Source organism: Ursus americanus, chromosome 3, assembly GCF_024610735.1.
Source record: "Ursus americanus isolate L20-20 chromosome 3, mUrsAme1.1.p, whole genome shotgun sequence".
NCBI lineage: Eukaryota > Metazoa > Chordata > Mammalia > Carnivora > Ursidae > Ursus > Ursus americanus.
Window position 1 is genome coordinate 101,298,887 of NC_142129.1, and position 72,089 is coordinate 101,370,975.

General features: G+C 37.2%; 1 protein-coding gene across 2 annotated transcripts; it reads left to right on the forward strand.

Annotated features, from left to right (window-relative positions):
* The first annotated feature begins 22,397 nt into the window (after positions 1 to 22,397).
* Positions 22,398 to 48,154, forward strand: VSTM2A (V-set and transmembrane domain containing 2A). Of its 2 annotated transcripts, none has more exons than XM_045788535.2 (5): positions 22,398 to 22,690; positions 24,515 to 24,681; positions 25,782 to 25,832; positions 28,853 to 29,189; positions 47,104 to 48,154. In XM_045788535.2, the coding sequence occupies exons 1-5, from the start codon at positions 22,612 to 22,614 to the stop codon at positions 47,190 to 47,192; spliced, it is 723 nt and encodes a 240-aa protein (XP_045644491.1). In that variant the 5' UTR covers positions 22,398 to 22,611; the 3' UTR covers positions 47,193 to 48,154. The 2 variants fall into 2 exon arrangements, with proteins under 2 accessions (XP_045644491.1, XP_045644492.1); XM_045788536.2 differs by having other exon boundaries at positions 46,982 to 47,186.
* Positions 48,155 to 72,089: the final 23,935 nt, after the last annotated feature.

Here is a 72,089-nt window from a genome sequence, read left to right on the forward strand (position 1 = left end):
TGTTGATTCCAACGTTATGAATAAATTGTAACAAGTAGGTGAATTTGCAATTTGTGAATAAAGAATATCACATGTATATATTTTTCCCTCCTTTCAATTTAAATCTTTCTGAGTTCTTTATATCTTTTAAAATCAGCAATGTTTAGATCATATTCATTTTTAATATGTTCTAACAATTTTTTTCTTCTTTTTTTTTAAGATTTTATTTTTAAGCAATCTCTACACCCAACATAGGGCTCAAACTCAGAACCAAAGATCAAAGGCGTATACTCTCCCAACCGTGCCAGCCAGGCACCCTGACAATTTTTATCTTCTAATGGGAATTTTTAGTCCATTTAAAATCAATATAATTACTGACATAATTTGTTTTGAATCTACCATCTTTCCATTAACTTTCTAAATTTGTCATAGGGTTTATATTCCTTATTTTACCTTTCTTGTCTTCATTTGGATTAATTATTATTTAAATTACCTACTTTGTAGTTATTTTTAAAAACTTTTATTTAGTGGTACCCTATGGAATACAATGGCTTCTTTCCTTGTTACAGTCTGCCTTAAATAAGTACTTGGAAATCTTTCCAATTGATGCAAGAACCTTTCAACCTCTCTTCACAAGGTACCTTCCTGAAACATTTCAATAGTATGAGCCCCTCCAGTTCATTTTACTGCCATCACCACATCCACCAAGGATTGGCTAATTCACAGAAAAGCTGTGTTTCAGACGGATCAACAGAGGATGTTATATTTATACTATATTTGTATTATGAAGCTCCTACTGCAAGAAACACCACACAAACATGCTTTTCTTGTTGTCCAACACCAACACATCAAAAATGAGGTAAACATTAAAATAACATAAAACCCACAAAACAAGCTCGTGTAGACTTAAAAAGTCTTTAAACCATAACTTAATTGCAGAAGTAAATTATAAAATGTTTGTATAATACTGAACAGTTACTGTAATTAAATTGTAATAATTGTAATATAATTATGCTATCAGATTAGATTAATACAAAATTAGTTTTACTTTGAAAAATGATTTGGATGCATTTAAGCCTTTTCTATTCTGTGAAACAGAAATTTTCCGACTCTTGATACTTTAATAACAGATCTAAAACTACCATGGTGAGATAACTCTAAAGAGTAGAGTGGGAGAGAAGCAGGAGAGTATAACTAGTTAATCATTACTGATTTGTAAGCATTTCTTTCATGGTTATTCACATTTTCTCCTTTGAGTCCATTTTGCAATTCATAATTTTATAAAAAATGTGTTATTAGAATTCTTTTCTATATAGATTTGTCTGTGATTCTCAAATGTTTATGCATACGTACTTTAATTATGAAAGCAAAAAAATCTATCATAGTAAATTTAAAAATACATTACAAAAATGAAAATGTTACAGTTAAACTCAAATATGCAAAGGGAACCATTGTTAAATTGTATCAATCCAGTAATATTCATTTAATCTAACCACCTGAAAAAGTTAATATATGTATTGGTTCTTTCTTCAACTTTATATTGTTGATTTTTTGGTAAAGATTTTATTTTTCAGTAAGCTCTACACCCAACATGGGGCTTAAACTTACAACCCTGAGATCCAGAGTCTCATGCTTTACTGACTGAGCCAGCCAGGCACCCCTCAACTTTATATGGTTGTGGGTTTGTGCTGAAAAGCAAGTTCTAACAAGATACATTCAATGTAATAATGTTTAAGAATTTTTTTAAATAATTAAATTATATTCTTGATATATATGTACAGAAATTATATTAAAAATAAATGAAAATTAGAGTTTTCAAATAAGAATTAATAAAGGCAAAATTGGGTTGGGAGGGGCAACTGAGTGGCTCAGTCCGTTAAGCATCTGACTCTGTTTTGGCTCAGGTCATGATCTCTTGGGTTGTGAGATGGTGCCCCAGGTTGGGCTCAGTGGGGTGTGTGTTTGAGATTCTCTCCTTCTGCCCTTCCCCCCACCCCCACAGTGTGCTTGCATTCTCTCTCTCTCTCTCAAGTAAATAAATAAATCTTTAAAAAATGGGATGGGAATGTAGGGATTTTTAACTTCTAATCGTAACTTTTTTTTAAGATTAATTCATTTATTTGAGAGAGAGAGAGAGCACACGAGAGTGGGGAGGGGCAGATGGAGAGATTATTTAAGCAGACTCCCCACTGAACACGGAGTCTGATGCAGGTTCAATCTCATGACCCATGAGATCATGGCCTGACCTGAAACCAAGAGTCAGACTCTTAACGACTGAGCCACCCAAGGCTCCCCCTTTTGTGTTTTAGAACAAGGAGAGAGTTGAAGCAAATATGATAAGAACATCACATCCTCCTGACAAGTATTTTTTTGTTACTTTTATATTTTCCAGATTTTTCTGTTTTGAAATATTTTATTAAGAATATAAATTTTAAAAATTTAAAAAAAGATGTTGAATACACTTTATTCAGTATTTTTTTACTTTTGAATTCTCCGAAGTCTTCAAAAAATTTGAAAAAATAAAAAATAAGAGAATCCCAAATCTCTATCAAATAATGTGACAAATTAATGGAAAGCTAATGTAAATGTTCAAGTTGTACAATTTTTGTAACCTCCAGTATTTTTTTTTTTACAATATTTTCTACATTAAAAAAAAAATCAGAGCAGGGGTACCTGGTTGGCTCAGTCAGTAGAGCATGTACCTCTTGACCTCAGGGTTGTGAGTTCAAGCCCAGTGTTGGATGTAGACATTACTTAAAAATAAAAACTTAAAAAAATATATCTGAGCACAAAATTCATCAAAAGCCCACAAACACACTAAAAACTCATTTATTCAAAAAATTTAAAAAATACAGATGAGAATTTTTGCTATTTAAAAAAATTTTCTCAACTTCACTACCAATTTCACATTACACCCACACATTCTTCAACACAAATACACGTGCTTTGACAGGGTTCAGAAGAAATCCTCCAAAATGTGCCATTTTGGCATATGGATAATTTTGAGTCGAAGACAATCGAGACCCAGCAGACTCAAGAAAAACTTTTATCTCAACCTTAAACCACCCAAAATAAATTAGATGGGGGGCCTGGCCTAGAAAGAGAGCTATTACTAAGAGATAACTTTTTATCTGAATGAGCTATCTGTATGGCAGGACAAACATCTAATTCACAAACATCTATTCTGTTTATCATCCTGTGAATCACCCTCTTCTCCTTTAAAGTCCCAGGCTTCTATACCATTCCTTATCTCAAGATGGCATATAAGCCTCAATAGCCTGGCTTGCCCTTGTCCCTCATAGTTTTATGGGGTCCCTGAGCATGTGTAATTCAATTTATTTTTCCCCTGTTAATCTGTTTTATGTTAATCTGATTTTTAGACCAGCTACAGAATTCAGAAAGGTAGAAGAAAATTTTTTCCTTCCCCAACAGTTGGTATAGTCAGCAGAATAGTTCACTGAATAGACACTGCTCACTTTGAGGCTGCTACAGCAAAGAGATCTTGCTCTTACAAGTGCCAGCTGGAGGTAAGAACTCTTATGTCAGTCTCCTGGATCTCTGTCTGCAGCGGAAGTGATAGTGGTGAGAGTCCTTTTTAATTTTAATTTTAATTTAGATTATCAGGAAAGACTATTAGTGAACAAGTCCTTGGCTAGAGTGACTCTGTAAAATTTTGTTGTGAGTACTCTAGGTTTCTATCGGTCCTTTTCCTCCCAGAGATGATCACTGTTTTTCTGCTCTGTCTGACTGTCATAAGGAGGAAAAGCTATAGGGAAAAATGCAGGCCCTAAAAGCCTTCTTTTCTACTCAGCCTCACAGACTGGGGAGTTTACTGTTCTCACCAGACTGGTAAATAGTTTGGAAGCTGATATTCAGAGCTTGATAGGACTTTTTTTTAGTCCTTTTACTTTAAGCTAAAATAAAGCTATGTACCCAGAGGGGATGAAGCAAATTGAAGATAATGTAGTTGAATGGGTAGATCAACCTAGATCATTTAAATTGCAACCCAGTTCTTCGAGAGATTAAAAACAACTGTCCTTATCTTACAGACCTTTGCAAAACCAGAAACACAAATCCAGAAACAATTCAAAGTCAACCTGTTCTTTCTACCAATCCCATAATCCCTCTCCCTTTACCTTAAAAGACTTAGAAGTATAAGACGAAAGTCTCTTTGGAGAAACTTGGTTGTTTTCTCTGTGCCTTTGTGAGGTAGATTTTCTACACTAACCCACTCTGGGACCTAAGAGTCATTTTTTGAAATGGAAACTCTAGGGAGAGGTTTCTTATTGGAAGGGGGACAAAATGAGAGAAAGGAGAGAGAGAGGAGTATTTGGAAATTGGGAAAATGAAAAATCTTCTCAACAAATATTAGTAACTCTGAGGTCTCTTAGCTTTTGTCTGTATATTTATGTATGTCTATGCATGTATGTCATAGCTATGTGAAACTCTTTTCCTTCTGGATGGCAGTGCTAAAATTGATTTGTAATAGAGCTCTATTTAATTAGCTTAAAATTAAGCATTCCTAATCTCCGGCATATAGTAGACACTAATCCAAGTGTTTTTCAAGTTCATGTGATATAAAATAATTTTTGGTAAACAAAAGCTAGTTTAAGTTCATTGGTTTAATTAATACAGACATATCTTTAGAGTTATCAGCATTAAATATAATACTTTTATTTTACCTAGGTTTACTAAAACCTAATAAACTTATGTTGTCTCTGTTACAGAATTTGTCAGCAACAAAATAACTTAAGATAGTGGTTAGCTGTTTGATATCTCATTAAATATTCATGACTAATCTAAACATAATTGTTAAGAACAAATGAATTAAATAAATGTAAGATAAAAGTTTATGAATGAAGTTTTCAGCAATATTTATTTTATGATATGTGTAGTTTTCTAAATCTCTTTGATAACTTCCACTCTTAGAATTTTGCTAAATTAAATTAAATGCTGGGAATACATTTAATGTCTAGATTATTTCCAATAAGATAAAATACTTAAACATTAATTGCTAAATGTGTCTAAGTTTATCTACATTTGTCTTATCACAGAGAAACTAAAGGTGTTTGTGTCTGTTGGTAAATATGTCTTGTGCCACATTGAAAGATTGTACTATTAAAAGGAGGCATGTGCTTCTAGAAATTATGAAATGTGTTTTTAAATTTAAATCTAAACAATGCTGGTATAACAGAGAATTTACAATCGCTCACTTTTTCGTGTTTGTTAGAAATTAAGGTTTCTAAGGATTAAGAATTTTTATTAATATATGATTAAAGTTACTAGAAATAATAAGGGAAACATCTCTGTATGTAAGGAAAGTAAAATATATTTTGTTGAAGAAAAAGAAACTTATAAAAGGCTTGTGGAAAAGGAATTTTTGGAAAGAAATTTGTGTATGTATGTGGTCTTTTCAGCTAAGATTGAAATGAATTTAATTAAGTGAACGGGCTTTAATATAAAAAATAAGCTGGTACTAAATTGAAACTTGGTTTTATCTATGTTAAAAGGACAAAGTTTTCTTGGGCTATTGGTCTGCTTTTAATAATAAGAAATTTTAAAGGTATTTCCTATGCTCTTCAAGTCATCTGCCTAGAAACTTTTTAAAATTCTGTGTTTTAACAGGGGCGCCTGGGTGGCTCAGTTGTTAAGTGTCTGTCTTTGACTCAGGGTGTGATGCCAGCGTCCTGGGATCGAGCCCTGCATCAGGCTCCATGCTCTGCTAGGAGCCTGCTTCTTCCTCTCCCACCCCCTGCTTGTGTTCCTTCTCTCACTGGCTGTCTCTCTCTCTGTTGAGTAAATAAATAAAATCTTTAGAAAAAAAATTCTGTGTTTTAACAAAATAATGCCCTGTGCTTAATATTGTTTTAGTCAGGTTTTCGATTACTTTAGAAAACTAAATCTTCTCAATATTAAAAGAGCTAAGCTTTGCTAACAACTCTGTAGCCTTCTGTATTTTTCTTAAAACCCATTATTGTCGTTTTGAGTAAATAAATATCATTTCATAATGATTTCTGATCCTATGTAATCAAATGTTCAAATTTTTTTTGAAATGTCTGACAAACTTCCCAAAATTAAATTCTAAGTGAGGTGGTTTTGACTTAGAACTAACTTTAAGAGGGGCACCTGGGGCTCAGTGGTTAAGTGTCCACTCTTGATTTCAGCTCAGGTCATGATCTCATGGTCATGAGACTGAGCTCTGTGTCAGCCTCTGCACTGGACATGCATCCTACTTAAGATTGTCTCCCTTCCTCAGCCCCTTCCCGCCTCCCCCACTTTCTCTCTCTAAAAAAAAAAAAAAAAAGCAAACAAACCAACCTAACTTTAAGATATGAGATATTCCAGAGGGTCCCTGGAACATCTCAAAAGATCTGTTCTCTCATCTTATGAAAAAAAAAAAAGATATTAAACTACTTGGGCTTATCTGGTATGTTCAGTTACATGGGAAGCATTGTCAAATAAGTGATGATGAAATTCCTAAGTTATATTGTATGGGTGAATAGTATTGATGTAAGTGTTCTGGGAATTGTATAAAATTCTGATATGTCCTGGCATAATGTTATCAGTCATAATTCTAGTTATTATCATAACACATTGTGTGCCACAAAAATAGCCAAATCTCCTTGTCAATTGCATTAGAATGAACTCTCATCAGATCTTTAACCACAAGCATTTTTAAGTCTGTTATCATCTGTAAATACTTGTTTTATTCTGAAGTTTGCATATGTGTTTCATCTTCAAAGAGATTCATGGAAAGGAATTTTGACAAAACAGTCTTCTGATAACTTTAAGATTATAAAATTAAATAGGATAAGAATTTTCAGAACTCATTAAAAAATAGATTCAAGCAAAACAAGTATTAATTACATGGGACTACAAACTAAAAAAGATGATTATAATTTTTTATGACTTTTGGTTTAAAATATCACAGGTCCTTTAATCTTTTATTTTCCAGATAAAAGGAAGCCTTTCCTCTTAAACTAACCATGATTTACAGCAATTCGGTAAATTATACTTTTGTAAGGAAAATAGAAAATTGATCTTTCTCCCCTTACCCAATTGTTACAGAATTTAGAAATTCTTAGTGACTATTCTTATTTTCATGGCAATATTGCAATTTATATAAGTTCAATAAGAATCTGTTTTCCTCGTAATAAGACATAATTAGAAACATTGGTTATAATACCAAGGCTTTGACTAAATGTCATATTTAAGAAAGATATAAATAGACTCAGATACAACAAGGCATGCTTAAGAACCTAAGGCTGACTTGATGGAGCTAATAAAGCTTCTTGAAAAACTCAGTCTTGCTTTCAGAGTTCTTGTCAGCCTTACTAGGGGAATAAGGAGAGTCACTTCCTGGCAGGCACAGGAACCTCACGATATTTTGGAGATCTTGAAAAGAGAGGAATTCACCCAAATTTAGAGGTATTGCAGGCAAAGTCTGGTTGCAAGCCTTGGCCATGGCTTCTTTGCTTTGAAAATCTTTTAAAAGTTCAATCTGAGATTCCTTATGAAAAGTTCCAGCAAAGCAGATTTAAAAGATCTTATGTAAGTCAATCACTATTCTTGCTGCACTTTTATGAATAAATAGGCCAAATTAGGCCATATTTACTGAAAATAGACATGGTTTGTAAGTCAATTAGTCTTGCGGTTATCTTTGATAAAAATGGGGTGATTGTAGAGAGAAAAAATGTACTTCAGTAATATACTGTTAATTGTCTTTGGGATTTTGTTTTCTACTTGTAAAGTGAACTAGATTCTGCATTCTTCTGGTTTCCTCCAATATTTGGCTACTAACTTTCCAAACTAACATTTCCAAATTTCTCCCACCCTTCTAATTTGGAATCGTTATAAACTAAAACTGCCCTTCTCCAAAAGCCACGTAAGCCAAAGCTGGACCACCTGATAGAAACATCAGATATTCTCCCATTCCGTGGGCTGCCTCTTAGTTTTTCTGACTGTTTCCTTGGATGTGCAGAAACTTTTAATCTTGATGAAGTCCCATAAATTCATTTTATCTTTTGTTTCTCTTGCCTTTGGGGATGTGTCATGAAAAAGGTTGCTTTGGCTGATGTCGTAGAGGTTGCTGCCTATGTTCTCCTCTAGAATTTTGATGGATTCCTGTCTCACATCGAGGTCTTTCATCCATTTGGAGTTTATTTTTGTGTATGGTGTGAGATAGTGGTCAAGTTTCATTCTTTTGCATGTAGCTGTCCAATTTTCCCAGCACCATTTATTGAAGAGACTGTCTTTTTCCCACCGGATGTTTTTTCCTGCTTTATCAAATATTAGTTGCCCAAAGAGCTGAGGGTCCATTTCTGGGCTCTCTATTCTGTTCCATTGGTCTATGTGTCTGTTTTTGTGCCAGTACCATGCTGTCTTTGTGATCACAGCTTTGTAGTACAGCTCGAAATCCGGCATTGTGATGCCCCCAGCTTTGTTTTTCCTTTTCAACAGTTCCTTGGAGATTCAGGGTCTTTTTTGGTTCCATACAAATTTAAGGACTATTTGTTCCAGTTCTTTGAAAAACGTTCTCGGTATTTTGATCGGGATAGCATTGAAAGTGTAGATTGCTCTGGGTAGCATGGACATTTTAACTATGTTAATTCTTCCGATCCATGAGCATGGAATATCTTTCCATCTTTAGAATATATTTGCAAATGACACTACAGATAAAGGACTGGTATCCAAGATCTACAAAGAACTTCTCAAACTCAATACACGAGAAACAAATAAACAAATCACAAAATGGGCAGAAGATATGAACAGACACTTTTCCAATGAAGACATACAAATGGCTAACAGACACATGAAAAAATGTTCAAAATCATTAGCCATCAAGGAAATTCAAATCAAAACCACACTGAGATACCACCTTACGCCAGTTAGAATGGCAAAAATAGACAAGGCAAGAAACAACAATTGTTGGAGAGGATGTGGAGAAAGGGGATCCCTCCTACATTGTTGGTGGGAATGCAAGTTGGTACAGCCACTCTGGAAAACCATGTGGAGGTCCCTTAAAAAGTTAAAAATTGAGCTACCCTATGATCCAGCCATTGCACTACTGGGTGTTTACCCCAAAGAGACAGACGTAGTGAAGAGAAGGGCCATATGCACCCCAATGTTCATAGCAGCAATGTCCACAATAGCTAAATCGTGGAAGGAGCCGAGATGCCCTGCAACAGATGACTGGATTAAGAAGTTGTGGTCCATATATACAATGGAATATTACTCAGCAATCAGAAAGAATGAGTTCTCAACATTTGCTACAACATGGACGGCACTGGAGGAGATAATGCTTAGTGAAATAAGTCAAGCAGAGAAAGACAACTATCATATGATTTCTCTCATCTATGGAACATAAGAACTAGAATGATCAGTAGGGGAAGAAAGGGATAAAGAAAGGGGGGGTAATCAGAAGGGGGAATGAAACATGAGAGACTGTGGACTATGAGAAACAAACTGAGGGCTACAGAGGGGAGGGGGGTGGGGGAATGGGATAGACCGGTGATGGGTAGTGAGGAGGGCACATATTGCATGTTGCACTGGGTGTTATACACAACTAATGAATCATCGAGCCTTACATCGAAAACCGGGGATGTACTGTATGGTGACTAACATAATATAATAAAAAATCATTATTAATAAAAAAAATAAATAAAAAAAATAGAAACATCAGATAAATCACCACAACAGCTCACGTATAGACAATCTTCATGCATGTTGCTGTGTGAGCCACTTAGGAAGATTACCAGAGACATTCAAACTACAAACCAGAAAAATGTATCAGACTGCCACTGCTTGCCCTCACTTTGTCTAAATATCCTCCAAGCCAGACATCTAAAAATCTTCTCAACTGGTGGTCTTCAGAAGTTAGAAAATGAGATTATAATCTGCTCCAGTTATTAATCTTTGTTTTTCTTTTATTTTCATAGAAATGTGTGCCACAGGCCTAACTTTGGGAGCCCACCTGCATCAACACCTCCTGAGATGAGACACAGCTGTTTAACTGAGCTGAACTATTTTCAGGACTGAGCCTGGTTCAATGAAACGGAGCAATCCACCAAACTCAAGGGGTTCGGAATGAGCCTTTCCAAAATGTGCCACTTTGGCACATGGATTATTTTGAGCAGAAGGCAATCAAGACCGAGTTGACTCAAGAATAGCTTTCATCTCTCCTTTAAACTACCTAAAAGAATTTAGATAAGAAGTCTGGCCCCAAAAGAAAACTATTGCTAAGAGATAACTTTTTATCTGAATGACCTTTACAGTATGGCAGAAGAAACATTTAATTACCAAACACCTGCTTTTCTTATCATCTTGTCAATCATCTTCACCCTCTTTGAAGTCCCAGGCCCCTAGCTCACTCTTTAGCTCAAGATGGTATATAAGCCTCAGTTGCTTGGCTTATCCTTGGATCTCATATTCTTATGGAGCCCCCATACTTATGTAATTAAATTTGTTTTTCTCCTGTTAATCTGTCTTATGTTAACTTGATTATTAAACCAGCCAGAGAACCTAGAAAGGTAGAAAGAAAATTCCCCTCCCCCCGCCAATAATTTTTAGACCACCATTGGCAAGACCACAATTTAAACAACGGCAGGACACAACAAAAATTATGTAGTGTCCTCCAGTTTGTTTTTATTTCTCTATAAAGACCATTGAAATGCTTCTTTAATGTATCTAATTTATTTACATATTTAAATCATCTTACAACTGTTAATGTTGTCCCATATTGAATTTTATAGTGCTTTCCCTACCGTAAAAACAATTGGCAAACATTACCAACTTTATTTCACACAAAACAGCCCTATTTTATATGACCTCCTTCAAATCCAATGAAAGGAGAATAAATCTGAAAGTTGAAGAAGAGTCAAAGTGAATTATATGCCAATTTATTATATAAATTCCTCAGTGATACAGTATTATCAGTATTTCATTTTTATACACCAAAAGAATAAACATTTTAAGTATTTCCTACTAAGAGATACTTTAGTTGATCTTTTATGTGTACACTGACTTTACCAAAATTGTTAGTCTTGATTTTGGCTCAGGTCATGATCTTGGGGTCCTAGAATCAAGCCCCGCTCTGGGGTTCACACTCAGCAGGGAGTCTGCTTCAGGATTCTCCCTCTCCCTCTGCCCCTATCCTCCCTCTCAAATAAATAAATAAACCTTTTTTAAAAAGTAAATGATTAGCTTCAATTCTGCAGGTAATTTCATGTGTTTGGTGATGGAAGTTAGATGAGCTTTCCTTCTGATACCTGCCGTTTAATATCTGGAGTGAGAACGGAGGGTATTTGCACATCATAAGAGGAGGCTCTTGTGGTTGAAGGTTTTAGGAAGCTGGCCAAGGTTTGAAATACTAACTGAGGAGAATGTAGAGTGAGACAACTAGGAAAATAATAGACTTGTTATTATTACTATGAAAATAATATAGTTACAGGTGTCATCAAGGGCCCATTTGAAGCTGGTGGTAATAAATGTTTAATGTTGTCAGTTTAACGGTAATGGTTTTGGATTTCTTGTTGCTTAACTTTTTATTAAAGAAAATTGCAGAAAGGATACATTTCCAAATCAATAAATTATCATCCAGAGAATACCCATATAACCAGTTTCCAGGGCAAGAAGTAGAATGTGACTAATTCCCATCGGAATCTCTTCATAAAATACTTTTTCCTTTACCAATATTGACTTAATCACTGTACTGTAGTTATATGTGTTTTTTTTTAATTTTATTGAATGATATTCTATAGTACATAATTTTTGGTGTCTGACTTTTTGTACTTATGAATGTTATCAATTTTGTAGTCTATGGTCATGTTTGTTAATTTTCTTTGATGTTTGATATATGAATACACCACAATTTATCTATTCTACTATAGATACATACCTGGTTCCAGTTTTGAGTTATTAAAGGTAATGCTACTGTGAATATTCTTACACAAGTGACTTAGAGTACATATACATATGTTCTTATTGCATTTGTACATAAGAGTAGAGTTATAGTTCAGAGTGTAAGTACATCTTAGACTTAACAGTAACTTAACATCTTAGACTTAACAGCAAATTTCATGTTGCTTCACATGCAGGCCAATAACTGAGAATTTCATTTAAAAAAAAAAGTAGGAATTGTTGGGCTATGTCATAATACCATTCATTTGCATTGACATTACTATTAAAGAAATTTAACATCTCTTCATATTTTTATTGACTTTTATTCTATTTTGTGAAGGAGTGTAAACTCTTCTGCCCATTTTTAAAAATAGTATGCTTTTTTACTGATCTATGGAAATCTTTATATATTCTGGATATGAGTGTTTTGTTGGTTATGTGTGTTCCAACTCCCTATTCCACTCTACGTTTTTCATTTTACTCAGTTAATGATGTCATTTGGTGAAAAGAAATTTTAATGAAGTCCAACTTACCAATCAATCTTGGTGGTGGTGGTTTTTTTAACCTGTTTAAGAAATCTTTCTCTATGCCAAAGTCAAGAAGATTTTCTCCTATATTATCCTCTAGAAACTTGAATATTTCAGTGACCATAATTAGGTCATAGTCAATCTGGATTTTTTTTCTATGTGCCATAAATCAGAGACTGTATTTTCCTTTATTTTTATGGAGAGAGCTAATAGGCCAAAAATCATTAACAGAAAAGATTGGCTTTTGACCATGTATCTGAAATCTCACCCTTGTTATATATAAAAGTCCATATATACACAGGAAGACTTCTAGACTTTTTATTTTAATTTCATTTTTTTTCATTTGTAATTATGTCAATGTGATAATGTCTTAGAAATTCTTTATATGGTCTTGATATGTCTACCAGATCAGATCTTCATTTCTCTTTTTCTTTTTTTAATCTTTGTTATTTTTCCATTCCAAAATTTCCAAAAGAAATTTCAAATTAGCTTGTCAATTACCACGGAAAACCTCTTGACATCTTGATTGAAATTAGGTAGATTGAAATTAGGTAGACATTAATTTGTCTTCTAATCCATAAAGATATGAATACTCTCATTTTATTTAGATCTTCTTTTACTTCTCCCAATATGTTTGTAGCTATCCATATAGAGAGTCTGAATTTTTCATTGGATTTATTCCTGGATATTTGATAATTTTATTCTTTTGAAAATTCTATATTTTTAAAATAATTTTAATATTCTAACTTGTGTTGCTAAGATATGGAAATACAATTAATTTGATATATTGACCTTATATCCAACAATTCTTTTAAGTTTACTTATAAATTCTAACAATTTATATTTTCTATATATATAATCATATCAACTGCAAATATTGACAGTTTGTTTTAATCTTTTCTTATCCTTTTGTGTTTTATTTCTTTTTCTTGCCTTAATATATTAGCTAGTATCTCTAGTACAAGGTTGGATGGTAGTGAAGACTATGGGTGTCTTTGCCTAAGCCCCAAGCTCAGAGGCACATATTAATACCTTTTGCTATTAAATATAATATTTAATATTAGTATTTAATAAATGTATTTTTAAGGTTAAGGAAGTTATTTTCTATTTCTTGCATAACAGGAGCACTTTTTACAATAATCATTAATGGATATTAAATTTTATCACATTTTTATCAATTTATCATGGTTCACTAAAGGAGAGTCATACTTTAAGATGCTAGCATCCAAAATTGAAAGTGACTTGAGGAGTTTATTTGGCTTGGTGATTAAAACTTGAATTTAAAGATGGTCTACATTCAGTGAGGTAAAAATAATGAACTCCATAATATAAGATTTAGAAACATAGGAATGTAGTATGTACTTATTACATGAAATGCATTAACCTAATCATTATCTATCCCTTGAGAGGGCTCAGAAGACACCCCATTCACTAAGACATTCATAAATACTTGAGTCAAGTATCACCAGGTTCCCTGAAACTGCCTCTTTGGGGGTCAGTCTTCTGTAAGGCATCATTGTAATGAGCTCTTTATGGGAATAATTACTTTGTGGCAGCAACTAACCACAAAGTTACAATAATAAGCCAAAGGAATGCCATGGCAGCGAGAGGGCCTTGACCTTCAGAGATTGGCCAATTGATCGTGATGGACTTAAAAATTGAGTAGAAATACTTTCAAAGTATTATTCAATCTATACAAAGTATTATTCAATCTATACAAGTGAAAAGGGGGAGAACCTTATGTCTGAATAAAAACAAGTTAATACCAAAAAAAAAAAAAAAGTCTTCTCACCAAGTCCCCAGACACAATTTAAATTGAAAATGGGGAGTCATACCAAACTTTTTCTATAACTCCATGCTACATAGAACATGGCAAAATCAAATATGGAACTCTGGACTGTTATGTTGGTCCTCTTCCCATATACATTTCATGAATACAGTCTCAGGGTCCAAGTGTATCTCTTTAGTCTTTTTGTTTTGAACTAATACTAGTTTTTCTCTCAAATATCAGTTCCTTATTCTTCTGGGTCACAAATCACCATTAAAAAAACAAAACAACAACAAAAAAAAACCCTGAATGTAGGAGTCTCTGGGTCCCCTTGAAGAAGTCTCCTGACACCCAGTGCCTGGGGACCTAAAATGCCTAAAATGCTACCATAGTTTACCATATTGGAGGCTTATGGAAATCAGGCCAATACACAGAATCTTGGATCTGATGCGTGATGCACCATAGTTATCGCTCTTGTTTTTTAATGGTGTTAGGGAAGATATACTGAGGAGTTTGCAGGATCCTTCTATGACTCCTTGGTAGAAACAAACAAGGCTAAGAATTAAAATGATAGCACACTGAACTACATTTGAGAGAAGAAAATGAAGACAGGAGTGAAATGATATGTGGGGAAATGTCTGAAGAGAAACTGTGATGAATTTTGTGAAATAGTTGACCAACTAATGTTGTAGGAGTTGTGGAGCAAAATAACTGAATGGATACAAGGTTTTGGTAAGTGACGGGGGATATAAATTCACTGTTTCTAAGACACAACAGATCTGGGAAATGGCAAAGTCCACAATGAGACAAAGAAGGTGTGTGATTGAAATAGGGTGAACAATATTTTTATTTGATAAGAAATTAAAGACCGAGAAGTCAGTATTTTGAAAGCATCTTCCAACTGAATTTGAAGTAACTCAGGGATAAAGGCAGGGATAGGTTAGGGATTAAGAAATAAAGTGTTGAAACCTCAATAAATTAAGAAGGGAAGCATGTTCTAAGTTGAATAACATGAGCTCCAAAGGGACACAGTCAAATTCAACAAGAAGAAATTAGGTTTGGAAGTTCTGATCTTTAGTTACTTGATGTGTTAAAGCAAAAGTAGTCTACACAGAGGAAGAAGTTTCTTGTGGTATGGTATCAGTTGAAGAAAATCAGGCTTTTGTTAAGCACTGAATGTGTACAAAAGAGAAAAATGGTGAAGAGGGTGAAGATGTAGAGAAGCTTCCTACTCTTAGAAGACAGCACTCTCAGGCACAGTAGAGAACCAGAGGAGAATACTGGCTAGAGCATGGGCATAAGGGCTCCATAAAGCAGAGAAGGCTGGCATACATCTTCTGTGGGGAACAAAGTGGACTGGGCATGCTGGATACCCATGTGGTCAGGTAGTCACCTGTCTGAAACATCACGAGAGAATGAAGGCCAGCTACAGTTTTCCGTTTAATCCTGTATGTGTCCCCTCCACCCCTGAACTTCACTGTTGCACCACTTTGTACACACACACACACACACACACACACACACACCCTCCTCCTTTGAAAATGGAGTAGTGAACACAATTTTTGTAATTAGTAATCAAGTCCTCCAAAAATAAAACAAATCCCAGGAAATGCTAAAGACCTCTTTTATCTTTTTATTCCCTCTTTTTTGAACTGCAAAGCATTTCCCCAAAGTATAGTTTCCTGTACTTATGTTTCCTTAAATGTAAAACCTTTTTGCTTCCTCTTAGCAATTACCAGGACTAATTGATGATTCAGCCCAGCCCTCAGGGGCTACTCCCACAGGGCCTCTGGGTCTCTCCAAAGAGAATGTGAGCTGACTCCTACTCTCTGTATTTAGAACATTCTGACTTGGAATCAAAATTTTCTTTCATCCAACCTCAAATACCTTCACAACTAAATTCTGGCCATTTATAGGAGTCTTAAATAGTCTTTCGTCTTATATCTTGCAAGCTACACGGTCATGATTCTCAACTTGATACTGAACTAAGGGCTCTATATTCCTCTTAAACCAGGGTGGTCATATCATTTATCATCCAGAAAGGGCTGTTTTTGAAAGCAAAAGCATATCTATTAACAATTATGGTGAGACAGTTGAACCAAGACCATTTTATATTTTTAATCAACCTAGGACTTGTGTGATGCTCCTTTAAAAGACTCAGGATTCTGAGTTGGGAAATGTACCAAGTTCTTATGATGACAAGGATCAATTATTTAAGTCATTCAGCCCCTCCTACTACAGTCAGACTAACTCTAGTTAAATTTATTACCATATAAAATCACTTATACCCATTTATTAACATACCAGGCTGAATTTACTTTGAGATGAGTGGACTTCCATACATAGTGGAGTCAGACCAAAGCCCTTTTCTCAATATGACTAACTCTGCTAGAACACAGCTAAATCAGTTATAGAACTCTGTTGCCTTGGCTCCCTTCTTATAACATCTTATGAATCCCATTTCAAGGTCCTATTGTATTTTTTAAATTTAGTCTTATTATTTTGAACTAACTCCAGTTTTTTTCTCAAATATCAGTTCTTTATTCTACCAGTACAAATGATTATAATTTACCACCATTTGCCTGTGGGGAAGCCCATACATTTCTCCTAAAAGATCACTATAATGGTAACAAGACTTTCCTTTTTATTCATAAATAAATAGCATAAAATCTCAGGATCATGAGTGAAAAATATGAATACATGAAAATAAAAGTATTAGTTAGCTTTTATTGAACACTTGCCATGTACCTGGCATTGTCCTCACAAAGTATGAAACAGGAATTGTTATTCACAGGGCAACTGGGTGACATTTGGGGAGGTAACACACTTACTTAAGGCTTAAGGGCATAGAGATAATAAATGCTACAGGGAAGCTTAAACCCAGTCTGTAATATTCAATAATTGGAAAACATGTATACTTAAAAATGTTTTGAATTAGGAAATATGTATACTTAAAAATGTAAGTCTAGTTAAATATTTGTAAATTGCTTTGTTTCTTGAAAGATGTTCAATAGCATCATTCTAAGTTATTATTTACTTTCATGCATACTGTAAATACAGGAAAAAAGAATCATGGACAAACAGAATTATAGACTTTACCAAAATTGCTGCTTTTCTTGTATTTTGGTTCTCTTTCTCCCAAATAATTATCTGTTGCACAAAAATAGATGTAGAATGTAGTTATTCACGTCTAATCAAACCCATGGGATTTTTAGTGAAAGAAAGCATATATTGAAATTAAGAAATATCACAAACCCCAAGTTTCACCTGTAGAATAATTTTGAAGCAAGAAGAAACCTTCCGGAGATGGTAGATACAGCTATAGCAGCCTCAGGTTCTCTTACCTCATGGCTTCTAGGGATAGATTTTTTTTAGATTTCTTTACTAATGGTAGGCACTTAGTTTCATGTTAACTTTTTTGCTAATGAAGAAATTAGTAGACACAACTTCTGTTTGATCATGAGCCCATTTTAATCTCTCACAAGAGAAAAAAAGATGAAGGTAAGTGTCCATGCGTTTTGTGGAGGACATCTGAGCAGATTGTGATATTAACTCTCACAGAAAATATGACACTTCCTTTTGCCTTTTCCAGAGGTCACATCTAGACCAGATATTACAGTTTGAAAATGACATAACATGACCTCATGGATAATTTGAGGTCTGACTTTGTGAACTTCAACTACAAAGTTACATAGAGATTCACAGAGTATAAGCTAGATCTAGGTAATTTATATTTTAGTCATGCATTAAAGGAAAAGAAAAGGGAGAAATGCCGTGTGGAAGACTAACATGACCAGAAGCCATAAAATGGGCAGTTAGTCAATATAGGCCACCTGGCTAGTTACAATGCTGATCACTTCCAATGACCACTGGTTCTTCTTCTTCTCTGAATTGTTTATTTCCTAAGATGCAAAATATAAGACAACCAGAAATTATGTGGAGGAGATTCACAGACTATCCTCAGTGTCTGGAATTTCAAGTGACTTGTTTTCTAGCATCTAGGAAAGAGTTTGGGTGCAATTGATTTTCTTTTTAGTGGTCACTTTTTCAATATAACCTATAGAGCCAAGAGCATGAACAAGTTTTGTTTGCTTGTCCTAATATATTTAATCCTCAATCCTTTGTTCTAAGCATTTTAGATCTTAGGATCTTGATGAAAGAAAGTCTTGATGTGGTTTTGTGACACAAGAGCACAGCCATCACTCGTAGCCCCTGGCCTGTCATATGTAGAGTGAGCAGTTTGGATTGACTGCTTACTAAGCTCTATTCCATTTCTGAAATTCATTCATTTTAGGAAGACATGCTGTATCCATGTACAGAAAGTGATGTCATTTATGTTGTTTCTGTTGTTATTATCTTGTCCTTGACTCTCTCATATCTTTGACAATGTGACATGTGGAGGAGACCAGTAAACCCAGCACTACCAGCACATTGGTTTCTATAATTCAGTGGAAAACAAATTTTAAAAGCTCATCTTCAGTTAATACGAGTTAGTGACTTTCTCCTGACTCTTGCTTTCCTCTGTTGAAAGAGTGTCTCTGTGGATTTTTTATATTGCTTCCGTTTCTAAGGAGGTCTATTTCCTTTTATTTCCCCAAGTGAGAAAAAAAAAAAAAAGAACTCTAGGCATGAGGTTACAGGTGAAAATATTTCTCAAGGCCCTGAAATACTCTCTCCTATGTAGTTTTGAGCTTCTCCAAAGACCATGTTTGAGAACACAGTAGAATGAACCTCTTGGTGCATGGATGGAAATTATGAGCAGTTCAACTAACCCTGCTTGCCAGAGATATGAAGAAATTAAGCTTATGCCCCTGGATCCACAAGGATGATCTTCTAATTTCTTAGATGGCTTTATTTTAAAGGTTATTTCTAAATAAGATACTTAATTTGGGGTTTTCCAATTATTGATACAATTTTAAAAGCTTACATTGGGCACTTAAGCCCCGATTTAGGACAGATTATACAAGTAGAATATGGACAGTAATTTTATCATGAGCTTTTGGAAGTGAAATACTGTGATTCCTCTCAAGTTAAAAGTGAACAAGTACTCCAAAGCTGTCTTAGGAGAAAGGGGTAATGCAGTTGATAATCACAGATCTTGAAGAAACCGTCTCCTGCTTAGCTCTTGGGTGGATCAAAGTGTTTGGGAAAAACTGTGGACATCACAAGTCAGCAGTGTTTGAAAGATAAAGTTTTTATATACAAGAAAAGAATGCAATGCAACCTAAATAAGATACCAAAGGAAGGCAATGGAATGAACGCAAACAGATTGACTTATATGCCAGGAAAGAGCATATTCAAATAAGAATTCCTATTACATATTTTAGGAGAAAAATAGCGTGGTGAAACAAATATTTAAATTTTAAAACAGAAAAAACAAAAACAAAAGTTAGTTTAGAAGGCAAGAAAACAATTTTAAAAATGAGATTTAAGATTTTATTTTTGGAGCATTAGTTCACAGATAGGTGTTTGTTTGTTTGTTTGTTTGTTTGTTTGAAGAAGAGATTTGCACTCATTTTTATAGGGTAAGGCACTAGTGATGATCATTTTGGGAAAGGAGACATGAGAAGGAAATGTCTCTCCCATTTCTGGATGCAAACAAGTCCTGGTAAGTTACCACCAATTTTATAGGAGAATGTGGTGTTTTATAAGGACTTATAAAAATACTGGGACTTTGTCTCAGAACTGTGACATTTTGATATATTAGATATATTTACTTTTTAATTAAACTTTATCATTTCAAACTGTTAATATAGAAACATTTTTGTCTTTAGTAAGGCAGATGTTCTAAAGGAAATAATGCAAGTGTGTTTACCAACACTATTTACAGTCCTTGAACTGACACAACAGTATAATATAATATAATATAATATAATATAATATAATATAATATAATATAATAATATGCATACAATATAAATGATATTTAAGATAAAATTATTGGTCTATCTTGGCAAGACTGAAAATAAAATACCTATCAGGCATTTTTCATAAGAAAAAGAATATAAACCTTTTTCCAATTTTGTCTTCCTTGTTACTTTATTTCTTCTTCTTTTCTTCTTTTTTCTTTCTTTTTCTTTCTTTTGTTGCATAAATGCTTATAAAGCAGTTTGATAGTTTATCTGTCCTATAAAAGCTTTTCTCACACTTTAACACTTTCTCAACTTATTTTTATTGTACTTTTATAGTTACAGAGATCAAGCTCCCCTTGAGAGAATTTGAGGTGCTTTGAAATTAATTCAGAACTTCCCTTGCTTAAAATGGATGCCCTTTTCTTTATATTGGACACTGTTCTAACAGCAGATAACCTTGAAGTCAGGACATTTTCATGACATATTAATTTCGTGTTTATGTTAAATGCTTCAACTAAAGCTAAAACTGTGAAATAAACATTGAGCATATCTTGTTAGGGATAAAATCTAAAGCTGGAGACAACTAACCTCTAGGGATCTAATACCTGCAAAGTTCTGTTTATTTTCCAAATAATGTTAAGTATGGCGTAAGTATATTAACTTGGATTGTTTCTATATTCTGAACACATTCTCCATGAGAGAGTATTTAGATGTAAAAAGACTTACTTTCTTGAAATGACATACTTCAGAATCCTGTGCTCAATACAAGAAGGATATGGAGTCTTGTTGGCCTAAACATGAACAGATGAAAAATATTCACCATGACTTTCCTCAAATCGTATAAATCTTATACTCTGTCTCTACCCACAGTGAAATGTAAATATATCTTCAGAAAATAAATAATGTTGTATTTTATAATATTTTCTGATCATTTAAGTTGTTGCTGCATTCAGCAGTAGAAGGGTAAGTGGTTTAAAAATCCAAGAGCTCTGTTAAGGTTAATTTCTTTCTGGTCAGTGAAGGAATTAGCCAATGACAAATTCTTTACCAGTAAAAATGAAAATACATATACTGCATTGGTTTCCTAACAGCATTGTTAAGGCCGAGTCATATTTTGAAATAATTTTGAAGATTTGTGTTATAGTTGCATAGAAATAATAATGGGAATAAAATATCTGGTATTCTGCTTAGATAGCAAATGATTTTAATTTTGTTAAAAAGATTTAAACTCACTGGCTAATGGTTGGACTTCATAAGGGCAAATGGAGTCTTTAACATACTGTTTGTAGATTCTTAATAAGAAATAGAATATCTCTATCTCAAACCTTCTCCAGGGCAAATAAGTTCCAAATTCTAAAACTTATTGTGCTTTTTTACCCCCTAAAATAATATTCTTTATTCATATATCCTAAGGAACATTAAATAGTTATTCTTATACAAAAGAAAAGCAGATAAACAAAAAGAAAAATCATGCAACGAAGACCTTACTGGTATTTAAAACCCCTCCCCCATTCCACAAAACGGATGGGAGCAGGGAAGGCAGAGGGTATATGAATTTTAAAAAAAAATAATAAAAGTAATCATAGTATGGTGGGCTTTTCTTTCTGGAAAATTCTCTCAATCCGTGACTTTTTATACTTTTTTTCTTTTCCATTTGCCAGCTAGAGTGGTATGGTGCCTGCCTGAGCCGCTTCTTCTCCACTGGAGGCTGGCTGTTCGGCAATAGATTCGAGAGGAATAATAGCATGTGATCATTCTAGTTAAAGCAGTTAATAACTGGGTAAGCGACATTTCCCTCAAATGACTGTTTTCATCGCCCCAAAGCAGTCTCCTTCACCCCATCCCCTTCCTCCCCTCCTCTTCAACAATGCCCCAACTTCCTCCCCAAATCTCCAGCTCCCAGCCCCCAGCAATCCTACACCGCAATCCTACAACTGTATTGTCCTCTTAAGCACCGAGCGATCCAGTCTGCAGAGGCAAGAAAGATTCAATCGATGGGGGGAAAAAGCAAATTGGAAAAAACTAAATGCCCCTGCTCTCCAGAAGGAACACGTAGACGGAGCCGCCGGGCCCCTAGCCCGCCGCGGGCTGCCCGGCCCGAGCTCCTAGCAGGTGCGGAGCTGACCGGCGCGCAGAGAGTTAAAGGCATCATCGCAGCCATTAGAGGGAAAAGTTGCGGCGCCGCGAGCCCGGTGAAGTCCTCCAGCCCGCCCCCCTTGCCCACTCCCCACTTCCCGAGCTGGCTCGGCGTTTAGGGAGGGCAGTGATCACGCAAGCTGGAGCAGCGGGCTGACGTTGGACGAGCTGCCAGGTAGCTGAAAGCAGGCAGCCAAGCGGCGGAGGCACTTCCCCGCCTCGCAAGCCCGAGTGTGGACTCGAAGCCTCTCCGAATCCGAGCCAGCTGGTTTTAACCTCCGCGAATCGCACTCCCCTCTTCCCAGAGCCAGTCCTCGCGGAGTGAGCAGCGGGGTGTTCGCAGTGCCGCGCGCAGGGCTCTCAGACTGAGCCTCTGATGCGTTTGCATTCCTTTCTTTTGGGGCTTTTTGGCTGTTGGCTACACTGATGTGAACCCCCCCCCCTTTTTGGAATGATGGGGATCTTTTTGGCATATGTTGGATTTGTTTTCTTTTCCGTTTTATATGTACAACAAGGGCTGTCTTCTCAAGGTAAGTCTGTGCTCGTTGGCAAATATACATTTGCTTGCGGAGTGTGTGTGTGTGTGTGTGTGTGTGTGTGTGTGTGTGTGTCTGTCTGTGTTCTCTACATTCAAAGAACGGCCCAGCAGATGTAGTGAGATTCTTAGCAAGTAACAGTGGAATAGTGTTCTGTTTGGCGTTTCTCTTTAAAGTTTATTAAATAGTAGGCAAGCTAGATTTGAGAGCAGATCTACTTGGTGTCTGACAATGAAGTAGGTTCCTGGGCAAGCGCAAACACAGGGGTGTGTGTGTGTGTGTGTGTGTGTGTGCCTTGTATCTGTGTGCATGCACTGGGTAACCACTCATGCATACATAATCATGGCAAACAAACAGAGCTGGGGATGGGGGCTCTCCATTGCCAGTCCTCCTCAGTGTAGGCAGAATTGGTTTAGTTTCCTTTCTCTGGGTCCTTGCGCCTTGGTGTGCATGTGTGTTTATCAAAGGACAGGCTCCTCTGAGGACCCATCAAAAGGCAGGACTCGCATTACAAGCAGCAGCAGCAGCAGCAGCAGCAGCAGCAGCAGCAGCAGCAGCCTGCTGAATCCAGTTGTTCAGGACTTCGCAGGCTGCAGTGATCATTTCAGCACCATGAACAGATCACATCTCTGCTGCCAGAAGACTGCATCACTTCTGCAAACAGAAATGCCATATTCCTCCTTCCAGCTCCAGCACAAAAGTCCTTTTCACATCAGAATGTCTTCTTTAGCATCTGCTACTTCCTTTAAGTATAAATACAGTTCCACTTCAGTTGAGATTATGTTGGTATTTCATAAAATTCTGAAAAGACACACTGATGGTGCCCTCTTTAAAAAGTGGGGGGAAAGTGCATCCACCCTAAATCACTCCTGCAGCCCTTCAGTCCTCCTGTCCACGAGTGTGCATTGTAATTGTGCACTTTCATCAGCCACAAATCTCTGCAAGACTTTTAAGGAAACACCAGTTCTTCACAAAGTATCCCTTAGACAAGATAAGAACCACCACCCAGAGCATTCCATGTTAAAGAAATGCCTTTGGGAGAAAGGGAATATTTCATTTTTGTGAGTTTCACCTTAACTCTGAATTTGCAGACAGGCGGTGTCAAGACTGATAGTGAAAAGACTGAAAAAAAATTTCTGGTGACTTCAAAACAGTCTTCACTCTGAACTAAAACCAGGTGTGTGATGCTTATATGCCATGATGTATGGCAATTTACAATACAGCTTGATGAGAAAGATATGAAGGTTAATGTAGAAAGAAAGGAATGTTCACAGCTTAGAAAGTGTGCGACTTGTTTCAGGGCTGTGGCCTTAAAATCACAGTTGCTAATAACTGTTTTGATATATCAGGAATGGGCATTTTGACAGGTGATCAGGGTCCATTCTGTATGACTTGAAACGACCAGTTAGTCATAGATTGTTTAGAAACTTAGAGCAAGACGCTCTCCTCATGTATCAACTTGACACATTCTCCAAAAATGTAGCTCATTGAAACCGTCTGTAAGTTCTGGGTAATGCTGCAATCTGACAAAAGGCATATGCATCTAACTGTGGGCATCTTGGCTAACAGAGGTGAGTTACTTGGCAAGCTTGTTAACCTTTCCATTATCTGGACTTCATCAACAACAAAGTTACTTAGGCAGGATACCAAAAATGAACAGGAACCAGGCAAAGGACAGGGGGGTGGGGGAGTCACAGAGGGGTTTTGTAGCCTTTTTTTTTTTTTTTAAGTCCAAGAAAAATGTAGCGAGCTCTCAAGGAACGAGAGGCTGACAAGAGTGGTGTGGGTATTCCAAAAGGATGCGTTTCTGTTTTGCAGCAAAATTTACCGAGTTTCCGCGGAACGTGACGGCGACCGAGGGGCAGAATGTGGAGATGTCTTGCGCTTTCCAAAGTGGCTCTGCGTCGGTGTATCTGGAGATCCAGTGGTGGTTCCTTCGCGGGCCCGAGGACCTGGAGCCCGGCGCCGAGGTGGCTGGTGCGCAGGTAGCCGAGCCGCGTCGCCCGCAACGCCCCGTGCGTCTGTGCGCCTCAGCCCTAGTCGTCCAGGTGCACCCCGGGGTACTGGACGCCCCTGGGACCCGCCTGGCCATCGCGCGTGAGGGACGCCCCGGAGCGAGCCGGGGTGTGTCCTGGTGACAGTACGCGAACACCAAGGCGGAGGAGGTCAGGTTGTGGAGCGCTTCCCCATTAAACCTGGCAGTAACCTCCTCCTTTCAGTACCCGCCATTGTGGAGCTGTCAGCGGCCACTACCGTGTTGTTCCATCCCAGGACACTCTCTGTCCCCCTTCCTGGACAGTGGGGTCGGCAGGGATTTTTCTGTGTCTCCACCTCACACACACACACACACACACACACACACACACCCGTTAGTGCTTCTCACGACTGAGGGTGGGAGAAAAGAGATTGGGGGCAGGGGAGAGAGAGAGGAGGGTAAAGGATGGGTAAGGGGAGGTGGGCGTGAGAGGGAGGGAAAAGGGGAAGGGGGGAGGAGGGGCGGCGGAAAGGGGCGGGAGGTGCGAAGGTAAAGGGATGGGGAGTGAGTGAAGGACGGGCCAGAGGCTACTCAGGAACACACCGGAGAAGACGGCCGAGGGGAGGGGCGGGGGGGGGGGTGAAGGGGATTGGGAAAGGGAAGCGGCGGGGAGAGTGCGTAGACAGGGTCGGAGCAGAGATGGAACCGCGGCGCAAAAGAGGCGGCGGACTCGTCCGAGCGAAGAAAGACAATCTGGAGGGGACCCGCGCAGGGGAGGCAGGCCGGGCACACACGCCGCGTCCTGTCCCGGCAAACTTCCCCCCGCGCCCGCGCCCCTCCCGGAGTCCGGCCCTCGCGCGCTGGCGTGTCCGGATCCACAGCGCAGCGCGCGACTCGGCAGCGCCCCCGCGCGGTCCCGCCGAGGACCCGCCGCCCGCGCCGCGTCGGCCTCCGCCGGGGACCCGCCTCGGGGGCTGTGCTCGTGCTCGAGGCCTCGCTGCTGAATCCCTGCAGCGCAGCCGTGCCTACCACCGCCGAAGGGGTCTCCCGAGCCTCTGGAGCAGGGGTCCGGAGTCGGGCCCGAGTCTGAGCTGCTCTCCTGTCCCGCAGGTGGAGCTGCTGCCGGACCGGGACCCGGACAGCGACGGGACCAAGATCAGTGTGAGTATCACAGCGGGCGACAGGGGGCGCGCGCGGGTGCCGGCGCCCGTGCTGGCCCCGGGGGAACTGGGGCATCTCAGGTGTTTGGAAGCCTTCTGACTCACTGTCCCCAATGAAGGCCGTTTCGCGAACGCAGGACGAGAGCCAGTTTTCTTTTTTATTTCACTGAGTACATAAAAATGGAAGCCGACTTAGAGTGGGTACAATAAAGTTATTTATTTCAATATCGTAGATATTTGAACAATTACTGGAGAATCATTTGCCAGCCAAAGGGTGTGACACTTTTTTCTTACTCTTTTTAGCAGTTATATAACTGTAGGAGTATAGGACTGCAATACTAATATTCATTCAAAGTCATAGAAATAATTATCCTTTAATAGCAAGTAAAACACTAACTTATGAAAATCTTTCTGGGCACGAAAAAATTAAAGCATTCAACAGGATGTTGAAATTGTATTGAAAACAACTCGGTTTTTAATGTGATTCATAATGAGTACAATGTATGTCTAATGACAATGCTCAAAATCATATAAATATAAAACCATAAAGCCATATAAATATAAACCATAATTGGAGAAGGTTGACCTATTGAAAATATAAAGAGGTATTTCAACTGTACTGGTTAATACTTTTAATAATTCTATGTGACATTAGAAATAAAAAGAAAATTCAATTTTTTTTACTACACCACCAGTGAAGCCCCCTGGAATCACTTTATGTTGATAGAACTGCTTACCTCATTCATAAATAGCAAGCAAGTTTTCATGACTAGAAATGAAATAGTTACATAAAGTCAGAACGTACAAGGTCTGATTATTTATTCATTTTAGGAATCTAAAAATCCAATGACCTACATTAAAAAAGAAAATTTATTCTGAAGCTGTTACAATAGTAAAAAAGTGGTATAAGATTGGAGTTATATCACAACTAAAAATATAAAAATATATTGTACTAATAGAATCAGATTCTGTGATGTATAATCTCAACATGGAAGCAAATATCAAACAAAAATAAGACATAAACCAAAAACTACAATTTATATTCATAAACTCACTTTTTAGAATATTTCAATTCAATTATTATGATATTACAGAAATTACTGTTTTCATACAGTGCTAGAAAGACTTTACTGGTAAAATCAATTGTTGGCAACACTTACCTTCACTATTTCACGTTTATACATACACAGTGGCTAGATTGTTTACTGACTACTCACGCTTCACCCTTCAGCCATGACTGTATGCTCCGAAGACCGGTGAGGAATAGCGTGCGAGGGAGCCCTGCAGTTAAGATAATGATCGTGCACTAACTACTAACAGTATCATGTAGGCTAAAAGTTCGTAAAATCTAGTGAATCAGCAAAAGTTCTAGTTACAGCCTGAGGTAGAAAGAAGTTTGTTCCCAGCTTAACAGGGTGACCTTGGTCCTGTGTCTTAAACCAGCAGTTGTTAATTTAGAATTCTCAGGAATGCTTTTATCAAACACTAATGGGAGCGGTGCCTCCTTGAGATGCAAACTTAATGTTTCCACACTAGTCCAAATGAGCCCATTTTCTTTTATTATTATTTCAGAGAGGGAGGGGAAGGGACACAGGGAGAGGGAGAATCTTAAGCAGGCTCCACCAGCCCAGTGCAGAGCCCAGTATGGGGCTGGGTCTCACAACCCTGAGATCATGACCTGAGCTGAAATCAAGAGTCGGAGCGTAATCGACAAAGTCACCCAGGCACCCCCAAATGAGACCATTTTCTAACAGCTCCCTAGATGATTCTAATGTGCAGTCAATGTGGAGAATCAAGGGCCCAAACCCCCAAACCTCAGTTTACTCCACTGTAAAGTAATAATCATATAAGTACTCTAGCTATCTTAAACTTTATTAGGAGACTCAACTGAGACTGTATTTGAAACTATCAATCCCCATTATTTTCCTAGTATTAGTATCTTAATACGTAATTTTGCATACAAATAAATACACACTATGGTTATGGTTCAAATATTGATAACTATTTGTATATACAACTCTGTATGTAAAAAAAGGATGAACACTTCCCAAGTTTCTTAATGACTATGGCCATTTGAAAGTGTATGCCTTCTTTACTTCATTTCTCTTTCAAAATCATACAAATCCTTAAATCCTGAATGTCTTATGAAATCCGTCATCCTGTCAATCATGGATAATATATGATGTATGTAAAATCTAACTGTTCTGATAAAGATGCTTATGGATATAAATGTGTATATGTATATTATACATAATACAAACTTATACCTAGTCTTTTAATATTTATATATAATTTTGCTATTAATCTGGCATAAAAATTATTAGAAGAAATAAGGGAGCCAATTTAATTTTGTAAATCAAACCAGTGTCTGATTGATGGCATCTCCAGTTCCAGTAGCATAAAGACCCACCATGGCAGGGGGTATGCCCTCTGACCCTAAGACTCCAGGTGATCTGAGCCATGCCACCCCATGACTATTGGTAAGACTGCACCAAACGTTTGAGAAGAATATTAAATAGTCACGCATATTTTGTCAGTACCTTTAGTAAGGCTTCCCGATGTGGGGATAGAAACTCATTCTCAAACTCTGTTGTGACCAACAAAACAGTGTTGCGATCTCTCTGCAGTAAAGAAAAGAGGCTGTATAGACGAAATCATTTACCGGATTCTGTGTGTGCTTCACTTGACTGAGCTGTCCAGGCAGAGGTCGATCTCATGGTTGGGCAATGGCAGCACTGCTCCTGGAACGTGGGAAATGGGACCACATGGCTAATAGAATCTGGTGCTGGCTGGATTGAACTAATTATTCCATGATTTTGTGAAGCCAGTTGTTAGTGCAACGGGATAAATATGACCTTCGGATTTGACTGTTGAGAAAATAAATAGCTCTCTGACTGTGGCTGTGAGGCTATGAAGACCCTTTAATTTTCTAGCATTAGCAAGCTCAGGAGCAAGTATGGAGACAAAATCATTTGACATAGCACCCTATTTATTTATTTATTTTTACCTGCCATTTTTCAGACAGTGAAAGTCCAAGGCAATGACATCTCTCACAAGCTTCAGATCTCCAAAGTGAGGAAAAAGGATGAAGGCTTATATGAATGCAGGGTGACGGATGCCAATTACGGAGAGCTCCAGGAGCACAAAGCCCAGGCCTACCTGAAAGTCAATGCCAACAGCCATGCCAGGAGGATGCAGGCCTTCGAAGCCTCGCCCATGTGGCTGCAGGACATGAAGCCGCGCAAGAACGTCTCAGCCGCCATTCCCAGCAGCATCCACAGCTCTGCGAACCAGCGAACGCACTCCACCTCCAGCCCGCACGCGGTAGCCAAAATCCCCAAACAAAGTCCACAATCAGGTATGGAAACCCATTTTGAGCCTTTCATTTTAGCACTCACAAACCTTCCCACAGGAAGATTGGTCGAGTAGGGTAGACAGATTTAGGTGTGATGGTTTTAACATGGAGACCTAGTGCAGTTGAAGTCATGATGGGGTGAGACGCGGGGGGCGCGAGGCTCGCCTGCACGGAGGGTATGAGCTGCTGTCAGTCCCTGACATTGTGTACAGGGGACCTCAGAGCTGGACTTTTTTTTTTTTCCCTTCTGTATTTACACATTATAAGAACAGTAAATCATGTAATGTTGGTTGCGTTATAAATGCATGTTCATTTTCTCTACAGATTTATGTATTGATAATGGCCCAAATTAGGAGACTTTCACTTCATCAAAATGTAAATGAAAGAGACAACACATTTCCAGCGGCCCATAGCTTTAAGGCAGGATTGTTCTCCAAGGGCTTTTGATTTTGAAGGAGAAACTTCAGCTGCCTGTGATGAAAGTGATGATGATAATGGGAGGAAGTGAGGGGGGATGAAAGGCAGTAAGTGCTGCCGAGATAAGGCAACTCCTGTAAATGGGCCTTCGATGCCAATTTAGGGGCTTAGTCACACATTTCCAAAGTCAGCTGTGCAAGTTAAAGCTGTTCTGAATGGCATTAATTTATGCAATCACTCAGCCAATGGAAACTCATTGAAGTTTTAACCTTGATGTGGGATAAAGGCTTCTTGGAATGAGCAGTACCCTGCCCGACCCCGTGACTGTTCTGAATTTTGTTCAAACATTTGACGTAATATTACAGGATGATCATTCTTTAAGTTTTTCCCTTTACACTTTATCATTGAAGAATTATTGATACTACTATTGGTAATAGAAAATTACATTGCTAACATTCAGTGTCACTTAGCCATTAAATACAAAAGCCTGGTCATTTCATTAGGATGATTTCAAATACATATATGGATAGATAGATATGTGGGTGTGTGTATATATATATATATATACACACACACACACACACACACACACACACACACACATATATATATAAAATATTTGCTTGTGAACAGGACCTTTAAAATAATGTGTACCAACCTAGGTTTCCTACTCATGCATCACAAGCTAATGGATATGATTTGTACGCAGCTTGACTAAGGGTCCCCAGGAGTTTGCATTGCTTTTAAATGTAGGTGAGCAAGTATCCCAGCATCCCTTGGTCATGGCAGTTTCTGCCAATCTGATGAATAAATAGCTTAGTCTTTCAGCCTCCCTAAGGCTCAGTTTGTGTGGCTTTGTCTCATTTTCCTCTTTATCATCATTTTTGTTTTTCAAGTTAAAGAACAAAACCAGAGCTGGAATGTTTATGTACATAGTTACCTATATGCATGTATACCCACATATACATATATAGCCCCCAAATTACATTTATATATGTGTCTAATGGCTAGAATTTTTGTAGTCATTATTTGATAAAGATTCAGTGTTTTGGGGGACATTGTCCCCCTTTCCTTCGTGCAAAAACAAAAAAAGAAGCCAGATGCTATATGCAAAATTACAGAGTAGTTTAGAACCTTATTTGTGAGAACTCCAAATCATGAAAGTCAAATGATTAGCCTACATAGAATATTCCAAACTAGTTATCATAAATCTGTTCCGTTGAATTAAATCAAGTGGATTACCTATTCCAATGGAGGAGTCTAAAAATCGAATGAAATGTCCTATTTCTGAATTATTTACTTTTGGATGAAATAATATACTCTAAAAATACCTATTTTAATGTATTTTCTTAGTGTTGTGATTGGAGCTAAATGATACAACTCTTGATATCTTCTGGCAGTTTTCAAGTAGAAATCACTGCTTACCTTCCACCACACCCCCAGCCTCACTTATTGCTTTCTCTGAAGCAGGATGGGAGAAGGGATGCTGACTTCATAGAAGCCTGTGTGCATCCAAAGCCATCTGCTTATAGCAAAGATTAGTATGACATATATCAAAATCTTTAATTTCTGTTTTTTTCTACCAGTGAATACTGGGAAATATTTTTGATATGCTTAGTAACATTTTTTTAACTTCTAGTTCAGAAGCTGGGGCTACTTAGCCACCCGTCCTATCCATGTGTAAGTTTCTGTGCTTGCACAATTATCGTATAGAATATGGTCTGTGGGATGGATATTTATAGAGTAGATTCACTGTAGTACCTACATCCTGATTTATAATTTTGCTTTATAATTTTTCAGGTTATTTCCAAATAAAGCTGGTTTCAACACCCATGCTTCATTTATTCACTCTCCATCCTTTCAAGAGCTTCAGTGCCAGACAACAATGACACAAAAATAGGAGACATACTTCCTCTCTTCAAACAGTGTCTATTTTTATTTGTGAGCAAACAAAATATTTGGAAATTCTATTGATCATGCATCTTTTTTTTTTCTTATTCTAGTAAAGGCAAGACATGGTGAAGACACAAAAATTAAAATCTTGCTTTTACAGACCGAGACCAGTAGTAACCTTTTGTCTGTTTTCACCTGATACGAGGAGACAGGCTTCATCCATGGTGCATGTGTTACAAAAGGCTGGTTTATCTGGACTTTTAACTTCATGATCGTCTCAGACGTAGTTGATTAAATTATTTAGGCTGAATTACTCAATTCTTAATTCATAGTATTTTTCTGTCAAAGAATTTCTGTCTCTGTGCAGGAAAAGTATTAGCTGAAAGTAATTTGGTATAGATACAGATATATAATGTTCAAATTGTCATATGAATAACCAGCTTTCCTAAAGCAGAAATGTACTCAAAACAAAAAACAAGATAGAAAAAGAGCCTCTTTTCATCTACACACCACAAGATAAAGAAAAGATTTAAATGTCATTTAATATAGCTAATCCCATATTTTTCCAATATTTTTTCCAAGTTAGCATGTGACTGTACCCTTCTGCTTTAAACTATTTATCTTTATGACACCTCCTTTTAAATTCGTTTGATAAGCCTTGATTAAAACTAAAACAATGAGGAAAAATGATAAAGCAAACGGATAAACAAAACTTGGCTTTTGCACCCCTTGTTTTCTCATCTCCAGTCCTTCTGAACTCTCTCCAGTTTTGTGCACCCATAACTAACACTGGAAGAAGTGTCCTGCACATGTTCTGAGGAGGAAGACTCCTGACTCTAGCACGCAGTGGTTTCCTTCCACCTCCACAGAGAACAGGGAGACGTACTTGAGCCTCCCCTCCCCAAGCACCTCACTGTCCCCCCCCCCCACCCTCTACTTGGGTCTTCCTGTCTCATCCTCCCCTCCTTTCAGAAGCCCAAGGTGCCCTCCACAGGCCTCCCCACCCCCCCCAACCCTCCCTTTGTTCCTACCTTCTTTCCCTGCTACTGACCCCTCCCCAAGCCCTGAAAAACTGGCAAAGCAGATGGAATCCAGCCCCCACCCGCCTCCCCCACCTCCCCCAGCAACGGGCAGGGGGTGTGGCCGCCCACTCCCACTACTAGCACCTCCCTCACACCGTCCGCAGTCTGCAGCCCCGTCCCCCACTCCACGTCTTGTCCTGTGCAGTTGTAGGACTCTCTGTCCCCCTCCCTGTGTCCTCTCGATTTCTGTTAAAGGTCAACCTCTCTTTGTTGGCTTCTCCCCCAGATGCCTCTCTTACATGTAGTCCTGTCGCATTGTCAACTCCCTGATCAATCATCCATTTTTAAGACTTGGACTGCTAACTTTCCCTCACAAAACTCCTCCACTCAGGTTTCCATTTCTGATTTCTTTATGGAGAGCCAGCCGAGGGTTCACTATGGTCCCCAGCACATCTCCGCACATGCCTTCTGTAAGTGCTGGGGCAGGTGGCCTTGGCTGCACGTTGGCTGCCTCTGCACCACTGGGATGCGGCACCTGTCCCCCCGCCCCCCATCCTGGGCTGGGCTGTGGCCTCTTGGACGGTAGGCTGTGAAGTTATGTTATGCACGTAATGCAATGCCAAGTCCACACTTGGCCTTTCTGAGGCCTGGCCACATCTGCTGTGGCCTCTTAGAAGCCAGGCACCAGGTAAGAAGTCCAACTACCTTGAAACCACCTTACTGAGAGAAGCCCAAGCTCCCCAGCTTTTACCCTCAGCCCCTGCTGCTCTTTCAACCAGCGCTGCTCAGCTGAGCCCAGCTGACACTGACTCCTGAGAGAGAAAAAATAATTGTTGCTTGAGGACACAAGGTGTTAGGGTGGTCTGGGTTGGGCTCCTGAACGCAAATACTCAAAACTAACTTTATCTTAGCTTTCTCACCAAAAAGAAATGCCCTTCCTCTGGTGTTCCCAATTCTTTTAATAACGTCATCCCAAACACAGGTCTTGTGGAAACCTTGAAAACCTTCTTATTTCCTCTTCCTTTGGTTGCCACAGTGAATGAGTTTTCAGTCCCTCTGTCTCTTCAAAATGTCCTTGAACAACTGCATCTTTTCTGTTCCTCCCAACAGGGACTTAGTTCTCAACATAGGCCCTCTTCACTTTCCCCTTCTCTTGCAACAGCTCCTAACACTTTGCCTGTTTAAATTCTAATGCCTCGAACAGATCACAACAGACCAAGTATGAACTAATTACTATTTCCAAAGCATCATCACAAACTTTCATGGTCTAATTTCCAGCCTTGTTTCTCCTGAGTTCCCAGTCCTCATGCCCATAATCTTCTTAATTAGTATTTCCTCAATGTTTTCAGATACTCTCTTACCTCTGTGACTTTGCAAATGTGTTTTCTCTGCTGGGTTTTTCCCTCTTAGCTGAGTTCCTACTCAAATGCAAATTCTTTTATAAATCTTCCTCCAATCCTCTCCTCTCTGAATTGACTGTTTCCTCTTTCAGGGCTCGCAGCAACTTGCTTACACTTCCTTTGAAGCCATTGTTGTGTCTTGTAGGGTAGCAAGTTTTCCAGGACTTTCCTCCTTTCCTGGCTGGATTCCACCCTAAGTTCTGGGAAGCCTGTCTCAGGCACTAGGGGTCGTAGGTCACCCAACAATAACGTCCAGGCTACAGACATTACAGTTTGCATTTGTGTTCCTCCAGGTGCCAGAACAAGTGGATTTCACGTTTGCAGGAGAAAAGGAAAACAGGGACAGTAAATCTTTGTTTTTCTCTTTTTTTCCCTTATAATTGTATTTGCATAAATAGATAATACTGCCACTATTCCAAAACTGACCGAGACTCTGAACGTTGTTTCTCAGAGTGTCCTGCAGACAACTTAAGCCGGACTCACCAGGGAGCTTGTTAAAAATTCATATTCTAAGTCTCCACCTAGCACCTGTTGAATGAAAGTCTCTGAATCTAGAATCGGAAATAGGCATTTTTATGTGTGGCAAATGATGAAAATGATAAAAAGGTCTTACGGATGAGGAAACAATTTGTATCATTTACCATGAGATATGCATGCATGTGTGATGCTACAGATACTTTTATAGAAACTGGTCTTCTGCCGTTATTTATTTTCCTGTATTGAGGTGGACTTTTGTGAAGCTGTTCTCTTCACTCCTGTGATCAACAGCTGGCACTTAGAAAACTGGCTGTGGTTAAGGGGTAGCTACGTTCCTACGTGTGAGGCTCTAGTCACTCAGCAGGGATGCTGATTCTCTGAACTCCAAAATATGATTGTTGTGTTTTCACCATGAGGTGAACCTGAGCATCGAGAGGCAGCTGTTGCTACAGCTGCTAGAAACCGAGAGCTCCAGCCAGCTCCTCCGTGGCTCGTAAACATGGCTGCTTTCCAAAAGTGGCCAGAGTTAGCAAGCATGATCTTGAAGCAGAACTCAAAGCTGGTGCGGGAAGGCAGATGAGGGCTGGGGGGTCTTGCCGGAGACTGTTTTCCTCATTTAAAATATGAGGAAAGGGTGTCTTACATTTAGGGAGAGAGCCAGTACTATAATTTAGACCTTAATGTTGATTTTGGTTTAAATGATCCAACTTGGCTGCTTACACAGGTTAAATTAATTTGATCACTGTAATTCTATCAGTTAAATGGCTGCTATGTAAATCAAGTGTCTATGAATAAGATGAAAAATAGATTTGAGGCAGTGCTTTAGATAATACAGGCCACGGAATCTGCTAGAGCAGTGTTTGAACCGGAATTAAGTAGATTAAAAGTCTATACTGGCTAAATTCACTCGCAAACCATATTTACTCATTGAAATTCAGTAACCAGCTAAGTCCATAAAACCAAGACCCAGCTCTATGTTGGAAGGGCTTTTCAATGCACCACTGGCCACATTAAGGTTCACTTGTGATTGCCAGGAGCTCTGCAATTGAGGAGACCTAAAGCAGAATTGCCAGTGTGGTAAGCTCCTGTCTCTAATGATTGCCTGAGCCTTGAGATTTCAGAGAGCTGCCAGGGAAGCAGCTATCTGGATAGATAACCAAAGGTTTGAGACGTTGCTGGAAAGAATTCTGTTGGTCAAAGTAACACATGTCCTAGAAAAGACAAGGGTCCCTTCTCCCAAGGAACACTGCTGCCGCGTATAGCCTAACACAGGTGCATTCATTTCTACCGCAGGGGGCCGTGGGCACAGCAACTCCAAGTCATCTGCATAACCCACAGCTGGCCGGGTCTCCCTTTCCTCATTTGTTAAATGGGAACGATGGTATAAACCTCTCCAAGTTTTGAGAATTAAATGAAATCATATATAGAGAGAGCTTAGCATTGATCAAGCCCTCAATACATGATAACTAGCTGCTGTATTAATATTGTTGCATATGCTTTATAATAATTATATAATTATTCTGATTATTATTAGGAGCAAGGTGGTGCTGAGAGTAAATGGTCTATACAACCTGGCTCTTGGCTCCGCTGTGACGAATATATCCCTTATTGGGTGTGTAGGTAGGTGAGGGGTTAAAGAAGGAAGACTGAGTCTTCATTCCTGGCTTATGTTTTATCATATATAATTTCAGAACTTTCTTTTTTACTTCTGTCACAATGCCATTAATTGATGATAAATTTTGCCCTATATGTAACCATACTAAATATATTAACCACCAGCTGTGGTGCCCAAGGTTGTAACGGGATCCTTACTGTAAAGCGTAATAAAATTCCAAAGGATTGTTAAGAATTTGAACTGCGGAGCCTGGATAAAGAGCCATGTATTTGGAAACCGCACATGGCTGCTAACTTAATTAAATTCAAGCTTTCAAAAAAGCCCCTCAGAATTTTTAAAGTCATAAAATGATCAAAGATACATGTGAAAACATAAACAAGGGAGAACAGTTAAAAGCCTTAAAAGGAAAAAAATACAATGGATTTAGAACCCAATAAACCCCAGCTTGTTTGTTGAGTGAGCTGTGTACAAAATATCTCTGAACCTCCAGAACCATTATTTATAAAAACAGATATTAACACATATGCCCTAAGGGCCATTTTCAGCATTAAGAGACATGATGTGTTTTAAATATCTATCAGGGTAAACCTGGCAGGGAGTTAGTTCAGCATTGGTTGGTTCCTTCCTCTTTACCTACCGGATTTTAAAGCATATTATTAAATAACTATGATTTAAAGGGATAATAAAGGAACATAAATATGAATAAAGATGAAAGAAAATAAGAAGCCTGAAATCTCTCAAATTATATAAAATAATATAATATCTGATGAGCTAAAAATATAAGACCTAAGGAAGAATTTATTTAATTAAAAGTGACAAAAGGAAACATTATTATAATTTATGATAGGTGTCCAAATGAACTCAAATTAATTAAAGAGCTAAGCAGAAAAGAAAATCAGAGAAAGATTAGCACAAAATCAGAGGCTTGAGGCTTTGAAGATTTAAAGTTACAAAATGTACAAGTGAAAATAACATTTTACTATAAGTAATTTAAAACATTTGTTTAATTAAATCAAATTTAAGTAAAAAAGTGATACAGCAGACAAGGAAATATGTGTGTCTCATACATAGGAAAAGAAGAAAATAATCTCAGTTTTACATATGCTGTGATTATGTCATCCATTCCAAATGACTCAGCGATACCGAAATAAACTTAAATCAATTCTCTATTTGACAGCAAAACCAAAATAGAAAATATCTGGGGCCTAATATATAATTTTCAATGGTAACGACAACACAAAAAGTATAAAATATCTATTTTAAAAAAAACAATTGCAAGCAATCTAAATATGAAGACCATTGGAACACTTTGTTCAGAGAGTTTAGGTTTGAGTAAATGAATGAATATGCATGGTTTTGGATGAACAATTTCAATTTTAAATATGTTAGGTTTTTCAAAAGTATTTATAGACTTGATGCAGTCTCAGTCAAAACCCTAGTCTTTTTTTAAAACTTGACACACAGAATGTTGGCAAAGATTTTTAGAATCAATGTGTATCATCAAGGTTACAGTGACTCAGGCATTTTGCTATCTGATTACTTGCACGGTGAATTCGTACTTTCCTTCTGGAGGAAAATTTATCTGGACAGATCAGTCACAGGGCTTAGCCCGTGTGTCCCACTCATACCTGAAGCGATGCTCCTTGGAGGAACTTCCAAGATCAGTAGTGAAGCAGCCCAGATGCACCAGCGGAGATGCTACTCACAGAGGCCTTCCCCAAACAGCAAATACCCAAATGACCAAAAGTAAGGAAGTTACCTAATGAATGTGTTAAAACCATGCAGTTATTACACAGGTTCTAAAATCAAGTTTTAATGAGATTAGATAAGATTCAACTCAGAATACAATGTAAAAAATAGAGGATACAAAACATAATTTAAAAAATATAGAATACAAAACTTTAAATCAATCTGAGATACTTGCATAGAAAAATGATAAATATTATGAAAATGTGCATCAAAAGTCAAGATCTTATGATTTTTAATTATTTGATTATTTTGTGTGTATAATTAACATTTGTACAATGATAATTTATTGCTTTTGTTATATGGAAAAAAACCCATGTTATTTAGAATTTCCCAGATTTAAAGATAGGCTAATGACAGAGGCGCCTGGGAAGCTCAATCGGTTAAGCATCTGACTCTTGATTTCGGCTCAGGTCATGAACTTGTGGTTGTCAGACAAAGTCTGCATCGTGTTGGGCTCCACGCTCAGTGGGGAGTCTGCTTGGGATTCTCTCTCTCTCTCTCTCCCTCTGCCCTCCTTTCCATGTGCTCTCTCTCTCTCTTTCTCTAAAATAAATAAATAACTCTTAAAAAAAAAAAAGACCAGTGATAACTCATGAGAGAGAAAACAAACAAATAAAATATACTCAACAAATTAAAAAAGACAAAATAAAATAATGGGTAAGATTGTGGAGGTCGTGACAAATTAAAAATATATACAGTCACATGTATGTACACATGCACACGTTTATACATACATGTACACGTGTGTGCATATATATATATGTATATATAAAAGGTACTACTATGAAAGTGGTATACTTGGAAATTGCTAGTAGCCTTGAAATTAAGAACACTGTATGTTAATTCCTGGGAGCTGGATAGAGAATCTGACCATCATATTATTCTTTTTGTTTTTCTAAATATAATGACTGTGATCTTGATAAGTTTATTTTGATTAAACTAATCAAGCACATGTAAAGTCCATAAATTAAATATCATGCAGTCATTTTTCCTCTCAGTAGTATGACTCATTCATCCCCCAATTCAGAGGGAGTTCAGAGCGGTGAGCAATGGTGCAGTCATTGGTACTGTCAAGGAAAATTAGTACCCTGGAAGATTTATAAATGATAATTATGTTTTATTTAATACATCTTTTAAAAAGTCTGAGAGAGCATTTTTGCATGAATTTAGAACCCTGTATGCATTAAAAAAAAAAACAGTATAGGTTAAACGTTTAGTGCTTGAATTAAAGCAAATTGTAAAACTAGGAGTTAGGATTCCTCATTTCACAAAGATGATGACTGTGGAGGCATTGAAAAAATACAAAGTAAGAAATTACATTAAACACTCGTTCTCTTCACAGACATAAGCATTTTAATAAAGATTAATGCGGTCGCGCTGCATTTTAAAGTAGAAGGGTCTGAAGCATTGTGAAGTGAGGGGGTCTGTTATGGGACTGATTTCTTTCTTGTGTTATTTATATGTTTTATGTTACAGACATTCTTAGCAGCATCTTCAGCCATTTGGAACATATTTGAGTTTTAATTTTTCTGATTAAATAAACATTAATTTTCTCATTTCTCTTAGCATTGTAAATGGTTAATTTGAAAAATACTGCATTTAGGGAACAAGCAGTAGAAACACAACTACTAAATAGGAAAAAACCCTTCAGAGTGTAAAAACTCAATTTCAGACAATCTGAAAATATGAGTATTTTGAAGATATGAACTATGTCTTGATATTTTTGGTGTTATTGCAGTGTCTAGCATTGTGTTTAGCATGTAATTAGAGTTAAATAGATGTTTAAGGATTGGGTATGATGTTTTGGTTCATGTATAGTACAAACCAGTTAGGATAATACCACTGCTGAGAAGATACATGACTTCTTATATAATTTGGTCAGTCTCTAACAAAACCACCCCAGATACCTATGTATTAATGACGAACACACTTGGGTCATCCTTCATTGCATACCATGGCAACAACAACATTCATTTATTTAAAATTGTATTTAATATCAAATCATCTTTAGAAAATTTGATGAGCAGCCCCTGGCAACTATGTACTTTTATTGTATCTGCGTGCCTTGATAAAAAGGATATGGATTAAAAGTATATATATAATATATATATAATATATACTGCTTCATCTCTGTTAATTAATTCTGATGGCTAAGGTCATTTCTGTTATGAAGTTCATTTATAAAACATTCTAATTTAGATAATTTTGAAATAGATGGGTTAAGGAAAAATGTACAACCATTGGCTCAAACCTGGAAAACATATGGGTAAAGTCTTAAAACATTTTTCTTATGTTAAAATAAGTGTGTTTTCTGAAGCTATATAATTGGTGTTTTTCTATATCCTGTTGGCATTAGGTCCTCAAATAATTTTTTCCTCAAAAGCAAACTTTGCTGAACAATTAAAATTAATGTTTAAATGGAGGCAAATTATTGTATGAATTATATTGATATCTTTATTTTTCAGTTTATGTAAGAAGATAAGTGAAAATTGAAATTGCATATTTGCAACTTTTTTTCCTTCTCCTTCCTTTACTTCTGTGTCTTTATTCTGAATGCCTCAGTTGCCATTTCTGTAAAAACGTGAGATGTGTTTCTTTCTTTGCTGAGGGATTCTTCTCAGTTGATGTGGGAGGGGGGCACCCATGACAGGGTGCAGCAGGAGTGTAGGCGGAAAGAGAGATCCTTTACTTCACCAGCTCGTGAGTGAGTGCTCGAATATGAAAATGCAGCTTGCTTCCCTCTCCACGCAGTAGGCAGTAATTCTGGCTGTGGTGCACCTTATGTGAGCGTCCTCACCCAGGGCACACTAGTCCAGCCCGTGTGATGCAGAGCCATCCCACCTTGACCCCAGCTGTCCTCGTTGAATGTGCTTACATAAGCCCTTTGAGGGATTTGGCATTGCTCGACAGTACTGTCAGCACGCGTGTAGTCCCTCACAGGGCATTTGTGATCACTCCAACAAGGTGTGGGTTAATATCTACCTTCGCATTATGAATAAAGAATGTGCTAATTAATACTGAAAATACGCATGCAGAAGGCATATTTAAACTCCATGAGTAAATAGTTGCAAGCCCCTGAGCAGCGTTTATTTATGTACTGGTGAATGCAGTGCTAATAAGAAGTCATTCTTATCCATGCATTAAAGGAGTCATTAAATGTATGTCATATTAAAAACTTCACTCTCTGGAAACATTTTGTTTTCCACCAATTTATATTGCTCTCCATTCCATTTTGTCAAAGCAGCTCATATTTCCAAATATTTCTAACAGACTGAGAGTCTAGAGTTTGCAGCCTTGAAGAATCTCCAGAGGAGACTGTGATGCACATTAGCTTGTAGTTGAAACCGAGCTGGTTCTGAATCTCAGTGGCCCCACCCACTAGCTGGGCAAACTCGAGCACATCGCAGGTTCACCAGCTTCAGCTCCATAATTTGGAACCATTGTAATAACTTCATGAGACCACAGTCAGAGGTAAAGAAATAGTAAGGGTTCAAGAGATATTTGCTCATCCTTGTGCACTGAGATCAGTCTTGGATGAGTGAGTTACAATGAGTGCGCTGTTTTGAGACGCCCTGTGGCCTTAGCAGGTGGGAGGAACCATCCCTTGACGTGTTCCTTCTCAAGTCACTGTAGAAGGTGGAAACCCTGATATCCTGCCACGGATAGAGTCTGGAAAATTCTATCCTGAATGGCGTATCAGCCATGCACCTTGGCAATTAGACTGTGTACATGGGCAGCTGCACTTTTTAAAAATTTTCCCTTAGCTACAATAAGAGGCCTCATGACTAGAACAGAGCTGTAAATTTGCCGCCGAAAAGGAAAGAGAAGAGGAAATTTACACAGTTGCCACCAACGTGCCAGGGCACAATAAAATAGGCAATTTATGTATTAGGTCAAAATGAAGCACATTTCTTTTAAAAAATGGATTTCTGGAAGAAATTGGCACGGGATCCATAAGAATTCTAACAAAAAGATATTCTATTAAAAAAATTCTAGGGTAAAATCATCCTATTATCTGACCTTTCCCCTTAAATAGTGATTTAGTATGTGCAAACCTGAATAAAAATTGCGTTAAAAGCTAGCTCAAATTTTCTCACACAGCTGTTTTTGTTTCTTAAAGCTGGCATCTGTAATAAAAGAGAAGTATGTCAAAGGGTCTGTCTGTCCCTAGAGCTGCAATGGACACTTCATTCTTTATAAACTTGGCCTCCTTACAGACAAAATATTTGAGTGTTGCTTCTTTTATTATTGGAGCATTTTCATTTTTAGGTTTGTTCAGATGATAAGCCTCACTCATACTCACTTGTATAAAATAAAGACTCTGGAGTAAGACTGTGGAGCCACATCGCACGAGAGAAATTGTTTTCTTTCTCTTTTCTTGCTGATTTGACTCCACTAGAGCCTCACACAGGAAAGAGAAGAGAATTATACCCAAATTTATAGACATACCCTGCATTGATCGTTCCTCATATCTAAACCAGTGAAAAGCTGTACTCACATAGGAAATTTACCTATCGGAAAATATCCGCAGCCAGGAGAAGTGGATATTTGGGGAGCTGGTATAATTTAGATGGCATAAATTCTCCAGACAGTTGTCTAACCGCTGCACTTAGTGCTTTGCATTCATAACCTGGTACACAAGAGCTCCGGTGGCCTTCTTCACTCCGTCACGAACGAGTGGTGGCACTTTAAAACAACCAACTTAACTTTCTTAGCCCTAGGCTTTCAAATTGAATAAAAAGCTTGAAAAAAAAAGAAGTTCTTGGAAGAGGACATGTGGGAATGATGGTGGAGCCACCTTGTACTCAAATAATTAAATGAATTTGGAGGAACCTTTAAGCTCTTAAAGTCTATAATGTGAAAAGTTCAAAATATTATTATGTCATATGACATTTGCTACGCTATATGAAGCAAAACAAACTTCACGTCTTATTCATGTTTAAGAAAACTCAAAGTCTGATGATGTTTTTGTATCTAGTATTTATCAATTCAGAGTTGGGGGAAAGAAACTTTAGATCAGTTTTTTTCTTCTTTTTTCTCTGAAGCATGTGATAACCAGTGCATTTTCTGTGAAAAGATTAGCATACATTCAAATAACAGCTTCACATCTTGATTTAACAGATGTGGAGACAATGGAGCAAGGTCGTTTGCCTCAGGGAGTTTCTTTAAAAAAGCACGTCCTTATTCTAAGTTGACCCGACTTGCATTGCTGTCTCTTCATTTCTTAATTTACTACGTATTATCCATGGGACTTAGGAGGAGTTATTCTATGTCATTGAGTTACATTTTCCTGATCTATACATTTACTATACAGAACTGTTGAGGGGATGAACTGACAATGTATGCAATGAGACAATGTATACACATTCCCGTGCGTATTCCCTGACACACAGTAGATGCCCAACGAGTTTTAGTCTTTTTGGAAATGGATGTGGACAAGAGGGTTGCTATATTGTTAAAACACGCCCAGTGTCTTCCCGCCTCATGACCCTGGGTGCAGGGAAGAAATGGCAGTACAGATAGAACAGTTTAAAAAGGAAGGCACTAAAAGAGAGCTAAGTTCTTCCAGCTGGCAGACAGATGAGAGGGGCAAGGCCGACTTTGCAGTCTGGGAAGTTGTGCTGAGTAAAACGAGGCAGGGAGATGCAGGACTGAGCTCTCCATGGCAGTGGTTCTCACATGTGGTGTAACTGCAGCCCGTCACCGATTGCACAGAATGCCAAGGTCTCACTCCTATGCTGTGATTGTTGTTTTTTGTTCTTGTTGTTGGTTTCTTTGTTTTTTTTTTTTTAAAGCAATAGATGGAATTTTTTGTTCTTCTTTGAAATAATAAGTATAGTGAAGACAAAATATTGGAAGCTTTTTTCTTTTTCTTTTTTTCACATTTCTCCTTAGCCAAATTCTCTTTTGTCACAGTCAGCCTCTTGAGAAATGCTTGCTTTTCCACATCTCAGTGAAGGTGATGTGACACTGGCTATTGCATGAGGTAGAAGAGCTGAAAACTGGAAACTAAGTTTCTGCATTCCTTAGACTTCTAAGGCGACTTATCAGACTTTTCCATTTGCAAAATGGAGAAAATACCTTTCCAGTGTTACAAAGGCTTGGGGAATTACACCTGAGAGAGAACTATGAAAATCTTTAAGCCTAAAAACAAACGAAAGTCATCGTTATTACATAGAAGTCAAAGGACGGCGTGAAATGGCATTCTGAGTCAGAGAGAATTCTCTAGGTTCTATTAGGCTGCTCTTCGTCTGGCCACACTATCCGTACATTTTCTTCGCATAATTTAGGTAATAGTATCTCTCTTCTTCACAGGGAATTTTGTGTAAGGGACAAAATCCTTAAAACTCTCAAGGCGTTTTTTAGACATTGAGAGTCATAAAAAGTGTTGTCCCTTGCCTTTAATAAGCTCACAGTGGAATCAGTGAGATAAGCTATGAATGTAATGAATTACAAGTTAATGTAGGCCATGCGAAGGCCTTTGGAGAGGCGAAGCCCGTATACTCTGAAGTTCGGGGGAGAGTGAGATTACAGCGAGCTGGGGGAACACACAGAATGGACGCAGGCTATGTGAGGGGAAGAGTTGCTTAAATTCATGGTCATATTAGGGATTAACAGCTCACCCTGCCTGGCCTGGGCATAAGGCAAAAGAAACCAACTAAAGCAAAGGAGGAGATCCAACACAATGTCTGTCATACTAATATGAAAAAAAGATTACACAGTTATTATGCTCAATTTAGAAAATGAAGAACAAAATGTATCTTGTTTGGGATCTTAGAAATGAGAGGCAGCAGAGGAAATTGGAGCTCAGGGCTCCTAACTGCAGTCCTGGCTCTCATTATTTCACAAAAGTAAAGTGTTTCTATCTGTGAAGATAAGAATAAAGCAGGGTGAGTGGCCAAAGTTTGTTTTTTTTTTTTTAAATAAGAACTTTCTATAGAATAGAGTATAATAACATGTTTGATAATAATGTAATATTCCAAATAGTGTACATCTGAATGGAAAGGACTATGATGATTATTTGTTAAAAGAACACACGACAAATGACAGCATTCAGAGTCTTAGATCTCACCAAGTCTTTGGGTTTACAAAGATAAAGGAGTCCATATTTCTTCATTCAAGACCTAAAACAGAAAGAAGAGAAAAACATTTAGTGATTTAATGATAAAATTGCTTTAGAATCTAATGTACAGGGGGGATAAAACTTTGTAATTGTCCTGACAGAAATACATTTCATTTAATAGAAATATGCTAGGAAATGCATGTACCTAGAGCAGATGAATGAGTACTAGGAAAAAACAAGTTACAGTGGCATATTGCATATCTGATGGCAGTTCAAAATTTTAGTAGCCTTAAAATACTCTTTACAGTGTGCAGTTGGCTTTCTTTCCGATTATACTGCTTATGTAAATTTTGTTTTAACTTGCACATGCTGGACATAGTTTGGTTGGAAATGTTGGGTCAAAATGAAGTAGCTGTTCCCTTCATATCTTTCTGGGAACAATGAGCTCAGACATTTCCTATGAAGGGTTGATTATTTGAGGAAGGGGCAGCATAGTACATGACCTGAGCAAGTGTGAGCCAATCTGCAATGCCCATGCTGAAAAGGAAACCATTATTTCACAAAATATCTTTTTTGAAGAGTGAATCATTTTGCTTGCTTTTATTGCTCTTAGCATTATTTAAACCTTTACTCAATATGAAACATATTTTGTGTCAAGTCAAGTGCAGTTGGCTATTCAAAGAGACATGTAATCGTTTCTTTCTTTTCTTTTCCTTCCTTCCTCCCTTCCTTCCCTCCCCTCCCCTCCTTTCTTTCTTTCTCTTTCTTTTCTTTTCTTTTCTTTTCTTTTCTTTTCTTTTCTTTTCTTTTCTTTCTTTCTTTTTCTTTCTCCTTTTTTCTTTTTTCTTTTCCTTTTTTTTTGATTAAATGAATCCTTGTCAAAGAATTTCTCTTCAAAAGATAATAAGAATATATATTTAATTTTGGAAAGCTAGTGGTTCTACATAGATTGTATGTATGTCCCTTGCATGAACTCTTTGCTGGGAGCTGCACATCACTTATACCACCACTTTTGCATTGTTGAACCTTCTTACCCGGCTTGAGTGAAGGCAGCCTGCAGAGACTCACCATTAACTGCAGGGTCTTCAGACGTTAGGATTCTGTGAGGAGATACTGTGTTAAATATATGGCCCACTACCAAACAAAGACAGTCAATGGCAGCACTAGAGTAACCTAACCAAAACCAAACCAAAACAAAACAAAAACCCAGCAACAACAGTAACAAAAAAACAGTAATGCTAGTCTACTAAATGGCCATCTTAGAACCCCCAAATGTTTATTTCTACAGTGATGTTTTGAGAGCATGTGTTTTTGTCTCAATTTTTATCATTTGGCAATGTGGACCTGAACATGATTAGCAGAAATATTCAAAAGATCGAACTTCCATACCCTTACCCCTTCAACCTGTTTCAATCTATCTCCAATTAAAAAAAAAAAGAAAGAAAGAAAAAAGAAAGAGCCCTCCCAAAAAAGAAAGAAATGCTTTGAGCTTCATCACATTTTTGTTTTCTTACTAATAAAGGTATTTGATACATAATTAGTAGCTATAAGCTTACCGAATAAAATGTACGAAGAAGAAAATGCAAGAGTACAATTTAGTTCTCTCCCTTACAATGTCCTCAAGCTCTTTCAAAAATTTCCATCTCTTGATAGCACTCACTTTTCCTCAGGTTTCAAGAGTAAACAGTTGAGAATGATCTTTCTCTAAAACAAATGCCCTAATGCACCCATCCCAGAACACATTCTCCCCGCCCTTGAGAAGCCTGCTGCTCTCAGTTTGGGATATACTCCTGTGGTTTTATGCTTTTGCAGTAGTAAAACAGGGGATGCGTTTTTTCGGTACCAGTAGAGGAATAACCAAATGACTATAGTGAATGATCCTTAAAGAATCACTTGAGGGAAGAGTGTCTGTATTTGTTGCTCTCAGTGTTCCCAACCATGGGATGGCATTGTTTGAAAACAGACAAAACAAAACAAGACCAACTTCCTGGGACTGAAATACTTTGTGTTGTTATTTGCAGTGCATGCCAAGACATTCATGAGCACCAGAGCCAAGCTGGCGAGCTAATTAAATATATATATGTATGTGTTTAAAACAGCCTAATAAGGAGCATTGGAAATCTTCAAGATGAGCGAATATCTTATAACTTCTTCCGCAGGTGCGAGGATAGCTACAAGCCATGGACTTTCTGTCCTGCTTCTTGTTTGTGGCTTTGTGAAGGGTGCTTTGCTTTAATCTAAAGTGCTGACTTTTTTCCAATATCACTTTCTCTTCTTAAAGCAAAGAGCAAATCGCCTGTAAAATCTACGGAGCGGACAGCAAAGTTGACCCTAAACTCCAAGCACCACTCTGCACCCACTGTTCTCTAATTACCTACCCAAGGAGCGCCTGCTTCCGGAAGCATAAACGAAGAGGCTATCACACGCTTTGTTCATAACATTTTCTTGGGCAAATCACTGGTCTTTTATTTCAAGAAAATTAGTGTGAAGTGATAGGACATTTTCTAATAGCAAGATCTATTTTGTTTTTTCCTTTTCTTTCGGCTCCTTAAAGCATCATCTCACTGACTGCTCAGGGGTTGGCCTGAACGTCATCGGTATAGTAAATATTTACGATGGATACCACTGATTTCCTACTGAAAGACACGTTATCTGCAGGAAACAAACAGAAATCAAAAAAAGCTACAGAACATAAACTAGCATCAAACAAAATCCCCGTTTTGGGGCAACAGCAAAATCATCAACACTGCGAGTCAACAAGGAGAACATTATTTTAAATAAGACATAATAAAAGGAAGATTTTTTTTTAAATTTTCTCTTTTTTCTTGGATTTTTTTTTGCCTTTTTCTTGATTATGGTTCTTGTTCAATGGTGGCAAGTGCTGATTACGGCCAATCCCTGTCAATCCTGGGAGGTTTATATAAATACATTTTGAGTGTTCTATATTTCAATGTATTTTAATTCATTTTGCAATTCCCATATATGCAAACTTGACAAATTCTGTAAATTGCTTATAGTATGTGTGATATAACTTCAAAGTAGATAGACTATGACCCTCATGCAAGCTGATTTCTATCATTAAATATATAAATATATACATAGAGACATCTATATGTTGGGCCACCAACCAACTTTTTTTTAGATGAAGCATTTGTTTTTCACTTATAATTCATATATTGTGTGAATTTTGTAATGCCTTGTTTCACTTCCACAGGTTTGACAGCTGCAGACGGTCTCTGTTGCCCTCTGCTTCCTTCTGGAAAATGCATTTTCAAAATTGTATCGGTCTCTGATAAATGAATTAATTTTGTTGTGTGTATGCTGTGTTGAAATTTGCTCTGTTCCTTTATATATGGTGTTTACTGAGGTTTGAGGGTCTCTTGACTCTGAAGAATGTATACTCTCTGGTTTTGACAGCTGTCGCTATATTATTACCATCATTATGATTTTCAAAAAGCAATGTTGCTTCTAGAAAATTTGCCTTGGAGGTGAATGTGGAGAAGGTGAAGTGGTCACCATGATCACCTAAATTCATGGAAGAACACTTCTTGCTGTGGCTAAAAATGCTGCTTCCTTTGACCTTTATGGATTTTTGTAGCTTTGTCACTCTGTTATTTGCTGCTAATTATATTTTAATGTCTCCTAATTAAAAATTAAAATTTGGTTGTTGGCTAAATGTAATATGCAAAAGATGAGTGCAAATCCCCAACTAAAGAAGATAATGTGTTCAAGTTTTCACTGGTTAAGTGAATTATAATTTTAAATATTTCATTCTTATTTTTGGCTTTATGATAATTCAGATTATTTTATTTGGAAACTGTTTTCTACTCTGGCAAAGAATGATAAGCAGAACTATTAATGTGTTCCATATACACTATGGAATAGATACAGATTGAGATAGAAATGACCTCAGTTTTCCTTACAGAGAGATCCTTCCATTTGCTTTCATGACAAAACCAGAAGATCATCTTTGTAGGACCAGCAGCTCATAGGCTAAGGTCCTAAACTGAAGCTTGCAGGCAATGAATACCTCTGCTTTTCAAAGGTAAATGCATCAATTTTCTGCTCTTCAATTACAAGCAATGTGCATATTTTCATAATATCTTAACATTCTCTTTGAGAATGTTTCAGGCTAAAACTTTTATTGACTTCTTTTTGTCCATTTGGTTTATTATTTCAGTCTAATGAGAAAAATAAATAAAGGACTTAATTGCGCTATTTTATTAACCTAGAAATTTATTTTCTTTCAAAATTTAATACTTAAAATGAATAAATTAATGGTAAGATAAACATTTACTAAGTCTATCTGGCCTCTAAAGATCACATACATTCAAGCGTAAATTAGTGTACTGATTCAAATTCAGTCAGGCTGGGAAAATCCACCATGTAATTTACTTTTACCCAAAGTTCAGGTCATGAGATTGGTCAACTCTAAAGCAAGACAGACGTGTATCTGTATCAATGATGTTTACCATGCTCGCTCGTAATAAAGGATATATGCTGGCTTGGGAAGAATTCTCGCTAGATTCATTGTGTCAGTGTCCAAAATAATGAAGTCTTCTTTGTCCATGGGATACCGAGAGTCTGACTCACTGGCCTCTGTGAGAAAGAACATGGCCCACTATCTATCTATTTCCAAACTCGAAAAGTTCATGTGTAACCTTATATACTGGACAGAAGCTTTACAAAAATTAAAGGATCTGTCTAGTCGTGTTCACCTTGGGACGACTACTCATAGGTAACCATGACTCTAGAAACAAAGATTGAAAAATAAGTTATATGATTTTCTCAACCTTGATTTCTAAGGTGATGAAATGTTTTTCAGAAGAGGAAGTCATAAAAAGTTGAAATTGCTTACCTAAATTCAAACAGATTCTTTAGTTCTTTCTTAAAGACTTACAAGTTCCTTACAAATGAAACAATGCAAATGAAAACACTTGAGGATAAAATAAGGTAACAAAAATCATCTAAAGCAGGAGCTCTTTTTTTTTTTTTTTTTGACAAAGAGAGAGAGCATGGGCAGCAGGCAGAGGGAGAAGCAGGGAGTCCGACACGGGTCTCGATCCCAGGACCCTGGGATCATGACCTGAGCCAAAGGCAGTCGCTTAACCAACTGAGCCACCCTGGTGCCCTAAAGCAGGAGCTCTTAATCTGAGTTTGTAAACAAGCTTGGTGGAGTCTATGAACCCACTAAAATTATATGCATATTTTTGCATATGTGTATTTTTTTAAGTTTTTATTTAAATTCCAGTTAGTTAACATACAGTGTAATATTAGTTTCAGGTGTAGAATTTAGTGATTCAACACTTCCGTACATCACTCTGTGCTCCTCACAAGTGCCCTCCTTAATCCCATCTCCCCTCTGGTGACCATCAGTTTGTTCTCTCTCGTTAAGAGTCTGTTTCTTGGCTTACCACTCTCTCTTTTTTCCTGATGCTCATTTGTTTTGTTGCTTAAATTCCACGTATGAGTAAAATCATATGGTATTTGTCTTTCTCTGACTTACTAATTTGCTTAGCATGATACTCTCTAGTTCTGTCCATGTCATTGCAAATGACGGAATTTCATTCTTTTTTTTATGGCTGAGTAATATGCCATCATATATATATATATATATATATATATATATATATATATATATATATATATATATCTTCTTTATCCATATATATATCATCTTCTTTATCTATATATATAGTATATATCATATATATATATCATCTTCTTGATATCATCTTCTTTATCCAGTCATCAGTTGATGAACATTGGCTGTTTCCATAATTTGGCTATTATAGATAATGCTGCTATAAACATAGGGATGTATGTATCCCTTTGAATTAGTGTTTTTGTGTTTGGATAAATACCTGGTAGTACAATTGCTGAATCAGTGGGTATTTCAATTTTTAAATTTTTGAGGAACCTCCATACTGTTCTCCAGATTGGCTGCACCAGTTTGCATTCCCACAACAGTGTACAAGGGTTCCTTTTTCTCCACATCCTGGCCAACACCTGTTGTTTCTTGTGGTGTTGGTTTTAGCCATTCTGACAGGTATGAGGTGCTATATGCATGTTTGTTTTAGGGAGATGGTTCCTTCCATTTATTGATTCTGAAAGGGATTTGGTTATGTTTTGCTGGCCAAAGGAAGAATGCTTAGATGTTTTTGAGCACCGATAAGGATCTGATTATTATTTTGAACTAATTTACCTTAAAGTTCTTAGAAGCATGACATGTTTAGGGAAATAGTGTGCGCATGTGTGTGTGTTTGTGTGTGTGTGTGTATGCATATGTATACGTATATACCTATACACATAAAAGAAAGCATATTTTTAAATCCAGAAAAAAGATTCCTTTAAATTTGTCATATACAACATGAAATAACAGATACGGTGTGATGTTTGTTGAATTCTTAGAGCCAAAGCTAAGAACTTAAAATATACTTTTACAAGATGTACACAGATACCATTCAAATAATCAGTCTTGGTTTTGATCTTATATAAAGGACAAAATATTAAATATAACTTAGTAGTAGTTCCTGTAAGGAAAAAATAATTGCAAAAGGTAAATGTAATCTGAGATAATAGGTAAACTGTGACAATTGTGTCTTAGAGTTAAAACTAGGAAGCAACAAAATACATGTGCACATAATTTCAAATATGAAGCCCAAGTAATTTTAATTTTAAAGTTTTTAAAAATTTATTTAAGTAATCTCTACACCCCATGTGTTACTCAAACTCATAACGCTGAGATCAAGAATCACACGCTCTTCTGACTGAACCAGCCAGGTGCCCCCAAATAATTTTAATTTTAGAACTGCTCATTAATTAGGGGAGCAGTCTGTCATTCAGAAAGTGTTATAAACTTCATCATTCCAGTGATGGAATAGATAAAGCCCTTTCCTGTACTTCGGGAAAGACGGACAGGAAACATCCAAAAACAAGGGAATGTAAGATACTGATAAATTCTAAGAAGAAAACCCAGTAGGACGACATAAAGGAGCATGACTAGAAGTGATCAGGGGAGGCTGCTCAGAGGAGGTGGCATTTAAGATTGAAGGACAAGAAGCTTGTCAAGGAGGATCTGGGAGAAGTTTCCAGGGAGAGGAAACAACTTGCACAAAATTCCCAAAGGGAGGTCTGTCTAGGCTGGCTCATGCACTAGAAAGAGGCAAGGGTACAGCGAGGGAAGAGTGGCCAGAGATGAGATCAGGCAAACGAGAGCCAGAGAAATGAAGCAAGGACAGAGGAACGGAACAGCTTGTGAAAACTCCAAGGTGAGCTGTGATTCTGAGATCCAGACATGGGCTATCTCTGGACCTGACTTCTTATTGTGTATAGTTTTACTTGTAAGCAAGGTTCCTTTGGGAACAAAATTGAGTCTATCAAATAGTCAAGTAATACTTTTGTGCAGGAGCTCAGGGATATATTAAGCATGAAGGGATTTAACATTTTAATGCTAATTTACAATTGATAATTTTGAGGAGGAAAAGAAAAAAAATTGACAGATAATCAGGACTGCTTTTAGTGTAGTGCTGAAATAGTTATAATTACAAATGTAATTTGAAACAAAAACATGTGTATATGAATTGAAAGTACAGACAGGTTGAAATGAAAGAGACTCCTAGACACTTGGTAGAATGTTGTCATTAAAAAGATAAAGGGAGGGAAAAATCTCTACATGTACATAGAAAGAAAAGTGATCCAAAAAAAAAAAAAAAATAGGATCATCGAGTCCTACACAATACAAATCCCAGAAGACAATGGATTAAAGAGTAGAGTGGGAAAAATATTGTGACAAAATAATTTTACACTTAATTAAGTTACATTTTCATTGTTAAGGAAATAAAATCATTCTGAGGTAGGCAAGGCTCATAGAAAAATTCTATACCTCTACTCTTCTTAAGGCTATGCCTACCTCCTATGTGTTCCAACTAAGAATCAAATATAATGTTAAAAATAAATAGCCGTAATATAAACTGTCTACTACATGAGCTCTGCAATTGTGTTAGATCTAAAGAGTCAGTGACTATTTTATTGTATTTTACTGTCTATATGAAAAAAAACCAAGTTTCACATAATAGTATTTATCCTTATTGTGTGCACACAGTGAAATACATTCTGATATTTTCTATTTTATTCTGTTTCTTTCTCTTTTGTTAACACTTGTCACAGAACATTAAATTGATTTTATAACCCAAAATCTGAAAAAAAAAAAAAACCCACAGGTACATTTTATTCCAAAATTTAGTACAAATGGCAAGCATAACTAAATGGCAGTATATAATACAAAATGGTAATTTAACTGAGTTCTAAACCGTTATTATATTTTTAAAAACCAGGAAGTCAGAGATGACCCAAGGAAAAAAAACGCATTCTTTCTCCTGTACTAAAGTGACATGACTCATATTGGGGGTAAGGGAGTAATAGGGTTACATGTGTATGGTCTTTGTGTTCTGTTTTAACTTTGTTATCATTTTCTTTTTTCTGGCTTGTTATCATCTGAACCCCTTCCTGTGTTTGAGATAGATTTAGCCCCTAGTTATAACTGATGAGGTCCTCTGGAAGACATTTCCTTCTTCAAAGCTTTGAGAACTACATTGGAAAGACAGCATGCCAGTATGTTTGAAGTCTGCTTCCATGGCTGCCCCCAGATACCAGAGAAGTGGTAGAAGACATTAGGGTAGAGGAAATCACTAAAATCACTAAAGGAAAGCCATCCATGGTGACAGTAATAAGAAGCAACCCCAGGGAACACCTGGGTGGCTCAGTAGGTGTCCAACTCTTGATTTTGACTCATGTCATGATCTTAGGGTCATGAGATTGAGCCACGCCTTGGGCTCTGTGCTGGTCATGGAGCCTGCTTAAGATTCTTTCTCCCTCTGCTCCTCCCCTGATCTTTCTCTAAAAAAGAAAAGAAAAAAGAAAGGAGAGGAGAGGAAAGAAAAAAAGAAAAAAAAAAGCAACCTCAGAAAGGTAATCAGAATGTCTGATCTAAGTTTGAATAGTTGATTGTGGAATCAGAGGAAATAGAAGAGCAGCCTTCTTGAAGACACTCATGATTTATGTGATCCCCCTTTTCTCAGAAACAGTTTTGAACCACCACACTAACGTTGTGCTCCTCATGCAAACCCATCGCCAGAGTCAGATTCATTAAAAAGATCACTGGTCCCAACAATAATACTTCATGTGAATCCTGGGAAGATTACTCTCAACATCTCCCAAAGGAACTGAGATGTTTAGAGAGTAAGTATAAATTGAAGAAAGAGATATATTCAGACCTGGTGTGTTACTGGGCAATGACTCAGAATTAATACTATATAATGGGGGCCCTGCCGTATCTAGTGGAAGGTATAAAGGGCAGACAATTCATAGAATATTTACTCTAATCTCTTGTTGGCCATGGAGACCACTATACCCACCTGCAGTTATTTCCCCAGCTCCTAAACCCACAGCTGAAATGTCTAATTTGAACAATGGAAGAAAGACTCTACATTGTTTCTCTGTCCGATTAACTAATGGCTATGTTTCTGAAGGACCCTGGAATTTCTCCTCTTTACCAAAATAGTCAATAAGAAACTTCAATGGCAGAAATAAGTGACACTATAAAAGTCATGGATAAAGCATTTACCTCTTTCTTTGGTAGTGCAAAAGACAGCTTGAGTCTTGAGCCCAGGTTAGCACAGGCATAATTAGGTGCTGAGTGCAATTGTAGCTGCTGGTTCAAATATGGGTACTTACTGAAGCAAATTAGCAGAGTTCTTAGCACCTATCCTATAGTTAGTAATTTGGTAATTTTCTGCTTTATTGAAGCAAATATATTTATTTAAATAAATAAAAGGATTGTTTTGTTTTACCTAGCAGAAATGAAAGTACCCCTCTACCATCTTGCCTCAGAGTTACATTGACTCTCCTGGTCTGAGCCACCATTTAGTTTTCTTCACCAGCCCCTTAGACGTCCTATTGATCTTTCATATTGATGACATTATATTGATAAGATCTGGAGATGGGGAAAAAATAGGGCTGTGGTGCCCTTACTAATATGTGTACACTCTACAGGATGAAAGATAAATTCTAAAAAATATAGGACTATAATGGCTTCAAGTGTACCCTTTAACCGTTCAAGGAAATAGAATGCCAGTTTTTCACAAAATGCTCCAGTGAATAGAAAAGGATTGCACGAGGTTGGTGCAGCCCCTCTGGAAAACAGTGTGGAGGTCCCTTAAAAAGTTAAAAATTGAGATACCCTATGACCATGAGCCATTGCACTACTGGGTATTTACCCCAAAGATACAGACGTAGTGAAGAGAAGGGCCATATGCACCCCAATGTTCATAGCAGCATTATCCACAATAGCTAAATCGTGGAAGGAACCGAGATGCCCTTCAACAGATGACTGGATTAAGAAGCTGTGGTCCATATATACAATGGAATATTAGCTATCAGAAAGAACGATTTCTCAACATTTGCTGCAACATGGATGGCACTGGAGGAGATAATGCTAAGTGAAATAAGTCAAGCAGAGAAGGACAATTACCATATGATTTCTCTCATCTATGGAACATAAGAACTAGGAAGATCGGTAGGGGAAGAAAGGGATAAAGAAAGGGGGGTAATCAGAAGGGGGAGTGAAGCATGGGAGACTATGGACTCTGAGAAACAAACTGAGGGCTTCAGAGGGGAGGGGAGTGGGGGAATGGGATAGACTGGTGATGGGTAGTAAGGAGGGCACGTATTGCATGGTGCACTGGGTGTTATACGCAACTAATGAATCATCGAACCTTGCATCAGAAACCAGGGATGTACTGTATGGTGACTAACATAATGTAATAAAAAAACATTAAAAAAAAAGAAAAGAAAAGGATTGCACGTTCTCCAGCTCCTTTGATGAGATTAGCATTGCCTTACTAACAAACTTCACAGTAACAGTGGGAGAAAGGGCAGTTACAGGTAATCTAACTCATGAATATAAGTGTAAAAATCAAACACAGAATAACCAAACAAATCCAGCAACATAAAATACATCACATAGAATAAACATGGTTTATTTCAGGAATACACAGTTGGAAAAACCAAAGATGAGATTCTCAATGGTCATATAGTTTCCAGAAGCAGACACTGAGACAGGATCTGAGTATAACTGATTTATTTGTGAGGTTCAAGAACCATGAATCAAAGAGAAGGAAAGAAGACAGAAGTTGAATGTGTTGTCAAGCCAGCTACCATTGCAGGCAACTGGAGTTCAATCCCATGTGGAAACTAAGCACCTGGTATAAAACACACACCTCAGAGTGATCTCCATCCAGAGGAGAAGCTGGAGTATTTAAATACCAACACATGCCAGTCATTGGCTGCGATGGCTGGCCCTGTGGGGAGGAAGGGAAGAGGGTTCATTTCCAGACACTCAAGCCTGCCTTGTGCATGAGCAGAACAGACTTTTGCAGCTTCCAAGACAATCTTTAGGAAAAGAACTGCAGATGTCAGCAATGGGAAATTTGCTTGAACATTTGGAAGTGCTGAGGCACGTTGGACATGGATCACAACAGTTCCTGCTACAACATTAACAGGATAAACAAGTATGCACAGATCTCCGTAGGTGAAATAATGGCATTTGATGAAATTCAATATCCGGTCATGATTAAAACCTCTTGGAAACTTGAAACATCTTTCCTCACCCTGGTAATGGGTATTTTCAAAACTGTTGTAGCAAATACTGCACTCAGTTATGACACATGGACTATTTTTCCTTTATACTCAGGAATGAGGAGCAAGACAATGAAGCCTGTTATCCCGCATTTATGTATTATATAAGTATGTTCTTAGAAGTGTTTTAATGATCCATAATTGGGAAGAACACCAATAACCATTAATAGTAAAATATATTAACATATACTATGTTCATAAAATAATATACTGGAGCAAAGAAAATAATTCAGTGAGGGCTATTTATAACATTATGGATGAATTTTAAAGCTATAATTGAAACTTGATTGATTAAAGACAAAGGATATTTATGGTAGGATTCTGTTTATAGAAAGTTCAAGAATAAGTAAAATTGAATCAGTGTCTGAAGCATGCCAGAAGATTTCTTCTAAAATGGAGAAATATGTCACACCTTATCCTTCATAATACTAAAAAAAATCCCATGTTTCTTGGGCCTGTTTGGATTTTGGAAACACACACACTGCAGTCCATTGTGCGGCTCTGATTTATTGAGTCACGAGAAAGTTTGCCAGGTTTGAGTGCCCACAGAGGAAAAGAAGGCTTTTTATCTGGTCCAGGCCATGATGGAAATAGCTCTGCCCATTGACCCTTATAGCTCCACAGGTCCAACTGTGTTCCAAGTATCCTGTTAATATATATGGGATCTGCTAAAAATCTTGGTAGGAGAATCACTATGAACATCACTTGATTTTTGTAGGAAAGCCATGCTTACTGTGGCAGGTTATTCATCAGCTTTTAAGAAACCATTTACCACTGTCCCCTGGTAGAGATTAAATAAAAATGGGATACCAGGTGATTATGCCACCTGTCAGGACTTAGTGTTCCCCATAAAGTCCAGCATTCCACAACAGTCCACCACGATGTAGCAGTAAGAAAGTGTATGAGAACGCCCCCAACGTACAATAATTACATAAAAATGTCACATTCTCAGTTTCCATATCCCTGCCATAAGCATCACTCCTCAATCAACCCACATGAAGAATTAGTCATGAAGAATTAGTCCTCCACAAAGGAAAAAGCTTAAATTCAACTTATGGATGATTTTGCAACCAGAAATTCCCTTTTTAAAAGATATCTAGAAGGCATGCAAAACTTAACTTGAAATATTCAACAGCAGATCCTTGGCAATCAAAATTGTATATATACATATTTGTACATAAATATGTATATTAGAAGGCATGTGATAAAAACGGCATTCCAAATCACTGGTAAAAGAACGATTCTATCAGCAATCGTGGAATAATTGATAAACTGGGGAAAAATTCAAGCAAAATAAACTTAGGAAAGAGTAAATTAAATGGCAATATAAAATTTAAACTTTATTTAGGCAAAAATTCAAATCAAAAGAAGAACCAAGGGATAAAGCACTTCAATATATATGACACACCTAAATCGATATCCTTCCACATTTATTCTACAAATAAATCAGTAAGCAAAAGAAAAGCATCTCGGTTTTTCAAAATGGGGGACAAATAATCAACATTTTTCAAGAAAAGAAATATAAATAGCCAATTGAGATGAAAACATTCAATCTTACAAAAAATAAAAGAAAGCAATAACAAGATCAATGTTTTGTAAACATAAATCTGAATTCGAGAAAAGTGGATGTTCTTAAATGTTTTATTATAAAACAAGACAAAACTGTATAAATTGTATTCTCAACCCAAGAAGGTGAAAATTATTATTTAAATGAACCACAGGGGGGCTCCTAGGTGCCTCAGTCTGTTAAGTGGTTAAGCATCTTCCTTCCGCTCAGGTCATGATCCCAGGGTCCTGGGATCGAGTCCTGCGTTGGGCTCCCTGCTCAGCAGGCAGTCTTCTTCTCCCTCTGCCTGCTGCTCCCCTTGCTTGTGCTCTCTCTCTCTGTCTCTGTCAAATAAAAAATAAAATCTTAAAAAAAATAAACCACAGGATAAGCAGAAATAATAAAGATAAACATAAAAATAATGAATGATGTATTAGAAAAACCTTAAAGAGCAGATATAAGGGAAAGTTGTTTGAACAACTTAGTGATAAAATAGGAAAAATTCTGGGTGATGAACTCAGAAAACAATGGAAGAAAATAAAAATGTTAAGATGGGGGCACCTGGGTGGCACAGCGGTTAAGCGTCTACCTTCGGCTCAGGGCGTGATCTCAGCATTGTGGGATTGAGCCCCACATCAGGCTCCTCCGCTATGGGCCTGCTTCTTCCTCTCCCACTCCCCCTGCTTGTGTTCCCCCTCTCTCGCTGGCTGTCTCTATCTCTGTCAAATAAATAAATAAAATCTTTTTAAAAAAATGTTAAGATAAAACAAAAGACAAGACACTAAAAGTTACAAAAGAATATAAAAGGGTGCCTGGGTGGCTCAGTCGGTTACTTAACCAGTTCTACCTTTGGCTCGGGTCATGATCTCAGGGTGCTGGTATGGAGCCCCTCATCGGGTTCCGGGCTCAGTGGGAAGTCTTTTTCTCTTTCTGCCCCTGCCCCCACTCATGCTCCTTCTCTCTCTCCCTCTCTCTCACAAAAATTAAAATCTTTTTAAAAAACACACAAAAGAATATAAAACACATGTTTGATAATCTACAGTGAGTTCAGTGGCATGAAAAGCTCAGAATGGCAAGCGGCAATCTCAACTTCCAATTCAATGGAGTCACAGGTACGCTGATGGAGGCTTACCTCCCTTGAGAACCAAAATCTCCAAAAGAGCAAAATTTGAAAAGGACAGAAATCAGAACTTCTGTGACTGGGTAACTATGTTTAATAGTAAGAGAAACCACTCCCACTTCCAGTCTTGTTTTCTGGACGCTTGTATGCTGACTTTGAAAAAATCAGCACCACATATCACATGCTGATTCAAATCATATATTATCTTTCTGTGTGGATACCAGCTGGGACACAACTGAGTCTCAGTGGGCCATATCTTTGTTTTATCGGGCCAGCTGCTTCTGGGTGATGGGGTACGTGGGAACACCAGCAGGTTCTGTGGACATGCATCCTTTGGTACACTCCTGTAGGCGTACGATTCCTTGATCAGAGGCAACATTGGGATGATAGCATTGGCAAAAGCATTACCTAAGGGAAGGAAATTCACATACAGAATTCTTGTGTGTTCCTGACGTAACAAATGGTCATCCCTTTCATGATGGAAAGAATCCAGTGTAATCACCCTACGACCTACCAGGTCTTCCTGGGAATGACACTTTGTCAGGGGCTCAGCACTGGTTTTTACTACAAACAAGAGGAACACTCAGCAGTGTGGCAGCACCAGAGAGCCTTTGTTCAAGGAAGCCCCAGTCACGGAGCCCAGGCAACTGCACTAAGACGACTTAGGATACTCTGAGATTGTAATATGGCCATGAAAGTAATGGTCACCTCTGTGGATGAAAAATGATACTCAATGACGTTCAAAATTCTTTTAAAAAACTCTTTGTAGGGATGCCTGGGTGGTTCAGTCGGTGAAGCATCTGCCTTCAGCTCAGGTCACGATCTCAGGGTCCTGGGATCGAGTCCCGCATCAGGCTCCTTGCTCATCAGGGAGTCTGCTTCTCCCTCTCCCTCTGTCCCTCCCCCTGCTCATGCTCGCACTCTCTCTCTCTCTCAAATAAATAAATGAAATCTTTTTAAAGAAAACTCTTTGTAAACTTGAATTTAAATTTTGAAATTTGATCGATAAAATGAATAAAATCTATCTTAAACCAACATCAAACATATTATTAGAATTTAAACATTGTAAATACTTTCATCAAGCTAGGCAGCATCACCAGGTTCCTGTTATTGTTGTTAGATATTTGTTGTTTGATAACAGAGATTTGATGATCTAGCAGAGCCAGTGTAAAATGCAAAAATAAGGAAAAAAAATGAAAAGAAAATCATCATCATAACTTGAAGTTAAATAATTATCTACTGAAAAGCACAAGAGGGTAAACTGGCATATATTAAGGCTAGAAATTGAATATGATATGACAAAAGATAAATATTAACACATAAAAACAACATTTTCCTCATGCCAGTTAGAAAAGCATAATGAAAAAAAGAAATGCATTCACACTGGCAGCACACACAGATTAAATAAGAATAGCAGTATGAAGAAAGATGTCAGACCTAAGTGAAGAAAACAAACAAAAAATATTGAGGACACAAAAGGAAATGAATGATTGGAAACCATACCATATTCTAGAAAAAGTATTTATAAAGATGACAATCCTTCCCCAAACCACACATTTCCAAACATTCTAGCTAGGATTTTTCTTTTTTTGGAATTTTGCCAAATTACTTTAAACTTGATCTTGAAAAAGAAGTGAGGGAAGATAGCCAGGGAAAATTTTTTTAAGAGTAATGAATGCAGTTACCCTCCCAGATAATGAAAGTATGATAATTAAAATAATGTGGTTTGGGCTTAAATATTGACAGGAAAATAAATGGAATACATTGAATGTTTTAGAAATATTCAAGGGTATATAAAAAATAATACATGATAAAGGTGATATGAAAAAGCAACTGGGAAAGTGGAATTATTCAATCAGTAATTATGATTTGATGAATAGGGGGTTGCATAGTCACTGTTCACATGAATTCATGAGTATGCTAGGTGGATCTGACAATTAAATGGAAAAAAAGACAAATGAAAAAATTTGTGAGAAAACCTAAAAGCATAAAGCATTAGAAATAAGTGACTATAAAGGACGTTAACAGATAAAATATAGAGAAATATAAAATTTCTGTAAGAAAGGTAATTTTCAAAAGGTAACATCTTGAACAGGCAAAAAAGAAACAGACAATATCCTTAATATTTAAGAACATCACAAATATGAAAAGAAGACATTAACTCTACAGTTAGAAAGTTGGCTACAGAGATAAACAGTTATTAGACTTAGACAAAAGAATATATATTTGTGTGTGTATATAAATATGTATAATAAGTGATAGAGAGGAAACAAATTATAAGAGAACATTTTTATAAAGCTTCTATGAAATACATTTGAAAATATAAACATGGAAAGAATATAGACATTAAATACTCTTTCCATTAATTCAAAACCTGTAGACATAATATTTCCTGGGTGATCCTTGGCATTTAATATTATGGAGAAAATGTCTGAAGCCGGACTGAATTTTATTTCTGGGTTGGTTAACTGCCTTTTCCCAAAAAACTTTTAAGACTTTTTTTAAGCCTTTCTGTTAAATTTGTTGTGAAAATAATTCTTTTCTCACCCAAATTATCTGTTCAACCTTAGTTCAAATATCACTACTATCTGTCCTTTTTTATTGCTGGAATAAATAATAGAAATTTTGAAACCATTTGTTCAGAATAACTGTTTTTTGCTCAAAGTCTGAGCTTATGACAGATCCCAAAGTGTGAAAGAACCTATACATATCCATACTGCCAAACTATTAAGTACCTGTCTGACAATGAACACGTCACAGACAGTCCCCTTCCACCTGTTCTTACACAGGGTTCCGAAGTGATTTGTCCAGGTCCTGACACTTAGCAGGTGAACAATAAGTATTTCCTCCTATTGTTACTTTTGATTACAAGGTCACTATAGAATAGCCTAGATCTCTAATTCTGTGTCATCAACATGAGGCTCATTTTCTGAGACAGTAGTTAATTGGCATACAGGAAGCACAACACAGTGATAAGAAGGATGACTCAAGTCAACACAATACTGAAGAAGAGCAAAGTTGTAGGACTGACACTACCTAACTTCAAGACTTATTATAAAGCTACAATAGTCAAAACAGTGTCGTATTGGCAAAATAGATCAATGGAGCAGAATTGAGAGCCCAAGAATAGACCCACACAAATATAGTCAATGATTTTTCACAGGGGAGCAAAGGCTATTCAATGAAGAAAAGAGAGTTTTTTCAATAAATGGTACTGGAACAACTGGGTATCCACCCGAAAAACAATGGATACATGTGCTGATCTTATATCTCCCCCCCCAAATTAACTCAAAATGCATCTACATATAAAACCTAAATGTAAAACACAAAACTATAAAACTTCTAGAAGAAAAAATAAAAGAAAATCTAGATGGCCATAGATTTGGTGAGGAGTTTTAGATACAACACCAGCTGCAGACTGAAAGAAAAAATCGATAAAGTTTATTAAAATTAAAAACTTCCATGAAAAATAGTTACAAAAGAATATAAATATAAGCCACAGAACAGAAGAAAATATTTATCAAATGCATATCTGACAAAGAGCTTATATCCAAAATATAAAAAGAATTATTGAAATTTAATAATAAGAAAAAAATTAAATATGCACAAAGGATCTGAGTGGAAACCTCCCAGAATATATATATATACATATACATATACATATATATATATATACACATATATATATACACACATATACATATATATATATATATATGCACACTAATGGCAACTAAGTATATGAAAAGATGCTCAACATCATGTCTTAGGGGAATTCTGAATTGAGATAATGAAATACTGCTACACACCTATTAGAACAGCTTATATTCAAAACACAGACACCACTGAATGTTAGTAAGGATATGGAGCAACAGATACTCTCATTCGCTGCTGATGGGAATTCAAAACTGTACAGCCATTTTGGAAGACAGTTTGACAGTTCCTTACATAGCTAAATATACTGCTGCCCTATAATTTGGCAATTAAATTCCTAAGTATTTGGCCAAATAAGTTGAAAACTTCTGTCTACACAAAAACCTGCACATAAATGTTCACAGCAGCTTTATCCATAATCACCAAAAACTGGAGGTGACCAAGGTGTTCTTCCAAAATGGCATGCTTGAATAACTGTGGTACATCTGTGCAATGCACTATAATTCAATGAGGAAAAGAAATTAGTAATCAAACCAGGAAAGGTATAGAAGAACTTTAAATGTGTCTGTATATATTGCTAAGTGAAAGAAAAGCTCCATACTATATGATTCCAACTATAGGACATTCTGGAAAAGCAAACCAATGGAGAAAGTAAAAGATCAGTGGTTGTCAGAGACACATGGGGAGGACGGAAAGATGGACGGGTGGAGTGCAGGGGAATTTAGAGCAGGGAAACTGTTGTGTATGATATCGTAACAGTGGTTAAATGACATTGTGCATTTGTCAAAGCCTATAGAACTGTACAGCAGGAAGAGTAGTTTCTGGTGTAAGCTACAGACTTCAGTTACTAATAATGTACCAACATGAATTCACCAATCGTTACAAATGTTACACTAATTAAAGATGTTAGTTATAGGGAAAACTGAATGGGGGCAAGAGAAAGTATATCTTAGTTCTCTGTACTGTCTGCCCCATTTCCTGAAAACCTAAAATTTTTCTAAAAAATAAAATCTGTTAATTCAAAAAATAAGGATGACTGAGGTGTTTTAAAATATGTCAACACAGTTTATTGTCTTTCAAAAAAATCAACATACTCTACAAACTGACTCAGCTTGATTAAGGTCAAAGTTCTTGATAGGATTCTAACAATCACTCTACTAGTATTTGTATGTCTTTAAAATCATGTGTCATTGTTAATAATTATGTCATGAGGTCAGTGTCTTCAATTAAAAATCAAGTCAAACAACAACTAAATCTTCACAGACCAAGATGCAAAATATATATTAAAACTTTAAACTACTAAAAATTGTGCAATGATGATAACTATGCAAAGAAAACTATAATATAAACGATGAGCCCTTAAAGCACAACATCATATGTATTTCTATACCATGCATAGTTAGGAATTCCTTTGCTGTAAGATTTCATTCTGTCTGCATCTCAAATTCAAAGCTTTGAAAATATGAATCATAGATCTTTGATGATTTTTTAAAAAATATTCTTTCTTTTTCTTTCTTTCTTTTCTTTCTTTTCTTTCTTTTCTTTCTTTCTTTCTCTCTCTCTTTCTTTCTCTCTTTCTTTCTTTCTTTCTTTCTTTCTTTCTTTCCTTCTTTCTTTCTTTCTTTCTTCTTTCTTCCTATTTGAGAGAAAGAGCATGAGCAGGAGGAGGGGCAGAGAGAGAAGCAGACTCCAAGACTGAGCAGGGAGCCTGATGCGGGGTCCATCCTGGACTTCGGGATCTGACTGAGCCTCCCCGGCACCCCTTATCATAGATCTTTGGGTTTATGTTAGTGGTACATTTCATAAGCCCCCATGAATTGTATCTCTGTATTCCTAAAGTACCGTAGACTCTTGCCTGGAATAGAAATGCAATGCTTGCAAGTAAATAAGAAGAAAAGAAAGGAGGAGGAAAGAAAGCCATAGAAGAAAAGGATGAAGATTCATTGATTAGTTTCTATATGTAAATGCCTGAGTTCATTGTCTAAGCTTGATGGAGCTTTGGGTATTCTAATTTCTAACTACCCTTTTCACAGCACCAAACTTTGGGGAATCATAAAGATAGTTAAACTCCTCTGTGTTTGACTTCTATTTCAAATTTCTGAGAGTATACAGAAAGTGTTAGATGCAGCATTGGTTGCCTTGAAACTGAGCTCATTTCCACCTCTAGCTTACGAAGATTTTTCTTAAAGCATCTATTTTGTGTAAGTATTGTTTAATAACAGTTATGGATGAGGCTGATGTGTTTAAGATAGTTTGTATACTAAGACAGGAATGCCTTATTCTTTTTTCATGACAGCCTCGTTTCATTTTTAAATTGGCAGCAACAATATATTTTCTCATATTCCTCAGCACAGACATTTACCTATTTCTAGTGTGGTTGGAATGGTCAGCACTGGGACGTCACTTAAATGTTTGTTGTGATGCATCCTTGCGTTTTATTATCTGTGATTTGAGAGTAGTGAGTGAAAGTGATTTACATACGCTTCTAAAATTGCAACTAACTATAAAGACGTTAAATGTGCTCTCAGCTGAGAGTGACACATCTTTCTGTTATATATTAATTTGATATCCTTCTTTTCCTTACTCTTTCAGGGAGTAAGGGATGGAAAAAAGGAACTCATAAATTTGAGAAGAATGTGTGTTTGGGCATTGGGAAATAAATTTGCAAGTTGCTCTTGGCATTGGACAACAATAAAGATAGCCCTGGGAGACCTATCTTAAAGCATTATAGGAAGAAATTCAATCAAAAATCTCTACAAACTAAATACTAATTAAATTGCCAGTACGAGAAGTAGAAGAGATAACATTGCTGATGCCAGAACTAAATTATCAGCAAAATCAGACTCTGAGATACATACTGATGCACTGCTATGCATTCCAGGCCCCGTGCTGTTTTCTCCATAATACACAGTAGAAGATGTAAAGATTGGACAGCTTCATGAACTATTGCTATAAGACAGTAGCATGTCTATACATTTTATAATGTCTACATGCTTATTGTAAACATCTAATAAATTAAGGAATGTGTACACAATTATAATTATATACAAACCATATATATAAAACAATTTGGAATTTCGAAAAGTCAGTTAATTTCTTAAATCCAGTTGGACACCAGTAAATGCATCCGATGAGGGGACAGCTGACTTCCTTTAAAACTTGTCAGTGTCTCTCATTTGCCAGTAGAGCATAAATTACATAACCTGGCAGTCAGAGGTCTCTGAGGTCTGGATTCACCCTCCCGTCTCACTCCCATCCCACTGATTCTTCCCAGATACCCTCTGGTCCAGCCAAAGCCTTATTCATCACACCCTCATACACTACAATCCACAGACACATCTCTCAAGCCTGAGGCTACACATCTCAGGCTATTTCTAAAGCGTGTCTTCTCTCCAAATGACACCTGCCCATCCTGCTATTTCGAAGAAGCAGCAGGTGCTATGAGAATTATACTGTAACTTCCAGCGCAACAATGTCTGCACATTCCTCACTACTAAAATAAATGCAAATGATAAAACTGAAAGTTGCCTTTCCACTCAATCTTCAACATCTTTCTCCTCTATCTTGTCACTTTTCCCTGTTTCTTGGCCTTCTCCAACCCTTGCCTGTCTTCCCCACTCTCTGCTAATCATATTCATTATCTTAAACTTCAAATTATTCCTCTGGGTTTGTATGTAAGATGTTATTGTTACTGGGCGTGTTTCATTTTAAGGGTCTCATTTCAAGACACAGACTTCAGGGAATTTAAATGACACGGCCAGGACAGTACAGAAGATGAGGAAAGACAGGCATCTAAGACACTCTGTTTCCGAAGCTGGTGTCTTTTCTCCCATACCCTGTTCCTTTCTATAAAAATGATGCCTTTCACCAGAGAAGTAACATGCCGGTGATGAGCCACTTAACCTCCCTGATCCCCAATTTCCTCATCTGTCAATGGGAATTATGTGTCCTGCCCTGTGTACCCTACGTGGTGGCTGCAAGGAGAAAATAAGATAATGCATGTGAAGGAGTTTCTGAAGTGCTAATAAAAAATTAAAAGTGTCACTTTATTATCTTGACGTGGAAGACAGCTGAAGAGCACTGGGATTAAAACTACCAGATTTAATCTCTTACTATACAGATCCTTACTAGAGACTGAATCGAGGTTTGGATTAAACTGATGTCTGATTTGTGATTTCCCAATTCCCAATTACAATGGCTCTTAAGGTACACAAAATAAATAAATAAAATGGTCTTTAAGGTTTCAAAAGAAGTATCAAACTTGCAAAATATTTAGACTGTTTAAGAATTCTTAGAAACATTTCTCCTAAGACTATAATATCTTACAATTTGAGTCAGAAAACTGTGCCTAGATTAAACTGAAGTCTTGTTACAAAGTTCCAAAATAACATCTATGAACACTGATGAAAACAAATTCTATTTCTAAAGACGAAGAGTGGCAGTCAGTGCACTGCCAGAACTTGCAAGCATTTCACATGAAATATACCGACGATGACTCTGGATCTAGCACTGCCCTCCGGTCTCCACACTCACAGAGCACCCTCCAACCCTCCATGCTCCCTACTGCAGCTCACAGGTACAACAGGCATCGGGGGAAAAGAGCAGTGGGTCCTTGCTCAGGTGTAGCTGCTTGTGGGGTAGCTGGAGAACTCTGCTCGTCCACGCCAGAAGACTTGACTGGGGGAAGACGGGCAGAGTCCTGATGCCCCAGCAAGCTGGGACCTGCGGGTTTTCATCGCCCCCACCTTCTCTTCAGTCTCAGTCAGTAAGCCAGGTGTCAGTGCAAGGTGGTCTCATTTCACACTAGATCAATCCCTGGATGTTTAGGTAGGATTTTTGCTTGTCCGGAAGCTGCAGAATGAAGATGAGAATTCATGAAGGACCAGGGTGGAAGTCAGAAGGGCTGCGACTAATCCAAGTACCCTGACAGCAAACAGCAGCCCTTGACAGAGCTTTATTAGTTCAAATTTTGCAAAAAGAAAATTCAAGTGTAAATAAATTTCAAAGAATGAATGAACCAACAATAGTGGAATTTATTAAAGAGGGGTCATGTTGGTTACAAAAATCAATTAGACATATATGTTACCAGTATTTTAAAAATAAAAGTTGTAATATAAAAAGTCCAAATATTGGTAACCAGTTCTTAAAGTGTGTTCTCAAACAAATGACCTCAAACATGGGAAAAATAATCTAGTATCAGTTCAATTGTTTTATAATTGAACAATTATTTTAATGTGTAAAAGACATTTAAGAGTTTGTAACATCGTGGAAAATTATTGAAAAATACAAAAACATGAAATTTTATGAAAAATGAGACAATGTTGATGGCTAATATTATTAGGTATTCCCAATGTGGCAAGCACATTTCTAAGATATTTACATATTATTAACTTCTTTCATTCTCATAAACATATGGTGTAGGCACTGTTTCTTTTGCCTTTCTTGGTTGAGGAAACTTACCTTCAAAGAGGTTAAATAACTTATAAATTAATGTTACAGACAGATGATGTGGCAGAATCAGGATTTATAGCAAGTTATTCTGGTTTCAAATTCTTATAATGACTATGTTATATTAACATCAATAATGTATATATGAATATACATATATTGCATAACTAATGCTGACACGATATAAATCAAAATATATTGGTCATTGTTTATTATAGTTCATAATAATCAATGATATTTATAGACCTACTCTCCAACTTAATAATTTTTAATTATAAAGAGAAACAACCTACTACTTCTAGAATGTGAAAGTGAAGTCATTTGTTAAAAAAAATTGTTACCCTACACCTACACCAATGAAGGTGGAAGGATTAACATATACAATGTAAAAGACACCATCTGTACAGTTGTGTAGTCAAATCAAAGTGGATTTTATGTATGCTAAAGGACTGTGTTGGCTCAGCACTGAGCTGTCACCAAGTTGGCTCAACTTAGGGGACTTAATTTTTTAAATGATCTAAAATAAGTACATATTTATATATTCCTTAAATATCAAGGAAATAATGGTAAACAATGCTTTTAAACCAGATAAGGTGAAAAGGTAGTAATATTCAGAAAAATGAGACCAGTAAAACCTACAAGTTAACTATGCAAAATTTACTCATGAGTATACAATTAATGTGAATTTGAACTTCTCATCTCTTAGGTATTTTTTTTAAAGTTTTTATTTAAATTCCAGTTAACATACAGTGTTAGTTTCGGGTGTACAATTTAGTGATTCAATACTTCCATACAACACCTGGTGCTCATCACAAGTGCACTCCTAATTCCCATCACCTATTTAACCCGTCCCTACACCCACCTGCCCTCTGGTAACTCTCAGTTTGTTCTCTATAGTTGAGAGTCTGTTTCTTGGTTTGTCTCTCTCTTTCTTTCTTTTTTTTTTTGATCATATTCACTTAGCCACTGTATAGCACATAATTAGTTTTTGATGGAGTGTTCATTGATTCATTTGTTGACATCCCTATTAAAATACCATTGGCAGTTTTCGAGGAGCTGGAACAATCAATCCTAAAATTTGTATGGGACCAGAAAAGACCCCTGATCACCAAGGGATTGTTGAGAAAGAAAAAGTTGGTTTGTCTCTCCTCCTGCCCCATATTTGTTTTGTTTCTTAAATTCCACCTATGAGTGAAATCATATGGTATTTTTTTCTGACTGACTTATTTTGCTTAGCTTACTCTCTAGCTCTAGCCACATCTTTGCAAATGGGAAGATTTCATTCTTTTTATGGCTGAGTAATAGTCCAGTGCTTGTGTATGTGTGTGTGTGTGTGTGTGTGTGTGTATACCACATCTTTATCCACTCATCAGGACACTTGGGCTGTTTCCATAATTTGGCTGTTGTAGATAATGCTGCTATAAACATCAGGTTGCATGTATCCCTTTCATTTAGTATTTTTGTATCCTTTGGTTAAATACCTGGTAGTACAATTGCTGGGTCATAGGGTAGCTCTATTTTTAACACTTTGAGGAACCTCCATACTGTCTTCCAGAGTGGCTGTGCCACTTTGCATTCCCACCAATGGTGTAAGAGGGTTCCCCTTTCTCTGCATCCTTCCCAACATACATCATTTCCTGACTTGTTAATTTTCGCCATTCTGAGTCATGTGAGGTGGTAACTCATTGTAGTTTTGATTTGTATTTCCCTGATGATGAGTGATATTGAGCATCTTTTCACATGTCTGTTGGCCATCTGGATGTCTTCTTTGGATAAATGTGTATCCGTGTCTTCTGCCCATTCTGTAATTGGATTATTCATTTTTTGGGTGTTGAGTTTGCTAAGTTCTTTATGAATTTTGGATATTAACCCTTTATCAGATATGTCATTTGTAAATATGTTCTCCCATTCCATAGGTTGCCTTTTAGTTTTGTTGATTGTTTCCTCCTCTATGCAGAAACTTTTTATTTTGATGAAATCCCAGTAGTTTATTTTTTCTTTTGTTTCCCTTGCCTTAGGAGACATATCTAGTAAGAAGTTGTTATGGCCAATGTCAAAGAGGTTGCTGCCTGTGTTCTCCTCTAGGATTTTGATGGTTTCCTGTCTCACATTTAGGTCTTTCATCCATTTTGAATTTCTTTTTATGCATGGTGTAACAAAGTGGTCCAGTTTAATTCTTCTGCATGTTGCTATCCAGTTTTCCCAAAACCATTTGTTGAGGAGACTTTTTTCCATCGGATATTCTTTCCTGCTTTTGTCAAAGATTAATTGACCATCTAGTTCATTTCTGGGTTTTCTCCCTTAGGTAGTTTTAAATAAGAATAAATTTTATGAGCATAGGTTCAGGCATCCACACTTTGGTGTCAGTCCAAAGTCACTTGGCTTAGTGATGTTTCTTAACCCCAGTGTCTCAATTTTCTCATACACAAACTATGGATAATGATAGCACTTACCTTATAGAGTTGTTGAGACTTAATAAATGTGACGGTCCTGTAAAGTTCTTAATTAGAACAGCACTTGTGTTCTGTAAGTGCTCAAGATTTGTTATCTATTGTTCCTATTTAGAAAATAAAGAAACAGACATTTAAAATAGGCAACACCATATTTTCTTAACAATATTCTCTTACAAAACACTAACTCTTGTGGAGAGGATAAAGCTGTCATAGATGAAAATGAAAAATGTAGAACCTTGCTACTCAAACTGTATTCCTTAGATAGGCAGCATCTTCATCACTTAAGAGTCTGTTAGAAATGCAGAATTTCAGTATGTTCTCTCCCCCCCCCCCATTTGAATCAAAATCTGCATTTTAACAAGACCTCTCAGGAGGCTTGAATGCATATTAGTAGCACTGTGTACAGAAGAGGTGGCTTGCTTATTATGTGCCTTGCCCTAAATTCTTGAGGCCAGAGACTCAGATCACATGCCTCTCTTCCTTTCATGGATTCTTCCCTAGACCTCTGACTTCAGGGATCTCAGCTTCCTTTGGTGAAACATGCCTACCTAAGACAATCACTTCTCACAACTTCTTTCATAGTTAAATTTCACTTCAAATGCTAAATATCCGCCAGACAGACATGTAGACCAATATAACAGAATAGAGAGCCCAGAAATAAACCCACACACATATGGTCAACTGATCTTGGACAAAAATGCCAAGAAGTTGGCATTGGAGAAAAATAGTGTTTTCAACAAATGGTGTTGGAAAACTGAATATCCACATGCAAAAGAAATGAAATTGGACTCCCATGTTAATCTATACACACTGTTCACTTAAAATGGGTGTAAGACTTAAAACTGTAAAACTCCTACAAGGAAACATATGGAAAAATCTTTTTGACATGGGTCTTGGCAATGATTTCTTGGATATGACATCAAAAACACAGGCAATAAAAGCAAAGATAGGCAAGTGGTCCATCAAACTAAAAGCTCTGCACAGAAACAAAAACAAAAACCAAACCAAACCAAAACAACAACAAAAAACAATCAACAGATTGAAAAGGCAACCTACAAAATGGGAGAAAATAATTGCAAACCATTATCTGATAAGAGGTAATACCCAAAATATTTATGAAACTCATACATTTCAGTAGTAAATAAATAACCTAATTAAACAATGAGCAAAAGACTTGAATGGACATTTCTCAAAGGAAGACATACAAATGGCCAGTAGGTATATGAAAAGATGCTCAACATAACTAACTAATCATCAGGAAAATATAAATCAAAACTGTAGTGAAATGTTACCTCACACCTATTAGGATGGCTATTAAATAGATAGATAGATACATAAAAGGTTGTGGA

What these genes read in the sequence shown, in the direction of transcription:
- VSTM2A (XM_045788535.2), top strand. Translation starts at nt 22,612, where the DNA reads ATGATGGGGATCTTTTTGGCATATGTTGGATTTGTTTTCTTTTCCGTT. An exon ending in CCGAGGTGGCTGGTGCGCAG is followed by an intron (nt 24,682 to 25,781) that starts GTAGCCGAGCCG and finishes CCTGTCCCGCAG; the next exon opens with GTGGAGCTGCTGCCGGACCG. An exon ending in CAAACAAAGTCCACAATCAG is followed by an intron (nt 29,190 to 47,103) that starts GTATGGAAACCC and finishes CTCTTCTTAAAG; the next exon opens with CAAAGAGCAAATCGCCTGTA.